Source organism: Cavia porcellus, unplaced genomic scaffold, assembly GCF_034190915.1.
Source record: "Cavia porcellus strain 051 isolate PalLab524CR breed Dunkin Hartley unplaced genomic scaffold, mCavPor4.1 scaffold_7, whole genome shotgun sequence".
In the NCBI taxonomy this organism is placed as follows: Eukaryota; Metazoa; Chordata; class Mammalia; order Rodentia; family Caviidae; genus Cavia; species Cavia porcellus.
In genome coordinates this window covers 22,455,957-22,523,823 of record NW_026947490.1, presented here as the reverse complement: position 1 = coordinate 22,523,823, position 67,867 = coordinate 22,455,957, and the positions used below count along the sequence as shown (strand labels likewise).

At 42.8% G+C, this 67,867-nt stretch overlaps 2 protein-coding genes, 1 long non-coding RNA gene and 1 other non-coding gene across 17 annotated transcripts; all 4 read right to left on the bottom strand.

Annotated features, from left to right (window-relative positions):
- Positions 1-16,601: 16,601 nt before the first annotated feature.
- On the bottom strand, positions 16,602-25,734 carry LOC106026444 (uncharacterized). 2 transcript variants are annotated; one of them, XR_001200076.3, is made up of 5 exons: positions 25,430-25,734; positions 21,513-21,583; positions 20,641-20,766; positions 19,769-19,891; positions 16,602-18,581 (listed from the first exon to the last, which is right to left on the bottom strand). It is a non-coding gene; the product is annotated as an uncharacterized LOC106026444 (long non-coding RNA). The 2 variants fall into 2 exon arrangements; XR_010048477.1 differs by having other exon boundaries at positions 22,661-25,689.
- Positions 22,934-23,042, bottom strand: LOC111755396 (small nucleolar RNA SNORA41). Its single transcript, XR_002789948.2, has one exon. It is a non-coding gene; the product is annotated as a small nucleolar RNA SNORA41 (small nucleolar RNA).
- A 6,199-nt stretch (positions 25,735-31,933) lies between the features above and the next one.
- On the bottom strand, positions 31,934-44,593 carry LOC100716337 (zinc finger protein 226-like). Of its 4 annotated transcripts, none has more exons than XM_063252190.1 (7): positions 44,276-44,593; positions 42,335-43,901; positions 40,407-40,627; positions 40,234-40,295; positions 38,192-38,318; positions 37,326-37,418; positions 31,934-34,103 (listed from the first exon to the last, which is right to left on the bottom strand). In XM_063252190.1, the coding sequence occupies exons 4-7, from the start codon at positions 40,246-40,248 to the stop codon at positions 31,951-31,953; spliced, it is 2,388 nt and encodes a 795-aa protein (XP_063108260.1). In that variant the 5' UTR covers positions 40,249-40,295; positions 40,407-40,627; positions 42,335-43,901; positions 44,276-44,593; the 3' UTR covers positions 31,934-31,950. The 4 variants fall into 4 exon arrangements, with proteins under 4 accessions (XP_063108260.1, XP_063108262.1, XP_063108261.1 ...); XM_063252192.1 differs by having other exon boundaries at positions 40,234-40,627; positions 42,335-42,435; positions 43,543-43,901; XM_063252191.1 differs by having other exon boundaries at positions 40,234-40,627; positions 42,335-42,435; positions 43,754-43,901.
- Positions 44,594-47,222: 2,629 nt separating this feature from the next.
- Znf45 (zinc finger protein 45) lies at positions 47,223-66,957 on the bottom strand. 10 transcript variants are annotated; one of them, XM_063252220.1, is made up of 10 exons: positions 66,881-66,899; positions 66,723-66,793; positions 66,179-66,358; positions 62,972-63,191; positions 60,116-60,410; positions 59,933-59,997; positions 57,953-58,000; positions 56,142-56,268; positions 55,473-55,568; positions 47,223-51,815 (listed from the first exon to the last, which is right to left on the bottom strand). In XM_063252220.1, the coding sequence occupies exons 7-10, from the start codon at positions 57,965-57,967 to the stop codon at positions 49,996-49,998; spliced, it is 2,058 nt and encodes a 685-aa protein (XP_063108290.1). In that variant the 5' UTR covers positions 57,968-58,000; positions 59,933-59,997; positions 60,116-60,410; positions 62,972-63,191; positions 66,179-66,358; positions 66,723-66,793; positions 66,881-66,899; the 3' UTR covers positions 47,223-49,995. The 10 variants fall into 10 exon arrangements, with proteins under 10 accessions (XP_063108290.1, XP_063108286.1, XP_063108292.1 ...); XM_063252216.1 differs by having other exon boundaries at positions 59,933-59,992; XM_063252222.1 differs by having other exon boundaries at positions 47,223-51,812; positions 59,933-59,992.
- Between the last annotated feature and the right edge of the window lie 910 nt (positions 66,958-67,867).

The window sequence follows — 67,867 nt, the reverse complement described above, 5'->3', positions numbered from 1 at the left end:
GTGAAGGGGGTGCTGACTCAACCCCATGATGAGGACCCTGTTCCCACAATAGCAGCATCCGTGGCTCAGTTATCTGTCACCTCTTAAAGGTCTCACCTCAACACTGGTATTAAGGATCGAATTCTCAGCATCGGAACTGCAGGGGACACAGTCAACCGGTAGGACCTTAGTTTTGTCACGTTCTGTCGATGTCCGCTCCCGGCCGGCAGGAAGGACACACGACAAAGTCTGGTAGTGGACAACCTTTTCTTTTTATTTTCCTTCTCCGTACAGCCTGCCCTGGGTTCTCCCAGCTGAAGCCTCCTCTGGTCCGCTCCCCGCAGCTCCTTTTGTGCTTCAGTCTGCCCCAAAGCCTCTACCGGTCCGCTCTCCGCGGCTCCTTCTGGGCTTCTACTTCCGGGCTTCTACCTGGCTTCTTCTTCCGCCCAGGGGTGGCACCGGTATATATACGGGTACAGTGTCCAATCATGTTAAAGTAAGCAAGGCAAGCTGATTGGCTAACATCATCAGTTGCCAGGCAGACTATATTGTTGAGCGGGTTGTTTACGCGGTAAGCAGGAAACTAACATATTCGATGGGAGGGGTAATCTACCTCAGGCTTTGCTCTTTACCACAGGCCGCACGTCCGCCGCGCAAGGCGAGCTATCACAGACGCGGCTCCCAACATCTCCCCCTATTTTATTTTTTATGAATGTGCGCATCGTAGCCCTTCCTGGACTGGGTGCAGAGGCTTATGCCCTATGTATAGGCCCACCGTAGGTCCTTGGCTTAGACCCTGGTTGGCCATGCCATGGTCTGCCAAGGCCCTGAGGCCCTCGTCCTTTTTCTAGGGCCAGGCACAAACTGGACGGAACCTGGATGCACACAAGCTTGCACTCATTTCCTCTCCGTAAAGAAATCCCCTCGGAGAGAAATTTAGACCTGGGCAGCATCTAACAGTCCAGCGGCTTACGTGCAGGATGGGGTAGGGCCTGGCTTAGGTCGAGTCGTGCTGGGGAGGCACGCTCTTACCCGTCATTGACTCACCTACCCTGCTGTGTATTGTCACCTTATGGAGGAGAATGAGGGATGCCCGCCATATCTAGACTCGGTCGTGGGCCAATTGAGCAAGCCATGCATATGCCTGAGGATCTTCTTGTCCATTTCGGGCTACCGCTATTTCTATTCATCTTGTTGGTTGGTCTGTGATGGATCTCCGGTAGGGCAGGTCTGATCTTCAGTCGCGGGCTTTGTCGCCCGTGTCAGTCTCTCCGGTATCCACAGTGGTTCTCGTCCCGATTCCTGTGGGAAAACACAAACCGCGCCTCGGTTCCAGCTGACCACTGGATCCGGGCCCATCCATTGTCCTGTCAGGACATCTTTCCACTTCACCCACCCTTTATGGTTGGGGGAAGGGTTGCAGTGCTCCACAGCTGGGGAGCGATTATCATTATTTAAATTTAAAAAATTGTGTGTGAATAGTGCCATGGATAATCGTGCCTTTGGGGCCAGGCCTTGGCGTACTCCCCCTTTTTGTTTTTGTAAAATTTCTTTGAGGCTTCTATGAGCCCTCTCAATGATTCCTTGACCTTGGGGATTGTATGGGATACCATGTTTTAATTGAACCTCCATCATTTTGCAGAACTCATTGAAGGCTTTGCCTATATAGGCTGGTCCATTATCAGTTTTTAATATTTTTGGTTTGCCCCATGCGGCCCAAGCTGCCAGGCAATGATTGATCACATTAGACACTTTTTCACCTGTTTCTGCTGTTGCGAATATGACGTGAGAACAGGTGTCTGTGGAAACATGAACATATTTAAGAGTCCCAAACTCCTGTATATGTGTGATGTCCATCTGCCAAACATCACCAGGGATCAAACCTCGAGGGTTTACTCCCATCGGTATGGCAGGTTTGTATGTGGCACAGGAGTCACACAGTCGCACGATATCTCATGCATCTGCTCTAGAAACATGGAAATGGTTTGCTAGTGTCCTGGCATTAACATGAAATTTATCATGGAAGGCACGGGCTCGCTCGATTGGTGTTAGTAAGGTAAAAATCTATAACGGGCGAGTGGCAGTGTCAGCAGCCGCATTCCCCTGTGCCATGGGCCCTGGCAGGGATGTATGTGCTCTTATGTGGGTGGTGAAGACCTTATGGTGTCTGTTCTGAAGCAATGTCTGGATAGACAGGAACAGTCCAGCCACTGTGGAAGTGGATCTAATTAAACTGGCAGTCTCAAGCACTTGCATAGCATTGACCACATACCTAGAATCGGAGACAATGTTAATGGCTTCTGAGAACCGTTCAAGAATCATTTTAACGATCTGCAGTTCTACCACCTGAGGCTGATCTGGTTTAAATTGTATGGTAACCGGGGGCTTGCCTAGGATCACATAGGCGCCTATCCCCGTCTTGGAGCCATCTGTGTATATTGTAGTTGCTGGGACTAATGGCTCAGAGGCAGTAACCTTTGGAAAAATTATAGGGTGCTGAGTGACAAATGACAAGATAGGGTCTTTAGGGTATTGATTGTTTATATCCCCATGGAAAACACATCTCAGAATGGTCCAGGTATCTATGCAGGCAGCCAGGGTCTTGATCTGGCTGGCGGTATAGGGTACTCGGATGGCTTGTGGTCCTGAGCCAAAATGTTGGACAGCTCTATCATGCGCTTCAAGGGCCAATGAAGCGACTGCCTCCGGGTAATGCTCTATGACTTTTGCAGGTGAGACCTTAGGGTGTATCCACAGTAGTGGTCCTTTCTGCCAAATCACCGCTGTAGGCTGTAGACTAGTCTGTAGCAAACAGACATCAAAGGGTCGCCCTGGTTCAATTCTGTGTAAGGTAGCCCCACCTAAGGCTTTTTCCACTCTCTGTAAGGCAGCTCTTGCCTCAGGAGTGAGCCTCCTGTGGGAGGCTATATCTGGGTCTCCCTTCAGAAGGTCGAACAGGGGTTTGAGATCTGAATTTGGTATATGTAAATATGGCCTAATCCAATTAATGTCTCCCAATAGCTTTTGCATGTCATTTAGGGTCCTAACGCCATCCATCCTAATGGTGACCTTCTGTATAAGTCTGGAGGCGACACTGAGGTCCACACCTGCTGACCCAGGGGTGGCCCTTGTTGAAGGCTGCCATCCTGAGCTGTCCTGTCTCTGGGGCGGGGGCCCGCCTGTGAAGGGGGCCCCCTCTGGCCGTTTTTTGGCCCTGTAGCATCTTGTCCACAAATACAGTTGCCCTGAGCATCAAAGACCGACCTACACTCCTCAGCTTTGTGTGATCCCTTTTTGCATCGCCCACAAACATATGGTTCTTCATTCCTAGGGCGAGGCCTAGCATCTGCATTGTTTGGGCAATGACGTTTAATGTGTCCTGGCTCCCCGCAGGCAAAACACCCTTTAGCCTTACATTCCCCTTCTAACCCGCGAGGTCCCCTCTGCTGTACAGCCGCGGCCAGGAGAGCAGCCACTCCCGAGTTGGAGAGCGGCCCCCCTATCTCTCTGCGTATCCTAATCCAGGCGTTGAGGTCCTTGTTCTTATGAGGAGCTATCGCTGCCTTGCACTCCTTTGTACATTGCTCAAAAATCAGCTGTCTTACCAGCGGTTGAGCCACTCCGGGATCAGGAAATATCTTATCGGCAGCATCTTGCATTCGGGCCACAAAGTCAACAAATGGCTCTGTGGTACCCTGAATTATTTTTGAAAGACACAAGGAGGCTGTTCCGGCACCACTTACCTGTTTCCAGGCGCGGAGCCCTATGGCATTGATTTGTTCATAGACAGCGCCGGGGAACTGGGTCTGGTCATCAGCGTGCCGACCTTCTCCCATAAGCATTTCCTTGTTCCACCCCCGGTTTCCCCGATTGGCGTTTCTCTCAGCCTGCTCTGCAGAGAACTCTGCGTACCAGGCTCGCCAATCCAGGTAACTGCCCGAGGGCAGACACGCCTTTGCCAGCTGAATCCAGTCCGCGGGGGTGAGGGGCCCAGAAGACAGATTCTCCAGCATGGCAATGGTGTAAGGCGCAGTCGGCCCAAAGGTTGTAACTGCATTTTTAAGTTCTCTAATCTGCTTTATCTCAAAAGGCTCCCATACATTGCGTCCCTGGCCCATAGCTACTTGTACAGGAAATATCCCGTAGGGGCCACTATCTATCCCAGGTGGATGTACCTCATGAGACAAGCGTCCCCCCTGCCAAAGCCGCCTGTAAAAATACCGACCCGCCGGCGGCGGAGCATAAGACAGCGGCCGTGATTGGGCGGAAAATGGGGGCCCGTGCATCACTTCCTGTTCTGGCGAAAGGGGAGGGAGCTCCCAGGCGGCCGCCTCGTGGCGAGGGATCGCCTCCCTCTCGCGCCGGGGAGCGCTCAGGAGCTCTCTACTCCTCCGCAGACCAGGTTGAGCAGAGCGCAATTCGCGGGGCAACGCTGGAAAAGAACCCTGCGACTCCTTATTGAGCGATTTAGGCTCCTGACAGCTGGTCTCTTTGGCCTCCTTGCCATTCAACTTTCCCTCGTCCTCGGAGTCAGACGACTCCGAGGCTAGAGCCCCGTCCTCCTCCTTAGCATCCTTGTTCCCCTTGACGGACCCCTCTCGGGAGCTCCCTGACTGGGCCTGCTCAGATACCCTGCGTACTTTTGTAAGCTCTTGAGAGCTTTCTCCACAACCACCCTCGCTCTTAGTGTTGCCACCTAACATGTTTCCCATCTTTTAATATGTTACTCACCGCGTGAGGCCCAAGGAATCCGCCACTTACGCGTGAGCCTGAGGGGAGTCTAAAAGCCCTGTAGGTGCGCGCCACCCAGAGCCCAGGCTTATCCCCAACTCACCTGTCTCGCAGCTCTGTACTGGAGCGTTGTCCACTTCCACGTCTCGGGGGTGATCAGTCCCCGGGCGGGCCTCCAAATGTCGATGTCCGCTCCCGGCCGGCAGGAAGGACACACGACAAAGTCTGGTAGTGGACAACCTTTTCTTTTTATTTTCCTTCTCCGTACAGCCTGCCCTGGGTTCTCCCAGCTGAAGCCTCCTCTGGTCCGCTCCCCGCGGCTCCTTTTGTGCTTCAGTCTGCCCCAAAGCCTCTACCGGTCCGCTCTCCGCGGCTCCTTCTGGGCTTTTACTTCCGGGCTTCTACCTGGCTTCTTCTTCCGCCCAGGGGTGGCACCGGTATATATACGGGTACAGTGTCCAATCATGTTAAAGTAAGCAAGGCAAGCTGATTGGCTAACATCATCAGTTGCCAGGCAGACTATATTGTTGAGCGGGTTGTTTACGCGGTAAGCAGGAAACTAACATATTCGATGGGAGGGGTAATCTACCTCAGGCTTTGCTCTTTACCACAGGCCGCACGTCCGCCGCGCAAGGCGAGCTATCACAGACGCGGCTCCCAACAACGTTCCTTGGGCCTAGTGCTGCTCCTCTCCTTAAAGTGGGGGCAGGGACACAATGGAAACTTGAATTTTGGTTTTGGGGGGTTAGGGTTTGACACCACGTGACACAAATGAACAGCGTGAGCTTTTGGGAGATTAGTTGGTGACTATGTTATCAAGGCATGCTTTGAGGGGGCAGTCTCGGCACCAGAGCTGTTGCCCTGGAGATTTCAGCAAAGATTCTATCTACAAGTTCATATACAAGGATATTCTGAATTTTTAGAAAGGGGAGATGGTAGAAGATTTGACTAAATCTGTGCTCTAATAATGGCCATTAAGTGGATCTGCAGTGAGAGGAACTCTTAATAAGAAAACCAGTTTACAGCCTCTGCTGTGATCCAGTTAATAGGAGTTACTACAGATGACCACGTGCATAAAAATCCTTGCTTTCTTACAAAAAGTTACAGTGATACAGTTTTTTTTTTTTTTTTTTTTGTCTTTTGGAGACGGTCTCTCTATGCAGCTCAGGCTGGCCTCGAACTCACAACGAACCTCCTGCCTCAGCCTCCCAAGTGCTGGGATTACAGGCATGAGCCACCATGCCCAGTTTGTGATATAAATTTTATCAAAACAATGAAATTGAAACATAAGTCAAATGAAAATCTGCTTTTCCTCATTAGGTGGCATATACACCTGTTAAAGATGTACGCAAAAGGTCACTTGGGAATAACTAACTGCATTTATCAGTTGACTGTCAGTGTATTTGGGGGCTTATCCATGCTGCAAAATGTTACACGGAATGGAAGGTTAACTTGTAATTATTGACGTTGGTAGACACCCAGAATGTTTAGAAAAGTAGACAGGATTTTGTATGGTTGTGTGTGTGTATGTCTGTGTACATGAATTGTGTGGTTGATTTTATTGCTTTATAAGCAGGTATGGTGCCACCCAACTGGAATCCCAGCACTCGCCAAGGCTTAGGCAGTAGGATCACACGTTTGATCGTGGCCTGAGAAATTCAGCAGTTTAGACCCTATCTCAAAGTACAGAGAAAAAAAAATGGGGGTGCTCATTGTGAAGACCTGGGTTCAATCTGTAGCACCATAAAAGTAAAGGGGGATATGTCTTAGCTTTCCTCATTGACAAGACAAAAATACCAAACACTCAAAGGAGAGAAAGTTTATTTGGGCTCACAGCACGCAGAATTTCAGTCTGCAGCCAGCGGGATCCAAGGCAGAGTGCATGGCACCGTAGGCTGCCGCAGCGAGCACCTCTTCTCTGTCCGTCTGTGTTCCATCCAGGCTGGTAGCTGTTTGTGGTCCCATCCACACCCAGGGTTGGGTTTCTGCTATCCACACCGAGAACTATGCTCATTTTGATCAGGCACTAACTTAGTACCCGCACCGTGTATCACATGCCCTAGATTGAGCCAGCTCTGAAAAGCCCCATGTACGAACTCATGAGGTTTTGGGCGGGACATTTGGATACAAGCCATAAGAGTATTATGTAATTTCTTCCTACTTGTTTTGGTAATTTTTAAAAAATGTTTTAAAACTTTTATGTTGAATATATATATAAACAGTCAGAAAATATCCATGAATACTACTGAGAATTCCCCTGTGTTCTCAGAGTCCAGTGTAACTGCTTCCTGACCCGTTTGTTCACGTGTCTGGTGCCTGAACTGCAAGGCCCCGGCTTGGATCCCTCAGGCTGTCTGAACATAGGGTCCTCTTCAGCGTGGTGACTCCACAGCCCCTGGGCGGTGCCTGGTAACCAAAGCCATCATCTCTGAGAAGAACACCAGTGCCATGGCTTTTTTGCTCTGATTTGGAATTCACATCCTCATTGCCAACCAGTCAATGCCTGTGGCTGTCACAAAAGATATTTCCTAATCTGTACTTATTCAGATAACATCATTGTCCCATGCTGCTCATAGCATTTTCTGTTTCAGGATCCAACCTGAGGTGTGTCACTCCCTGCATTTCAATTTCCATTTTTATTTTTTAATCATTAATCTGGATGATTAAAATAGCTTTTGTTTTGGTTTGGTTTTTTGTCTTTTACGAAGTAGGCATTTTTGAAGAGCACAGGCTAGTTTTGTTTCGGTAAAGTATTCCTTAACTTGGATTTAATGCCTCAGGATTAGTAGTGGAATCACTGAAATCTGGCGAGGTGAGTTGCTCAGGAGCCCAGCAATGCTGAAGTTTATTACAGTTCCTAGAGGGAAGGGCAAGCCCACTGAGGGGGAACCTGGTGACAACGTTGGGGTCAGCTGGGGGAGCGGAGGCAAGCGTCCTTGCGGTTTCTAGGTGGGCTTGTTCCATACACAAGAGGGTCTGAGGTGCAGGGCTGGCCTGGCCTCTGCACCTGACGGGGTGATCGTACCCCAAGCACTAGGCTTCATACAAAAAGTGGAATGGAGTAGAACTGGATTGGCTGGTTTGTATTTGAAAGGCATGCGCAGAAGAGGGGAAGGACGGAGGAAGGTGAGGCTGCGGGCACCCCCACAGAGACTGGGTGTACTGGGGGGGGCAGCATTTTCTATCCACCCCCCCCCCCGCGTGTCTGATGCACACTTTCTTGGCGGGGGTTACCAGGGATCAAACTCTTGACCTCGCGCTTGCCAGGCAGGCGCTAGTGCGACTGAGCTAAATCCCCGGCTCATACACTTTTTTTTTTTAAATTTTATTTTTTGCAAGAAAAAGCTTTAACTAGAGAAAGGAAATAGTAAGTGACTTCAGCTGACAAAGAGACAAAGAATACTCTGGCCCTTAACAAAGGATAGGCAGAAAATAGGAAAGGACACCAGCTTGAGCAACCCGAGGGGTGCACGCTGATGCAGGGGTCAAACTGCACCCCCCTCCCATCCATACATGGAGATGCAGGTAAAGCACCACGTCTGCAGGAGCTGGAAACGTGCTCAGGAACTAGGCAAAGTGAGCTTAAGTCCAGCCGGAACTGCATAGCAAGACCTCGTCTCAGAAAAAAAAAAAGAGAAAAATATGAGAAGAAAAAGGGAAAGAAAAATGATTTTATTGTTATGGCTGCAGTCATTACTGGCTGGGTGAGCTTTGCAGATCAGTTATCTCCTGGTGCCTCTTCTGTGACGTGGGGATAATAACAGGGTTGACATAAGGAATCAGTATGCAACACATGCACAGCTTTGGAAACTTTCTGACTCACAGGCTCCTAAGGAGTGATAGTAATTGATACATCCGTCATTAACACCTGGTGGGAAGTATAGAAATCGCACCTTAGTCCTGCCTTACCCGTAGGTAAATCTGGAACAGTCATGTCACAGGACAGGAAAGGACAATCAGTAACCGACTGTCGACTCTGCAGACTCCAAAAGAGTTGTGACTTCTGGACGCCGTCAAAAGTGAGTGAGATAAAGGACCAGAAATGTCGATGCAGACCACTCTTCTTGTTTTGTTGCTGAATTGATTTTCAGGGATTCAGCAAACTTCTCCCAGCTGCCACTATCCAGCTGTCAGCTGCACATCTGCAGCACCCACATGGAATGGAGTCACTTCTCCTTACAAACCATGTCACGGAACTGGGGACACTGGAAAGAGTGACTAAGGGACTGCAGCCTAGGGACAGACAGTACTGAGAGAGCGAGAGCAAGTCAAATTCCAAAAGAGCAAACCAAACCCATCACATCTCTGCCTTCACTGTAACTCTCATGGGCCACGGTTCCCCGCGAACCAATCCTTCTCCTAGTTATCATGTGGGAACTCTGGGATTGTCACTGTCCCCTTTCCCTCGGCCTCTGTGTATGCAAAATAACCTATTATGAATCCTCTTGGCTCAACATCTTGGATTTGTGTTAAAAATGAAAAAAAACAAACAAACAGGAGAGGCACAGTTATACAAGACTGGCAAAATATTGACAGTTGCTGAAGGTTGATATTGGTTTATAATTCTCGCTGTTTGTTGAAAATGTTCCTATGCAAGAGCTACCAAATATAAAAGTACTGCAAATGTGACACAATTTTTGAAAAGTATAGAAAATTATATATCACAGAAATGATGAAAGAGCATTGTGTGAAGGTGTTTACGCTTATATCTATGTCTTGAGACTGTGGATAATTTTAGCTTCTTCAGATACTTCTCGAATTCTTTATGATGAGCACAAATTATTTCTATTATCTGAATATGAGCATGATACCATAAAATAACAACAAAAAGACTTCTGGGAGAACATGGCAGATAGATAACAGCAGCTACAGAGGCTCTCTGAGTTAGCCAGCTTAGAATCCAGGAATGGTGCCGTGTGAGGAGTCCTAAGCGAGGGGAGATACACCCTGCTGACCCAGGAACGAACTAAGCTGAGAGAAACCACCTGGAAATGCAGTCCTGGTGCTATAACTAGAATAGATAAGATCTCAGCACTGAAGCTGGAACCCGCGACTCTGGAAACCATGATTTGAATTTCCTGCTGTTGCTGCTGCTGAGTCTGAATTAGCTCAGCAGGGACAGAGATGCCAAAGCTCTGAGAGTGGGAATCAGCAAACCAAATTGAGAGGGGGACTGGCAGGGAGCCCTGCATTGACCTGCAGTGAGTGAGAGGAACGGGGACCCTTTCATAGACTAGGAGGCTCCAACAGAGGACATTCTGGGATGGGGCAGACTAGCCAGAACAGGACACTGCAGTGACTTTAGTTGCATATTCCCCTTTCAAGCGGGATTGGTGGGGAGCGCCTGACTTGGGTGAAGCCGCAGACTAAGATCCAGTAGGCTAGCACAAACCAAGTCCCAGCACCTGGTGGTACACCCTAGTAGTGAAGCCTTCAGCAGATTGACTGACCTGGAGGGGCGGGCCCAGCAGAGGCTGCCCAGGTCTGTGTCTCCCTAGTACACTGCAGTGGGTGGGAACACCTAGCCAGTGTATTCAAACTGTAGCCCACAAAGAAAGAAACTGGGCCTCCAGTTTCTTTCTTTATATATACGCCTGTATGGAAGGAACAAAAAATATGAGAAAAGGAGGCAACAAGAAAGGGTCCTCAATCCCCAAACTTGAGAACACTGATCCAGGAAAGGTAAATGCAAAGGAGAATGAGGACAGAAAACATGCAATATCAGACATGGCACCCATAGACATAAAACGATATCTTCAGAGCCTCATAAACAAGTTCAAAAGAAGTATTTAATGAAATAAAGCAAGATATAAATAGAACAGTTAGAGAAATGCTAAGCACCGCCCAAGAAAAAACAAATGGTGGAATGGAAGAACAGAAAAAAAGGGGAGAATTGTTTGATAGAGAAAACATAGAATACATGAAGCAGGTTCAAAGAGATTACCAGGAAACTAAAAACTCTATTGAAAGCTGGCATAACAGCTTGAAAGAAACTAAGGATAGATTATCTGAACTGGAGCACAGATTTGTAATGTGGGAGCATGAAATGAAAAACTTCTTAAAAATAACAAGGAAACAAACAGCAATAATACAAAGGCTAGAAGATGATAAGAGGATCTATAACTTAAGAATTAAGAATGTAAAGGAAGAAGTAGGGACACAAACAAATGAACTACAAAAGTTATTCACAGAAATAATCCAGGAGAATTTCCCTAATTTAGCAAAAGGTAAAGATACTCAGATGTATGAGGCATACAGGACCCCAGCCACCTACAACCCAAACAGAGCAACACCCAGGCATATAACAATCAAAATTCCAGAAATCCAATATAAGAACAGAATATTAAAAGCCATCAGAGACAAGAAACAGATCACTTACAAGGGAACACCCATCAGAATTACAGCAGACTTCTCGGCACAAACCGTCAAATCATGAAGAGTGTGGGGGGAAATAATTCAAGCTTTGAAAGATAATAACCTCCAGCCAAGATTGATATATCCTGCACAACTCTCCCTAGAAATTAATGGAAAAACAAGGTGTTTCCAGGATAAAGAGGAACTAGGGGAATTTACAACCACCAATCCAACTCTACAGAGAATACTGCAGGACATTCAAAAAAAGAAAAATACCAAGATTCCAGAAACAGTGGCAGAGAGGCCACAATGAATGGAGCAAAAAGCAAAATGAAGAAAACAAACTGACAACTAATGACAGAAAAAGAGCTCAACAGAAATGAGGCAGAGAAGGTTGCATGGTAGGGACAGCTATTTTGGAGAAAACAAGACATCATAATAGCTAGTGCTAATTTAATATCATCTTGTTTTGAAGTCCCATCAAGCTTTTGTTCTTCTGTCTCCATAGGTCTTAACATGTTGTAACTTATTGGATTTTATTACATGTGATAATATAAACAAAAACTTTTATTATACAGGAGATTATACAAAAGCCATTGTTCATTTTCTGTTGGTTCTAAATACCCTATAATGCTGTCATTCTCTTGAATGGTTTTACATTGTCTTGATATGTTTGGTGCTACAGTATACGAAGTTATACTCAAAAATTTCAAGGAAAGAGACACTATGGTAACTACTTTTATGTTGGGATATCTTGTGGTGAAACACTATTTTGCTTAAATGGTTATGTTCTTAACTGTGCTGTTTTGTTGTTATGTCCTCTTTTATCTCAATCTCCTTTTTTATTATTTACTTTTTTATTTTATCTTTTTAATTAAGGGAAAAGATAAATAAAAAGTATCAGGATATATTATAGTAACCCACTTTGATTTCCTATTAACTTGATTTGAAACCCTGTATTGCTCTCGCCATCTTGTTTTGACTGATTTTCCTCTATTCTGTTTTACTTAATAGTACCAAGTTTGAGAGTATAGGCAACAACTGTGAAGACAATAAGATTCACTATGATGCCCATTCTGGTTGACTATTATCTTCTTTTGAAGCCCTGCATGTCTCCAATGTTTTGGTTTTATTGGTTTTGTTCTTTACTGTTTTGTTCAATTTTATAATAACTGATGATATAGGCAATTCTTTTTAAGATAGCAAAAGGCATTATGGTAACCATTGTTGATCACCTTGTATTTTGTTTTTACATTATGTATTATGTCCATCCTTTTGATTTGACTGACTCGGTTTTGTTATGTCACATAACAAAACTCGGTTTTATTCTATTCAGAAAAAAGTAATAAGAACTGTGGGAGTAATAAAACCCAAAATGTGTAATTGTCATTGTAAAAAAGAGAGGAAAAGAAAGTGCTCTAAAGGATATAACTGCATGTATATTTAAGTGTATAAGATAGATAACCATATTACTGAGTTTTGTTGGATCATTGAACAGAACTGTTTGCAGTCTCACTGTTTGAATGTCCACTTTATATGCTTTAATTTTGTAATTTGAACAACTATTTCTAAGATGACCATATGTAATCTATTAACTAGTGATTTCTTACTGCTTATTTTTTTCTGAAATTCTATATAACTTGTACCCTTTTTCTGTTTTTTTCTCCTTAAATAAAATTTTTAAAAAATAACAACAAAAAAATGATTAGATGAGCATGCCTTCAGGTCCGCTCTAGAAAGCCTAACTCTACCTTTCTATTTCATTATCAAATGACACCCACCCCTCATTAGGCCCAAGGAAGGAGAGGTAGCTGGAAGGAGCCCGGATATACCCGAAATTCGGTTCAGGATAAATCACAGTAATCACCCCCAGGCACCCGATGGAGGTGAGACGTATCAGGGGAGTCTCTGGGATCACTGTTTCCTGCAGGGATGGGAGAAGGACCAGAGGCACTGCAGGGGGAGCTTGGCACCTGGAACCGAGCACTTGGCACCAAACAGGCACCTACTAAAATGTGCCAGGGCCGGTTATAAGCATTTTTACACGTAAAATTCACCGAAGTACTTCCTATTATCAGTACCCATTGTTGCTAAGTACTCCTATTAAACTTGCGTATGGAGGAGACACAAAGAAATTAAACCCACCAAGGTTAAATGGCCCTAAGTCACCTCCATTGGGATTTGAGTCTTGTGCTCAACACAGACTGACATAAAGCCATGGGCTGCCATAAGAAGGTCTTTTTGGTATATGCTCTTTTTTGTGTTTTTCTGCCTGCATCATGAAAAGGTGACAAGTGAAGTTGTTAACTAGCTGGTTAGGCAAAATTCTGAATATACTGTACTTCACCCACACGCCAGTGACAACAATCAAACGCCATCTAGCCCTGGCCCTCCATTAGCAGTATTTATTGGTGCTGCCCGCTGGCTGACAGCGGGACTCCAGATGAGTCTTACATCTTCAACAGACAGGAGCTAGAGAAACAGGCAGAAGGCAATCGAGTGCCATAAATTGTATTGTGATTTTGCTTTTCCTTAAATTGTATTGATGTTTCAAATCCATCAAACCTGTATATGTTCTGTTGCACCAACAAATTACAAGATACTTTTTTATTTTGTTTTTGTTTGGTAGAAGTTTAGTGACACACTGGAGCAGCTGTGGAATGTGCGGAAGGTTTACTGCTTATGATAAAATTTGCCTGATGTCTTACAGGCCACATTTGGAAACTTTTTATTATATTGTTTACTTATTTATAAAGTGTATCATTTAAAGACATGTACTGAAACTAATGTATTTGTTTCCCAAGCATCCTCCTGTAATCTATTACAAAGTTGAAGGTAGATGATGTTTCAAATTTTTAAATTCAAATTTTGCCAGTCATTTTAACGGTGCTTTTTTTATAGAAAAAAAGGAATTTAAGGATAGGCAGTAGTCTCTTAAAAGTTGGGTCACAAAAAGCTGTTATCCGCACAGATGCTGGTAGCTGCCTATTCTAAAGTATTTTTTATAGAAACATATTTTCTAGAATATGAAGAGACTTCACTTGACTTTAACTTGGCGCTGTTCGTTTTGATCAGTAAAATAGGGAGGCATTTGAAACAAAACAGTCAGTGCTCTGAAGATGGGGAAAGTCATTGTGTTTGGGATAGTACGCATTGAAAAGCCATCTTTAGCGTTAGCTGTCTCAGAGTTTTAGTTCGCAACATGTCCACATTCTCCAGTTAATATGTGTGTGTCAAATCTTTGCCTCCTGGAGAAAATACAATATGGAAAGGGAGATGAAGAAGACGGCCCCGCTGATTTAAGAACTGGAGGTAAGCCAGGCACCGTGCAATGCATCTGAAATCACTGCTACTCAAGAGGCTAAGGCCCAAGGATTGCAAATCAGGGCCCCCCTGAGCAACTCAGACAGACCCTGTCTCAAACAACAAAAATAAATATATAAAAAGGGGCTGTGGATAGAGCTCAGTGGTAGAAGGCTTGCCTATCACGCATTAGGTCATGTGTTCAGTCTCCAGGACTGAAAAACACAGACACGTCTTAGAGGTAAAGTGTGCCCCCTTGAGTCCTTCTCTACTTCTACTGGCACGTCGATGGGGCAGGGGTGCACTGCTGGTCTGTTGGAACGAGCAGTCAACCGGGATATGAACTCAGCACCAGTGACAAATATAAGGGATGGAATTTAAAATGAGGGAAGACTTCATTTGTAAGGAGGAAAAAGGAAGAGAAAGCTGTCTGAAGGAGGAGGAGGGGGCCCAGGAAAAACACAGATCCTCAGGAGTCCTTTGGATCCAGCTTCTTTTGTTAGGTTTCCGGGGGAGCCCCCCGAAACTTTCCCACCTTCGTTCACTTTCTAGTGTATCAATGGATGAGGCCCAGGCCACAGGACCCCAGGAACCACTGCACATTCCGAGGTGAGCTTTGACTTTTTTGTTCATGTGACCTTGTCAGGGCCCTCCCTGGGGTTTCTAGGTCAGGGCAGAGGATACAGTGGAGACAGTGATTCAGTGCGGGATTCCCATCCAGTACACTAATACAGTGACCCTAGAGCCTTTGCTGTTTACCAGGATGAGCAGGGGCAGTGCTGTAGTTAGTGCACCTGTCTTCCGTGCTCTGCTCAGCAGCTGGCTCCCTCTGGTCCTAACTGCTCCCTCCAGTAAGTCTTAACTCCTTCTAGTCAGGATTAGCCAGAAAGCATTGCGAGGCCTTTTTTCTATACTTTCCTGACCCCAGACTCTTTCTCCCACACTACCTCCTTCCTACACCCATTTCGCTGTCTACAAGCTCCTAGAGCTTGGAAAAGGGGGATGGGACTACACATCTATCACCCAAATCCTGATTTCTAAGTCACATTTTTCAGTGTGAAGAACTAAAGTTCCTAAAGAAATAGGAAACTGCGTGGCTGGGGAAGTCAGAGTACAGGATGAGTCTGGGATATCATGGCAGAATAAAGATGTGCTCAAACTATAAAAATGTATGATGGGCAAACAGGACAGAAGGGAACTCTTCCATAAAACAGGCTGCTAATCCAAAAAATGTTGAAGAAATGAAGGGGTAGAAGGGTCAGCCTTTTACAGCCATCAGTAATAATCGACTTAGGCCAGACTTTAGTGCTGAGTACTAAGACCACTTGGGGTAATTTTGCTGAAAAACTACTTGCAAAGCATACAATACCTCTTCATGAATTACTAATTACAAAGGGAAAAAGAGTAACTTCAAGATCATTTTTAAAACCCCAATGAAACAGTGTGATCCAGATTCAAGGTGTCTAACTGCAGCAGACAACCCTTGATAGAACTTAGAACCACTGCCAGATAAGGTATTATATTAAAGCAAACCATAAAATTTAAATACGTCCTGGAGGTTAGATTGTGGTATCACTGTTAAAGTTTTCTGAACATGAGACGGCAGCTGTTTTAACTAAATACTCTTTTCCTTAGGAATAGACTCTTTTAAGCATTCCGTGTAAGGGACAAGATGCCTGCACTGTATTCATATGGTTAGAAGTGTGTGCATCCTTAGGTACGGATGTCTGTGTGCACACACATCATACACACGGCAGAGGGACTCAGGCATGTTGCTCACTCACGGATCTGGGCAAAGGGTACACTAGAGTTTTATGTAATTTTTACAATTACTGTAAAGTTTTAATTGCAAAATAAAGTTTCTATAAATATTATAAAAATAGATATGAATCACACTTGTATTGCTTAGAGGTAAATATAAAATCTGTCGTTTTGTTTTTTCTCAGGTGAATATACTGGGGACATTGTTCAACATCTATAAGTACAAATTTTCCTCCTCTTGTTTGGTATTTGCAGTGTTCCATTGGGTTGGTAGAGCATGCAACGCCTTAGCAATCCAATCAATTATTTCTGATTCCTGCTAAACCAAGGAAACCATGAACATCTTTGTATATTCATCTGTGACACACAGAAATTTACCTTTGAAAATCAAAGATTCATCTCTGGGAATCTGTTCTTTACTTACCCTGCTATATCACATGAAATAATCATATTATGAGTCCTTAGCTACAAGATAGTTTAAGTCAGTAATTTTATTCAGTTTTCATAGCTTTACAGCTTCAATGAAAATTGAAAGGGTTTTGGCCCAGATAGGACACTGTAGCCAGGAAAGCCACAGCCAGAAGCAAGAAGCCCCAATCTCGCCAGCCCCTAGGAAGTTACCTGTGACGCCTTCTTCCCGCCCCTGGAAATTTACATATGGCGCCAAACCTAGGACCAATGGGCTACCTGTGCATCCCTAATGCCCGCCTTAGGTTCCACTCCAAACCGAGGCTATTTACAGGCCCCCACACCATGTGTCCACCTGAGAGATTGCTGGAAGCCAGCTGTGGGGGTGCCGGTCATGTATCTCCGTGTTCTCAGAATAAAGGCCGCTTTTTATTTTATATTTCTCATCTTTTGTTAATACTTTTCATCTTTTGGAAATAACCCTAGCAAAAAAAATGACCATTGTTAAGTATAAAAAGAAAGTTAAAAGAACAATCCACACACAAAAAAAGAATAATCCACAATCTCCTGGCCAAAAATTAAAATAACTAGTTAGCGTATCAGAAATTATCTTTTACACATTATCTTTCAGCAAACTCACACTGAAAGGTCATTTATATTAAATATATATTGCTACGAGGACTACAATCTCTACTTCCTTAATTATAACTTACAATCCTATTTGTGATTATTTTAAAAGATGTCAGCTTCTGAACCTTAAATTCCACTCTCAATATTTTTACAAAGTTTATCATCAGCATGGACTTCCCAAAAACTTGGAAGATGTGTCTTCTGACAAAAATCATCAATAAATTTCTCCTTTCTAGAGTTTTCTCCTGCTGTGGACTTTCTGATGGGATGTAAGACAGGAACGGTGACTGAAGTCCTTACCACATACATCACATCTGTATGGTTTTCCCCAGTGTGGATGCTCTGGTGGGCTTGAATACGTGTCCTCTGACTGAAGCCTTTCCCATACTCCTCATATTTACACAGTTTCTCCCTAGTGTGAACATTCAAATGGGCTCGAAGATTTGAGGGGAGACTGAAGGCCTTCCCAGAATCCTCACATTTATAAGGCTTTTCCCCCCATGGACCCTCTGAAGGACACGCAGGGTAACTCTCCATCCAAAGCCCTTCCCACACTCCCCACATGTGTAGGTTTTCCTTCAGTGTGGCCCCTCTGATGGCACCGGGAATCTGAACTCTGACTAAAGCATTTGCTGCACTCCTCACATTGGCAAGGTTCCTCTCCAGGGTGAGTTCTGTAATGAATGAGGCCTGTGCTGCTAGCGAATCCCTTGCACGACTGTCACATCTGTAGGGCTTCTCGCCTGTACGAGCAGACTGATGAGACAGCTCAGGGCTGCTCCCGACGCAGATCCCAGGCTCAGGTCCGTTTCTCAGCTTCTCTGCTGGGTGAATTCTCGGATGAGACCGCAGATGTGAGCCTGGACTGAGGTGTCTTGCGCTTGCATGAACGCTCTGAGGAAGCCCTGAGCTGTGACTGGAGCCCCGTGCACACTCACGACATGGATGAGGTCCTCTCCTGAAGGGAACCGCTGACTGGAGCCCACACGGATGCTTCTGCCACCTTCATTATCATGGCAGCGTCTCTGCGCTGGGTGCGTTTTCATCTGTGCACAGGACGATTTCTTCACCATGTCTTCAAATACACACTGACCACAATCCACATCTCCTTGCTCACCCCTGCTTTGATTCTGTGCCTCAGTCAGACACTTGGGAAGAATCCTGCGTTCCTGCAATGGAAACCTCTTGGTTCTCAATGGACCTGAAGCTATCTCCTTTGTGATACTTGACATTGTTCTCATTTTCAAGACTGTGAAGGCCAGCACCTTGTACTAACCGGGAATTTGTCCTGTGAAGACACCTGGTTAACTCACTTGCCACAGGTTTCCAGGTCTGCCAGCAGGACAGCTCGTCATCTGAAAGGTATCTCAGTGCAAATTATCCAAGAGTCTCAATGTCATTTTGACTCACGCTACCTATAAAAGAAAGCAACATTCAATAGTGAGGAAAGGTGTCTCTTTTCTTCAGAGATGTTCTCAAGTTTTCATGCAGCTGGGAACACAAAGAGATCCGCAAGATCCTATGCATACAGTGTGACCCATCTGGAAACAAGGGCTACAAGTTGAAATCAGAGGGCAGCAGGACATGCACAGACAAGGCTGAAATTCAAGGGCCAGGTTCAGTGCTGCCCTCATGGGTAATTCAATTCAGTTCTCACCCAGTTCGGTTTGAAACCAGAATCCAGCAGAGCAATGGGCTCGTGAAGGGAAGCGCCACGGTATTTTAAGAAGAGGGTGGCCTTCAGATGGAGCTTTGCACTCTCTGCCTTGAGTCCCCCGCACCATACATACATGAGAAAAGCTCATTCATCCTTTTGTCAGAAAAGTAAGTGGTTTCTGCCTAATTTAGGTTAAAAACGTTTAAGTTTGAGCTTAAAACAGTATTTAGTGTTGGTAGAAAACCATGAATTAATGTGGAAAAATGTCTAGACTATTAATACTCATTGTTGTGGGGATTAATTCAAGTTTTTGTAAAAGAAATGGAAAACGGACAGCTCTGTACAGCTGAGAGAAGCCTCGGAGAAGAAGGGTGGGAACATACTGCAGACCCTGAAAGGCAGCCCTGCAGAGGAGGAGGAGCTGTAAAGGGCACGCGAGGCTCCCCCAGGCCTCACCCCCATTCCCCAGGCTCTGCTCAGATGTCGCCCCAGTCTCGCCTTCAGGAACATCCAGGGCAAGAGCAGCTCCTGCTCACCCACACAGAGTTCTGACGCGGCCCATTTCCTTTATGTGCCTCTCCCCGTCTTCTGCAGGGCTGAGCAGGAAGCCCTGGACTCTATGTGAGGGAAGTGCTCTGCCTGCCTCTTTCATCAGCACTAGGTTAACACACAAGCCTGTTTTGCTTTTGAGCTGGGACAGCAGTAAAAAATGCCAAACATTTTCCTCCTGTAGGACAGAGGGAGGAAGAAGAGTAAGAAAAAATCAATATGCAATTACATCAGTGGGTGATAGTACTTAGAACAGAAACTAAGGCAGGGCAGGGGACAGAGCACAGAAGAGGGTACGTTAAATAGGACCGACACACAGCCTCTCTAATTAGGGGGAATCTGAGCACTGACCACGCGGACGCGCAGGGATGCAGGGAGAAGCCGACTAGCTGGTACCTGAAAGAACAGGTGCACGGCTTGCACCAGAAAACCTACTTCTCTGGGCTTCTGTTTCCATCCTCCAAAGCTTCTCTTCTGCCTCCAGCTGGGATACCAAGTCTGGTTGGAAGGGAAGATGCTCTGTGAAGAGGCAGAGAAGCAGATCTTCAGGTGCACACACAGCTGACAGGTACTCCTGTCCAGATCACAGGCTCTGCAGAGCGAGGTGACATCCCACGAACTTTGCCGTCCAGTCAGAAGTTTAGGTCACTGTCCAGTCTGCATTGACCTCTATGTCTATCATTGTAAAGTTCCAAACTGATGTCCACCTTTGGACATTTCCAACCCTGTCTCTCACGTCGCTCATGAAGACGGTCAGTGTCTGCTACAGTGTGCACCCTAGAGGAGGACTCTGATGTATTCTAACAGACGTACTTCACGGGGGAACATGCCAGCACGGAGGAACAGTGTGTTCACCACCCACCAGTGAGCCAGAACCGTCACTGGAAAGGCAACCTGGACAAGCTAAGTTGTCCACTCACGGCCCATTGAAACCTGGCTCTCCCAGTGCGGCACTGCGGATACTGTGGGCCGGCTGCTCTGTGTGGTGGAGCTGTCCTGGGCACTGCAGGCCGTTTATCAGCATCCCTAGCCGCCATCCACCTGCCTGGATGTACCCTCCCCAATCCCACCTGTGACAGCTGTGTCCACACTGTGATGAATGTCCTGATGGAAAAATCACACCTTGGCAACAACCAGTGATTTAAAGGGACACAATTTTGCAAAAGCAGAAATTCCAGGAAAGCTCCCTCTCTCTGTTACCCCAGGGGCCCAAAGCCTTCAACCTCTGAGGACACACTCTCAAGGGAGGTGAGGTTCAAGGTCCTTACCCACTGCAACCAGGTTCTTAAATTCTCCACCATTACACCCTCACACAGTTCCCTCTGTGTGCCGTCCAGCAGCCCCTGTTCTTCAGTGGTGAGGACCACAGCCTCGTCCTTGAATGTCACGGCCCCCTGCAACATCAAACACAGGTAACCTCAACCCTGTAACCCCACGGAGGCCGCAGAACACTGAGAGAGAGGATCCTGAAACCCAAGTACAGCACAGCCACCAACCAGCCCCCAGCATATTCAAGCTTCATAGCGTAGGACAGGAGGGCACTGCACCTGGAGCCCGGTCCTTGTCCTGTTCCCTCTGGGAGGGCAGGGTCCTGAGAAGGCAAAACTGAGGAGGAGGCGGCACCAGCACGGGTCAGAGCTGCCCCTCAGCCCCGTGGGTCTGCAGGGAACTGACACACGGCTGCCCTGCTTCCTTCTGCACAGATGCAACCGGCAGCTTGGTGACCAGAGCAGGGCCAGATCCCAGGTGCTCACCGGCCTTCCAGGGCAGTGCCGTGGGCAGCCAAAGCAAGAACCCTAGGAATTTCTATCAATATCCTTCCCTCCGCTTCCCCTTCCTTTTCCTTTTTTAGATTCTAAATGGCACTGGGGCTTAATCCAGTGTCCTATGGACGCCAGGCAAGTGCTCCACCATTGAGTACAGCCCCAGCCCTCCATAAGACCGTCTGCTCCCAGAAACCATAGCACATGGGTGACAACATAACAACACGTGGGCCAGGTGCTCGGAGTCAAGCGCTGAGTTTCATCTCTGAAATCGACCCTCAGCTATTTGTGTCACCAAAGGGAGGTTAACAAAATAATTCTTTGTGCCTGACTTTTGTTATGGGTCAATGAAGCTAAGAGTCGTACACTGTACCTACCTCACAGGTGGCTCCAAGGATTTAATGAGTAGATGGGAAATTCCGAGAGCCAGAGCCCCCTTCTCTGACAGCTACAAAAAAAGAAAACAATTATCAAATGGTACTCTGTATTATAACAGTTCTTTCAAAGATTGCTCTCCCATGAAGGTCACTTTTAATTTGTGAAAGAGACTAATTCTGACTTAAAATAACTTCTTAGTATATAATTCACTGCCTGGTAGTTGTGTGTTTTTGTTTTTGACACAGGATCTCACTAGGTAGCCCAGGCTGGCCTGGAACTCATAGAGGTTCCCCTGCCTCAGCTTCCCGAATGTTGGCATTCAGGCATGTGCCACCATGACCAGCCCCACTAGTAATTTTTTTATTGGCACTGGTATCTGTTTTTCACAAAGTATTCTTTTGGGGTCAGTTTACTTCATGACATCAGTAAACACTCATTGGTAAATGCTTTTTATGCTATATGCATGGAGATAAAGAAAAACAGTAAAGAAAAAGATGGAGAATAGAAGTAAAATCAAGATTGATGGAAAATAAATCAAAAAGTTCTAACATTTGTTTAAACATGAAAATAAGGGAATGGAAGAAACGAGGGAACTTCCTTCAAAAGTAAGGCTCCCAGGGGTAGAGGCACATGCCTGTAATCCCAATACTTAGGAGGCTGAGGCAGGAGGACCACTGCAAGTTAGAGCCCAGGCTGGGTCCATATTGACGTCAAGGCCAGCGTGGACTACAAGGTGAGAGCCTGTCTAAAAAATAAACAAAAAAAAATTCGAGAAAGCACCAGACTAATCAAATATAAAGAGCTGAAAACAGATACTATAATCTTAGTACTGTCAGAAGAAAATAAAGTTACTTAAAATAAATAATTGGCAGAAACAGGGTAACTAAATGAAAACCAAAAATAACTGAATACTATCTCCACAGTGAAGGAAAGAGCTGTCTACCTTTCTATGCTGAACAACATGATTGTTTTCATGAGATCTGAGGTATAACAGACTGCAAGAATTAATGAGTTTCTTTCTCCCTCTCTTTTTTCCTTTTTTTTTTTTTCTTTTTTCATTTCTTAAGTCAAGGTCTTGCTATGTAGTTCAGGCTGACTGTGAACTTACTGTTAGGACAGGATGGCCTCAAACTCTTGGACAACCTACCTGCTTCAGCCTCCCAGGTGCTAGGATTACAGGTGTACACCACCACATCCAGTGTGCATGAGGTAATAAGAAAATATTTATAAATATGTTAGCAACAGAATCTTTGTTAAATAGAAATAAACCAAGAACAATAATGTATAACTTTGAGGACGATTGTATTAAAAAGCAGACTTATAACCTACCCTAAGATTAAAAACAAACCAAGAAAAAAACATGTTACCAAATTTTAAGGGTTTTTAGTGTATATATATATATATATTTTTTTTTTTTTTACACTGTCTGTCACACACATGCACTTTCTTCTTGGATAACACTTCCTTTCCCACAGCGGAATGCCACAGCTGCTACGATTGACAGCAGCTGCAGATCAGTAGCTGTGGGCAGTTTCTATATTTTCCAGAATGATAATATATGCAACCATTTTCTAAGACAGATGATGTTTAAAAGTTAAAAGAATGATCAAAGAGTATATTGGTTTAAAGCCACTGAGGAGAACAAGGGAGAATAAATTTAATTGAAAAAAAGAAGAAAAGGAAGCAATGCAAAGTATACCAAATAAATGCAGATTAAATGCCTCTTACTACGTGGAAAGAAAAAAATCCAACGATATTCTAACAGATACTACTAAAACCTAGTGACAAAAAGTTTGAAAGCAAAAAGATGGAAAAACATACACTGAACTGATGTCAAAAGCAAGCTTCTGTTTTACAGATTATGGTACAATTTAATGAAACCTACATGATAAATATGTGATATCTTTTAAAATACTCTATTTTAGGTACACTGGGAGTAGTCCCAGCTACTTGGGAAGCTGAGCCAGGAAGGTGCTTGAGCCTCTGAGTTGGAGACCAGGCTAGATAACAAAGCTGTATCTCAAACAAATGGGAAGGAGACAGGTTGAAATTAAGTCTCGCCGACATGAAAATCCACTACACTCTGTACAGTCTATACATGCTCAGAAATTTACATAATAAGGGAAAGGAACTACTAACTACCTTGCCAATTTTGAGAAACATCCATAAATACATACACAACGAACACTAACCAATAGTTATCTAATTTTTCTTTATTTATGTGTGTTATCTACGTCTGTCCAATAAAAATGTACCTAACCAGAGAAGGAAAGGTAGATCTTTTAGTAGGGACAATAGGAAAAGGCAAAAAAGAAACAAAATACAAAAGGTGAAGTTAATTTTAGCACTATTTTATTTAGCAATATGTTGATATTTATTTAGCAGTGTACTTTATGCAAAATATCATTTCAACATGTAATCAATACTGAAAAATCATTGGTGTCCCATCTTTTTTTTTTTTTTTTTTTTTTTTTTTGAGACAATGTCTCTATACAGTTCAGGCTGGCCTTGAGCTCCCTTTGTAGCCCAGGCTGGTGATGACTCATCTTAAAATCCAATGTTTACTTCACGCCTAACAGGGCATCTCAATGGGACCAGCCTGGGTTCCAGCGTTAATAAGGTGTAAGCCCTAAGGCACTAGGTTGGAAGAGCACCTCTACATGGGCATTCGGTATTGATATAACCCGCATGCGACTTTATTTGACACGCAATCAATAAGTAAATGAGATGTTTTAGGATTTTTAAAAATTCAGTGTAGTTTTCAAAGTCTTCCACAGGAAACTTCCCAACGACTGCACCTTCAAACGAAGCCCCTCGGGGGATGGATCACTGGTAGGATAACTGCAGGTCCCCGTATCGCTGGGGTTAAGAACCCGGCTCAGCTACACAGCCAGCTGGTAATATTAAGTTTAATGACTTTGCGACAACAAAGCACCTTCTGTCTCATTTTCCTCATCCTTAAAATAAAGATAACAACAACTACTTCCTTGATCGACACAGTTGATAGAAGAATGCGCAGAAATCAAAGGGACAAGATGCTATTAACAGTTTCACTTCCGAGTCTCTCTCCTACCCATTTTCATTTACTCAACACAGACGCGATCATATTCTTCGTGGTGACGCACGGCGAGGGAAACCTGATTAACCGAAAAGATGACAGGACCAGCAGGAAGGCACAGGAGGGCACAGGGCGAGCCTGGAAGAAGCCGGCTCCCGTCCCGGCTGGGTGAAGAGGGCGCGCGGTGAGTGCGCGGCGCCCCGCTCAGCCTCTGCCCGCAGGACGGCGGAAAGGCCCGGGGCCGACCTCCTGCTCTTCCAGGGCTGCCCTGCAAGGGGCGCTGGTGAGAGCATCACAGCCGGCAGCCCAAACACCTGTTACTGGGCGCCACTCCCGCTGCGAGCCCTTGGCAGGCCCGGTCGGCCTCGTCCTAATCCCGCCGGCCCAGGGCTGCGCGCTCCACCGCCCCCTGACGGATCCGGAAAGCAGAGCGCAGGTCCCGAGCGGATGGGCAGCAGCGCAGCACGGGGCGGGGAGGCCGCGGCACCCGCGCTTCCGCCTGCTTTCCTCAGCCTGCGCCCGAGGCCGCGACTTCCCACCCGCAGGCTGAAAGGGCTCTGAAAGATGGTGGAAGCGAAGGGTACTCATCTTCCGGACCGAAAAGTTGTAGTACGGCCTCCCTTCCTGGAGGGTAGCGTCTCCGTCTATCCCGGCTCCGGAACTACATATCCCAGAAGGCCCAGGGACACATACCGGCATCGGCCAGCTTCCGGTTGGAGACCCAGGCAAATGTTTCTCAGTTCCGCATTGCAATAAAATCCTGTCTTCAGAAAAAAACAACTACAACCTGCACACTCTTTAAGTTCCCAGGCCACAAGTTCTCTAGTCCCTTTCGTGGTTTCCTGCCATTTTGCCTACCTTAGGCTTTTTTGGACGCCAGGATTTGGTCCTTCAACTCGAGTGAGACAGAAAAGGAGAGAAAACAAAGAGAAAGGAAGCCTTTAATGCGGCTCGGGATAGCCACTGAAGAAATGCAAGCACATTCTAAGGGTATTGAAGAAAGCCGCAGGCTGTCAGGATCTGACAGGAGTTCCAGGGGCAGGTGGAATGACCTCGTAACAGCTGATTGGGGGAGCGCGTGCGCGCGGGAAAAGCGGGAAGTTCAATTATGGGTTCGTGAGAGGAAGGGGGAAGTCAGTGCTGACAGGAGACGCTGTGCAGCGCCACGTGCACTCACACGTGGGAAAACTCGTCAGCCAGACATTTAGCTTTTTCTCACTGACGAAGTAACAGAAAAATTCTGAGATTCTTAAAAGAATGATTGTAAGAAACATCATACTGATATAGAGGAATTAAACTCCCAACCTAGTAGACGTCGGGTACAAGTTCGTGTTCTCTAAAATCCAAAGCATGAATTTTAGAAACAGTGAAGGTTAAAAGTAGCATAGATTTATTAAGAGAAAAAAAGCTTCTGTCAGAGAGGGACAGAAAGGGGTCCCAAGTGAGTTGCCAAAGACTGTCTTTTCCTAGGAACTTTGTAAGAGTAAAACCATGAGGTGCGAGGGGTCCAAGATGGGGAAGGATGGGAACTCGAAAGGCCGAGGGGCATGAGGTGGGACAGACGTATGGTCAATCAGTAAGATTAATTGTTCAGGTAAAATTGACTAAATCACAGACCAATGGGGAAGCCAGTCAGGCTGCAAACTGGCGTGGTTATGGAGCAGTGACTCTTCCTCTGTGGGGTTGGGATGGTGACTGCTGGCTTTCTCAAGATGATGTATACCTATTTAGAATATCAATCCCTGATGTTTATACGTAAGATGTGATTGCATTTGTTTTGCCTTGTGTCTTGGGTTCCAGGTGTGTCTCGTCTAAGGTCACTAGACATATGGTCAACTGTGTTGGCTCCCTGGAGGGCTGAGGCCTGTCTCACTACCTGTAATCCTAACTCAGCTGCCTATAATATGATCCTTTATACCCTACACTACCAAAACCTTAAAAAATCCTTTAGTTTGAAATTTTAATATTTAACAGGATCAGCTAACAGGAAAGATACTTTTTAGTTACAAAACAGATTGAAGACCAAAGAAGTGCAATGGGAACAGGAAGATAGATCTTTTGTAAAGGGGTGGAGGACCAAGAGATGGACAGAAGGTGAGGGAGGGGTGAGAAAAGAGACATAAAAAGAATTCGGATGTATAATATATAGGTACTCCCTATGATGAATAGGAGTGGTGATAATGGACATGATTGTCTTATTCCTGATTTTAGAGTCAAATCTTTCATTTTTGACCATTTGTTATGATGTTAGCTGTTGGTTTATCATAGATGGCTTTTTATAAGACTAAGATAAATGCCACCTATTCCAATTTACTGTAATTTTTTAAATCATGAATGGGTGTTAGACTTTGTCAAATGCTTTTTCTGCATCTATTTAGATGACTGTGATTTTTTTTTTTTTTTTTTTTTTGTACAAGGGATAAAACTCACAAACTTGTACTTCCCAGGAAGGTGTTTATGCCACTGGGCTAAATCCCCAACCCAATTATGTAACTTATCTTTAGTTCTGCTAATACAGTGTATCATGTTTATTGACTTGCATATGCTGAACCATATCTGCACCCCCCAGAATAATTCCTTCTTGGTCATGGTGTATGATCTTCTTGATTTGCTGCAGTTTGCCAGTATCTTATTGAGGACTTTTGCATCTATGTTTATGAGAGACAACTTTTTTTGGTTGGGTTCTTCTCTGGTTTTGGAATCAGGGTTACACTTGCTTCTAGGAATGATTTTGGAAGTACTGCTTCTCTTTCAATTTCCTTGAGAGCTTCAGTATTAATAGTATTAGTTCTCTAAGTTTCTTGTAGAATTCAACAGTGAACTCATTGGGGCCAGGGCTCTTGTTAGTAAATTTTTAGTTACATTTTAATTTCAGTGGCTGATATTGTTAAATACAATTTTATATTTAGTTTTGGCAATTCAGCTAAGAATCTGTCCATTTCTTCTGTTTTCCATCTTATTTGAATATAGGTTCTCGAAGTAAATATTGATGATCTCCTGAATTTGTGAGATTCAGTGATTTCCCCCTTTTCTTTCCTAAGTGCTTGAATTTATACACCCTCTTTTTGATAAGGTTGATAAGTTTAGCTTTTATTCTTTCAAAGAACTAACTTTTAGATTCATTGATTCTTTGTATTTTTTGGTCTCTATTTCATTGTCTTTTTATAATTCCTACCTCATATGAATTTTGGGTTTGATTTGTTCTTTTTCTAAAAGTTTGAGATTCATTATTAGGTTATTTGAGCTTGTTCTGTTTTCCTAATGTTGAGTGTACTGCTATAAATTTCCTTTGTAGGACTGCGTTCATTGTGTCCGTAAGGTTTGATATATCAGCACCATCAATTATATAGTTTCTTTGTCCCTCTATAATCCATTGGGTTGTTTGGGTGTTAATTTCCATGCGGTTATGTAGTTCTTGTGATTTCCTTTGTCACTGATCTTCAGTTTCATTGTTATGGTCAGACAGTGTGCATGGAATTTTTTTCCCCAGTACTGAGAATCAAACACAGGACCATGTGCTTGCCAGGCAGGTGCTGAGCTATACTCCCAGCTTCTGGGATGATTTCAATTTCTCTAATTTACTTCAATGTTCTGTCAGCTAATATATGGTCTGTTTTGGAGACTGTCCCATGTAAAGCTGAAAAGAATATTGGTGTTTTGGGGTGGAACACTCTGTAGGTACCTACCAAGTCCATTTGTTCACAGGCTTAGTTTAATTCTATTTCCTTATTGATTTTTTTTTTTTTTTTGTCTTTTTCGTTTTTATCGGTACCAGGGATCGAACTCACGACTGCCTGCTTGCAAGGCAGGCGCTTATGCCGCTGAGCTAAATCCTTTTGGTCTACTTGATCTATTTGTGAGTGGAATACTGTTTCCCCACTACAATTGTTTGTGCTCATTTGATTTTTAATGTCTGTTAATTTTTTTTATGTAGTTGGGTGAACCTGTGTTTGGTGAGTAAATTTATGATTGTTATTTATTTTTGGAGTTTTTCCTTGGAGTATGTAATGACCTTCCTTTTCTCTTTTGATCAGTTTCGGCTTAGTTTTCATTGTCTGTAAACAATACCTACCCTGCATTTTTCTGGGTTCCTGTGGCATGGAGAACTGTTTTCCTTCCTTTGACTTTCAGTCTATGAATTTTTGGGTTAAATGCGTTTCTTGAATACAGCATATTGTTGGATCTTGTTTCTTGACCCATTCTGCCAGTATGTTTCTTTTGACTGGTGAGTTGAGACCATTTACATTGATGGTTAGAACTCATATGTATTGGTTTATCTTTTTCATGTTGTTTCCTTGTTGTTAAAAAAGTTTTCATAGAGGACCAGAATGTAAAAATTCTAAATTTTGTGGGCCATATTGTCACAACTGTCACCGCAGCAAGAAAGCAGCCACAGATGACACATACACTAGCATTATAATGTTCCAGTAAAGTTTTAAATGCACTAGACTGGATTTGCCTGTGGATATGTGGTTTAATTAAAAAATACAAATTACCTTGAGATGAACTATTCTGATATCTACTTTGAACAACAATACATTGAAGGTCCAAGATCTGTATCATCTAATGCAATATGAGGTACCACAGCCTGACACACTTGGCATAGGTGTGATCAAAGAAAGCACAGGAAATTATGAAAAGTTGTCATTCCCGTTTTATATATGCTTCACTAAAACCCCTTAAATATACTTTAAATATCACTCAGATTCCTGAGACATAAATGGTCTTCAATCCACATTAACAGTGTATTTTTATGTCTAGACTCCACTGGTATCATGCTCTTCTCTTATGCAGTTTTTCTTCAAATCCTCATTACATTTTATCTCTAGAACTTAGACTTCCTTCTTTCATATTCAAGATTTGCTCTGCAACTTTGTAAATGTTTTCCATTGTCGTGTCGTCCGTCCCCCCTCCCCCCCAGCGCAGTCCAAGTCTCTTAGCCAGATAGTATTCAGAAAGACAAGTTCTCCCAGTCAGACCAAGCACTTGAAATGCCACTGTCCTGGGTTATCCATTTAAAACAGTGCAGATGTCTTATAAGAATTATATGGCATCAATTCCTTATAATGGAATTACACTAAAATCATCTAGGCTCTATAAAGTTATGCAGAATGATTTCAAATATATTAGTTGAAAACATATACTTATACACCAATATATCTATATATTCCAACTATAGAATTTCTCTTCTGACTTCAAGTTCTACTCTTTAATTTTGGCTTTATATGCCACATGATCTCTTAACTATGAGATATTGGGTTTTTTTTTTTTTTTTTTTTTTTTTTTTGGTCTTTTTGAGACAGAATCTTGCTATGCAGTTCAGGCTGGCCTTGAGCTCACTTTGTAGCCCAGGATGGTCTCAAATTCGCAAGAATCTTCCTGTCTCAGCCTCCAGAGTGCTAGGATTACAGGAGTACGCTACCATAACCGGCTGGCATGAGTATTTTTAATAATTTTCCAAATTATCTTGTTGCTTTACTATTATTGTAAAAATACAGTATTTCATGGAAATTAAATGTGGAAAAATTTCCTACATTCTCCTTGCCACTGTTTATATACTGGAAAAACCTCCCACACAACAGGATACTAATCACCGAGAGTTAAGTGATGTGATGACCCTGAACTACATTATTCTTCTGTGTCATAATTCTGGATCAAATTTTAATGTATGTTATTGTAGGAAATCAAATGTTAAACTCCTACTGAAACATCAGGCAGTACCCCATGCACATGCCAACATTTTTATGTGTGTTAACATTTTAAATTAAAAGTTCTCTTGGTGAACTTTTATTTCCACATTCAGGAGACATGGCCACATCACTAATGTGATTACTCAGTTCTTCTTTTTAGGTCTGCTGATCCTAAATTCCTACGCTGTCTAGGTTCCTCCTCTGTTGACAGTCTTATCAGTGGTAGAGAACCTCTGGTATGCATGCCTCAAAGAGTTGTTTGTTACCACTGAAAACTCTAAAGGGTTCGCCACCACTGTTTTATATTCTGACTGACCCTTCTTCCAGGTTGTCTTTTTCTTTCTTGCACTAGCAGGAGAAAGTGAGTCATTCATAAACCTGTAATTTGCATGTTTGATAAAATTATCCAATTGTAATAATTTTCGTCCCTTTTCCTCAGGGTGGGGAAAGGTGGAATAGGGGACAGAGAAACTTGACTAATCAATTGCAAAATAGTTTCTACTGAAGGTCGGATAAAAGCAATGCTAAAGCTCTTGGAAGATGTGTCAAATCTTGGATGAAAACTTGGGAATAAAAACTGATCAATTTTGAACTGGGCATTTTGGCACACCTGTGATTTCAGTACTTGGGAGGCTGAGGTAGGAGAATTACTACAAGTTCTAGGCCAGCCTGGGCTATAGTCACAGCAAGGCCAGCCTAAATACATGGTAAAACCTGTCTCAAAAAAAAAAAAAAAATCAAATCAATTTCATATTTACTGTCTTTGGACTGGGGAGTTAGCTCAGCAGCGTAAGGGCCTGCTTGGCAAGCGCAAGCTTATGAGTTCAATCCCCGGTACCACAAATAAATAAATAATTTAAAAAATAAAAATTTACTGTCATTAGTTAACTTTTTCTGATACTTCAACTTCAACATTAACTGTATTGAAAAAATAATAGTATAATATGCACTTTTTTTGTGAGATAGGGTCTTGCTATGTAGTTCAGGCTGACCTCAAATTCCCAGAAATCCTCCTGCCTCAGCTTCCTTAGTTCTAGGATTACAAGTATAAACCTCCATGCTGGGCAGAGTGCAGTATCTTGTTATTACAAGATTAACAAAATTTATTTTCAGCCTGTATTGTCACAAGAGAAATAATTGTACTACATAAAACCAACAGAACACTAAAGTTCAACAAGATATAAACCAATCTGCTAACAGTGAGGACAGGTACTAATCATAACAGTGCAATGCCAAATTAATACTATAAATTGCAACATAGACTGATTTTCTATTTTAACTTGGCTCCTGAATTAACTTCATTACTTTCAAGTTTTTTTAAAATTCTAATTACCAATCCACAGTATTCTGGATATAATCTCAAAACAATTTTCAAATTTCATACCTCCCACTAATGTAACAAATACTAAGCACTTTTAAAAACTACTTTACAAAACTGATTATGTAGGTTCAGCAATTTCTGCCTGTATAGAATTAAAGTCCTAGTGAATACCCAGCCTCTCTTCTAACATTGGAGAAAGGCCAAGGTTCTTACCAAAGCCTTTATAATACTAATTTTAAGAGTTCTTTCTGCTAAATGCTCTGGCCAACAGTGGCATGAATAACCACACATAGACAAATGAAACAAGCTTTCTTCTGAGATATGAGTATAAAAATTCACATGACACGTAAGTCTTCAAAAACATCATTTTATAAAATTTTTTGTGTGAATTCTCTCTTACCATTCTTATTATTTTTATAGGCCTTATCACCATGAATTCTATGATGAATTGTAAGATTTGATCGCCAGCTGAATCTCTTACTACATATGTCACATGTGTAAGGTTTCTCCCCTGTGTGGACTCTCTGATGAGACTGTAGTTGCGAGGACCGGCTGAAGACCTTACCACACACATCACACTTATATGGTTTCTCCCCCGTGTGGACACTCTGATGAAGCTGAAGACTTGAAGCCTGACTGAAGTACTTACCACATTCCCCACACTTGTATGGCTTTTCTCCAGTGTGGACCCTTTGATGCATGTCAAGATTCAAGCTCCACTTGAAGCCCTTCCCACATGCCTCACATTTGTACGGTTTTTCCCCAGTGTGGACTTTTTGATGGGCTTGCAGGTGTGAGCTCCTACCAAAGCTTTTGCCACATTCTTCACATTTAAATGGCTTTTCTCCACTGTGGACTCTTTGATGTGCCAAAAGATTTGAGGCTTGCCTGAAGACCTTCCCACATTCCTCACAATGATATGGTTTCTCTCCTGTGTGAATCCTACAGTGAATTTTAAGGTCTGCTCTCCGACTGAATCCCTTTCCACATTCTTCACATTTGTAGGGTTTCTCTCCAGTGTGAATCAGTTGATGAATCTGAAGGCGTGAGCTCTGATTGAAGCCCTGCCCACATGCCTCACACTTAAAAGGTTTTTCTACACTGTGGGCCTTCTGATGGATCTGAAGATACGAACTCTGACTGAACCCCTTCCCACAGATCCCACATTTATAGGGCTTCTCTCCTGTGTGGACCACTAGATGGACTTGATAGTGGGAGTTTCTCCTGAAGCTCTTCCCACATGCTTCACATCTGTACGGCTTCTCTCCAGTATGGACTCTGAGATGGGCTTGAAGATTTGAACTCAGTGTAAAGCCTTTGCCACATATAGTACAAATGTATGATTTTTCTCCAGTGTGGACTCCTTGGTGGGCTTGAAGACTTGAAGGCCGACTAAAGCCTTTACCACATTCCTCACACTTATAGGGCTTTTCTCCTGTGTGGACCCTTTGATGAATATACAGATTTGAGCTACAAATAAAGCACTTCCCACACTCTTCACATTTGTACGGTTTCTCTCCTGTGTGTACTCTCTGATGGGACTGAAGATGTGAATTCCGAGTAAAGGTCTTACCACATGCATTACACCTGAATGGCTTTTCCCCGGTATGGACTCTCTGATGGTCTTGAAGATGAGAGGCCTGACTGAAGGCCCTCCCGCACTCCTCACAATTATAAGGCTTCTGTCCTGCATGGACCTTACAATGGACGGCAAGAGCTGACCTACGACTGAAATCTTTCCCACACTGCTCACATTTGTGTGGTTTTTCTACTGTGTGAACTTTCAGATGGGTCTGCAGACGTGAGCTCTGACTGAATTCCTTACCACACTCAGGTTTTTCTCCCACGTTAGGTCTCTGATGAACACAAAGAACTGAGTTATCCCGGAAGCCTTTTCCACACTCAATATACACTTGCGACTTCTCTTCAGAATGTAATTGCTGCTGAGGATCAAAGCTGGAGAGATCAGTGAAGGCTTTTGCACACACCTTACACTGGTAAGGTTTCTGTTCTGGGTGAATCCCATGCTGATAAAATGCTGAACTATGTGTGTTATCTTTCCCATAATCACTGGAGCTGTAAAGTTTTTCACTTTTGTGTATTATATGCTCTTCAAGGTGATTTGATATCCAGCTGATCTGATCAACACCTTGTCCACACTGACACAGTTTATGTTTCATAGAAATTTCTGGACATCTCTTCTGATAATTCTGTGATTCAGGCAAGGAACTTTTCCTCCATGAATCCTGGGTTTTAAAAGTTGGAAGTTCTGGATCTCCAATATCATTGAGAACGCCTGTTTCATAATTTTCTAGACTGTCTTTATCTTTAGAAATTTGAATACATAGCCCTACCCCAACATGGCAGACGGGATCACCTTGTTTGTAGAATGGACAAGCATTTCTCATGGAGTTATGAAATGTGGTTAAGTCACTGGTAATTTGTTGCCAGATTTGCCAGCAGGAAAGCTCTTCATGGGGTCCTCTGTCTTGAATAGGCTTTAATCCACTTTGTTTATTCTCTAAGGACAAAGAATTTAAAGATATAGTCAAATGAAAGTTTTATTCAAAGATTCACACTTAGGACACAGCAAGAGACTTTAATGAATTTCAGGATGACTCACAGTATCTTTTTCACCATATACAGTTTTCTGATTTATACTCTGGTAGCAATCAAGAATTTAAAGAAAAGAAAAAGAAACCAAGAAGTGATCCAGTAAACTCCCAGTACTAAGTATTAATGAAACCCATTTAAAAACATAATTACTGACATATGTTCTAAATCTCTTACAATTATGTCTTTCCTACCACAAGACAGTATCAGTAAAGATAAAATTATGTGGGGCTCAGAGTTTCATGACCACTGCCCAGAACAGTGTCTAGTAGCTAGAAGGTACTCAAGCAATGCATGGATAGATGAATTCCAGTTTGATTTCTAGGCGTTACTAGTAAGTACCATACTACTATAAGCCTGTGTTTAAGTGTGAGCTAATTCATATGCAAAGAGCTTTTGGAAGTAACATATTTGAAACACAAGAACTAGACAGTGCAATTTTGCTGAGGAGGCAAAAAGTTGCACCTTATTTCTGAGGCAGTGGCACAGTAGGTCTACAGATGGTAAGAATCAGCTGGGTGAAGCACGGCTGGTGCACTGAATTTAAGACTCAAGCTCTCAGGCATGGAAGGCAAGAACTCTACCATGGAGCTACACCATCAGCCATCAGCATGATTCTGCTTCCCTGAAAATGAGTCTGAATTCAGAGACAATTGTGAAATAGGAAGAAAATTTGCAAATGGGAAGGAGAACTAAGGAGGGAGGGGGAATGGGAAAAGGAAAACAAGAAAAGGAAACAATAAAAATGAAGCTTTTTAAGTGGGGGAGGGTTGAATGGAGGGTAGAGGAATGGGGAAAAAAAAAGAATCAAAATATATCATGTACAGGAACAAATTCCCTACAATGAATGTGACCATTATGTATACCTAAATACATCAACAAATTTTATTTTTTCTTTTTGGTTTTTTTGAGACAAGGTCTTGCTATATATAATTCAGGTTCACTGTGAACTCATTATGTAGCCCAGGCTGATCTTGAAGGCCTCCCAGCAATCCACATGCCTCAGTCTCCCAAGTGCTGGGATTACACACATGTACCACTATGCCTGGCTTGTATCAATAAACTTTATTAACAAAAAATTCAGAAGCTAGGTGTGGTGGCCCATCCTGTAATCCCAGCACTTGGGAGACTGAAGCAGGAGAATTGTTGCAAGTTTGAGACCAGCAAGTTTGAGACTAGTCTAGGCTACAAAGTGAGCCCAAGGCCAACCTGAACTGCACAGTGAGACCCTGTCTCAAAAAAAAAAAAAAAAAAAAAAAAACCTGGGGCCGATGATTTAGCTCAGCAGCATAAGCGCCTGCCTTGCTAGTGCATGGTCATGAGTTCAATCCCTGGCACAAAAAACAAAACTAACAAAAAACCCAGAGACAAAGAAATGATACTTTCTTTTCACTGTATGCAAAATTCTAAATATTCTATAGATTTATTTTGCCTTTAACAACCTGTTTCCCTATTCCTTTTTTAAAAATAAGACTGTTTTCCACATTAGTAAATAAAGTTTAGGGCCAGGACTTTAGCTCAGTGGCATAAATGCTTGCTGGCATGCACAAGGTCATGAGTTTGATCCCCATACCCCCGCAAAACAAATAAGTAAGTAAGTAAATAAATAAATAAAGGAAGTCTATTGGTGAACTATGAAATAAGCTTAGTAGCTCATAATAAATGTTTAGAAGAAACATTAAAAATAAAGATTCCACATGAGCAGTAATGGTGTCATTACATGAAATGCCTTCTAAAGTCACATAAATCTATACACACATAGAATGTCGGTAGACATAATCCTGAAAGATTCGTTTCTTTTTTTCTTTTTTGAAAGATCCATTTCTTTTAATAGTCATGGATTTTAGAAGAGGCAAATAGGAGGGAGCTGGGCAAATAGTTTAAGGGAAAGGCTAATTCACAGTTATTTTCTGAGACTTTTTCTTCTCTGACGTAAGAGATAAAGAAATAGAATTTTATTTCCTTTTAAGTCCAAATACCTAAGTAGACATAAAATATTTCCTTTTCAAATGAATATGCTCTGCTACAACTGCTGAAGTAAAGTCAATGAGAAAGTGTGTTACTCTGCTTCAGGCTCCCCATGATATGGATAAGCGAACACGTGACTACTCTAAGAACTGAGGAAACAGCAAAGCACAGGAGGCAGAAGTACTACGCTCCATGAAAAGCATATTAAAAAATAGTTAAGATAGTTACACTACTGATTTTCCTGAGTTCACTGAGGGGAAAAATTTGTGCTGGTGTTGTTCAGACAACTGAATGCAGATGTCTTGTGCTCTGGATGAATGATTTGGGGAAGACAATGCACAATGTATGTACCACTGTTGCCCTGATTTACGTGTTTTGAGATTTTGTTGTAGCTTGTCTTCTTTTTTTGTCCCATTTTATTCTTGAATAAAGTGGATTAGGAAAAAAAAAGTATTACACTCCTAGAGTACAGTCTCATACATGAGGTGATGATCAAAATAATGCAGGTCACACAGAGTAAAGGGAGAGCTGTATTTTTAGGGTGATCAGAGGCCTCTCATGACATTAAAAATGAGCCAAGGGCTAGAGATGTAGCTCAGCGGTGAAGCACTTGCCTAGCATACACAAGGCCCTGGGTTTAATCCTCAATACTGGAAAAACAAACACACACAACAAAAACTGAGCAGACTTGAATGAGAGAAAGAAGGGGGCAGGAAGATTAGAGGTGAACGAGTATTCCAAGCAGAGACCACAGAAAGGGCTCTGGGCCAGAGGTGACCTTGGCCAGTCTCAGAAACTGCAGGGAGGCCAACATGGCTGGAAAGATGCCATGAGGGTCAGGACAGCAGGGAGATAATGGAGGGTGACAGACTACAGAGGACTCTATTAGCCACTTTTTAGGCAGAGGTTTTACTCAGAGTAAAATAACCACAGGAGTTTTGGGCAGAAGAATAACAAACCTTGACCCAAGGCTAAAGCATCACTGTGGTGGCCATGCAGGAAACAGGAAGTGGAAGGAGGAGGACGGAGCTCGGCACCCACTAACAAGGCTGCTGCGATAGCCCAGAAGGGAGTCGGCACTGGACCAGGCGACAGCAACAAGAGTAAAGAGCAGAGCGGGCGGACAATCACCTGCAGGAAGCTACAGCTGCTGGGTCCTTACCTAAGTTACGCTCTCTCTGGGCTCCGGCCTTCATCATCCAAAGCTGCTCTTGGCTTTCTGCGTGTGAACTGTCTCCCATGCAGAGCTGATGCTCTGTGAACACGCAGGGTTACACGAGTTTAAAACAAACACCTAGCACTAAAATTTACTCAAAATCTGAGTTTCAACAGCACACTGAAGACACGGAAAACTGTTTTCTAAAACTGTCTCTCAAACTCATGACACACTGAAGAATTTATTTCATGCCACACGTGCATAATTTATATTATTAAAGGAAAGTTCAAGTGACCCATGTTTAACAAATGCCTGTTCTCATCAATTCTCTTCCCACTGGCGCTCACCCTACTCATCCACCTGGCCAGTTTTTGATGCAGTATGCATCACTCTTCAGGATCCTTTCATTAGAAATTGCTCACAGAAGCCTGGCTATGTAGCTCAGCAGCAAGAGACTTTCCTGGCATGGTAGAAGGAAAACTGCTGGTAGGATTCAATAATCAACTGGTTTTATAATTCACTAAAGGGACAGGAGTGAAATTTGAAAAAGAATAGACAAGAAATAGCAGTATATTGTCCATTCAGGTTTTTTTTAAAAACATAAAATACAATTGAAAAAGACTTGAAATATCCGGTTCACAAAGAGCAGAAATACCTTGTTTCTGCATCCCAGAGGAATAGCAAAGACAATATTTCAAGAACCCCAAACTGGGCATGGTGGCACATGGCTATACTGGCAGCATTCAGGAGACTGAGGCAGAACTACTGTGAGTTCAAGGCCAGTCTGAGCTACATACTGAGACCCCTGTCTCAAAAAATTAAAACAGACAAAAAAGAGCTCCAAAGATATTCCAGAGGGAGGTTGTCCTCACCCACTGAGACTAGGTTCCTGAAGTTCTCAACCATCACATCTTGGTACAGCTTCCTCTGCGCAGAGTCCAGCAGTCCCAGCTCCTCCTCGGTGAAAGCCACAGCTACGTCCTTGAACGTCAGTGCTTCCTACAACAAACACGCACACGACCCCAGTGAAATGACATCCACTGGGAGAGGGGTGGCAGTGAGGGGGTGGGGATGGGTGGGAAGTTTTTCTGGATTCTGAATCACTTGTAGATTTTTCTTTTCCTTCCAACTTATGACACCATATGTTAATTTTCCTGTGCCTTACAAAAAATGCTACCAGAAAGCTTTGAAAATTTACCTGGTGCTTTTTGTTGTTGTTGTTTTTGTCTTTTTGAGACAAGGTCTCACTATGCAGTTCAGGCTGGCCTTGAATTCACTTTGTAGCTCAGGCTGCTCTTAAACTCACAAAGATTCTCCTGCTTCAGCTTCCCAAGGGCTGGGATTCCAAGCATGTGCTACCACGGCTGGCTTACCTGGTGCTCTTAATGACCACTGTAAGGTGTAAACTCCCCAGACATCTAACTTGCTATTTACTAATTTAGTTCCAACAGTGCCTGCTAGTAACTGCCTTCCCACTTAGGTAGGAACCAGGTGAGAAGCAGCACAGGCAGTTTCCACCTGTCTCTGACTTTTACTAGAATACAACATTGTGGTTCCTTAGTTTTCCACGTGAGCTTGAGTAGGTTCCTCATTTCTCACAACTCCCTTTCTGTATGTTTATAGGGAAGATGAAACCGAGGATGATGCACCCCGCTGCTGCAAGGCATCAATGCAGTGATGGAGCGGACGTGCTGGCAAGTGTACGCAGTACCAACAGGTATTTACACTAAGGTCACATGCTACTCTGATTAAAAAAATAAAAATACAAAAGAGCTAGGTGTGGTGATGCAGGCCTATAACCCTGCAGGCTGAGCCAGGAGACAGACAGATTTGAGCCCAGTCTGGAGAACTTGGTGATACTTTGTCTCAAGGTAGAAAAGGGCAGGCAGGGAGGGTAGGGCAGGAGGGCAGATGGGGCGGGGGGCACAGGGATATAGTTCAATGCAAAATCCCACGTATATGCAAAGAGAAAAAAACAGATCAGAAAAGAAAATATATGCAGGGTATGACTTGGGCATGGGAACTCAAGAGTCTGGCTCTGTAGTACAAAAATATCTTAATGGTGTTTTCTATTGAAGCAGCCATCAAAACTGATACTCTGTGCCACATCTGAACATTCTATGAAAAATATTCAAGGTATCAAATATAGAACATTTCTTCTTAATTCTGAATACTTGGTATGTTAAGGATAAAAAAAGATTTCAAAAATGATTCTTTCAGAAAAAGGTGAACATAGGAAAACTGCCAGTTTAGTGTTCTTAAAACAGCAGAACTGCTAAATTAATCACATACCTAGGTAGAATAGTTTAACAGCTGGATACACACATTTGATAGAAAAGGGACACAGAAATGAAAAATGAGTGCAAATAATAGTCAAGAAGAAAATACAAATTAAATTGCATCTAGGGGGCTGGGGACACAGTTCCGTGGTAGACTGCTTGCTTGCTAAGCATGCATGAGGCTGAGGGTTCAACTCCCAGCATCACAAAGAAAAAAAATAAATGGTATCTGTTATAAATACCAATATATGAATATATATGATGCAGATTACAGAAATATAGAAACAGCCATCTTGTAAGTATATTTTTCTTCTTTTTTTTTCTTTTTCTTTTTTTTATCGGTACTGGGGATTGAACTCACGACCGCCTGCTTGCAAGGCAGGTACTTATGCCACTGAGCTAAATCCCCAGCCCCTGTAAGTATATTTTTCATGTTCATTATTTTTCTACTCTGATTTGTATTATAAAAAAAGATGAAATAAAACCAAAGCCAGTTAAACTTAAAAGGGACAAAACGAGGGCCAAGCACACTCTATAGGCCCTCAAGTGCACTGACTGCTTGAGAGAGGAACACATCCTGTCTCTGAGTACTAAGGGTACCATTGTGAATAGGCAGAATAGCAAGCTCTACTCACCTTCAACATACTCATGTTTAATTCTTCCTTCTGGGAAAGCACAGAGCCCTAAGGCAGCAGAGCTGAAGAGAGAAATCCATTGAAACTGGGTGAGTTCGTGGGCCCCTGCCGTGAGTTAGTGAAGGTACTAAGCTCCCTGGATTGTGTCAGCTCACAACACTGACATCAGGTACCTTGTTCACCCACTCAGGTAGCAGTTCGCAGGACAGCCTGTCCGAGCACACTGGGTGGCTCACATTAACGACTCTCTGTCTAGGTCTGGTACACACCAAGACGGTACAGGCAAGAATAGGCTCTGAAATTGGTGTGTCCAGGCTGAAACGGTGGCACAGCTACTCACTGGTAGAGTCACCGTGGGGAAATTATTACCACGTCTTTGCCTCAGCTCCGTCATCTAAAAGAGGGAGAGAACAATGTCAGCCTCAAAGGAGAGTTACACAGTAGAACGCTCTTAGACATGGTCAGAGTTCTTTGCAAAAAAGCTGCAATAATCTAGTTTCAAATTATCCTTAAAATGTGGGTAAATTTTTGTTGACTATTTACCAACAGATTATTCTAAGATCCCTAGAGCTCACAAGTTATTGCTCTTCCACGTGAAAGTTTCTTATAACTTCTCAACGAATCTCTGGTTGTTTATATATTTTATTTGATTCTGTAGTGCTGGGGATCAAACTTAGGACCTCATACATGCTAAGCACACGCTTACCCCTAAGCTACACCCCCAGTCCTTAATATTTCTTTTTAAGTGGAAAGCGTCTTTTGGCATACATGCACAGAACTTCAGAAACTCATAAAACATAAAATACTGCAATGAACAACCAATGTGACAATCTACACCTAATTTTTTTTTTGTTAATCTACACCTAATTTAAATGAAAGATGTGGTAATATGAACCCATATTGTTATAAACAAAGGAACAGATAGTAAGTGGACATGAAGAGAACGCAAAATACATAAGCTAATACAGGTGGGATAAAAGATAATTCAAAAATCATCAGTGAATAGTAAAATACTGGTAAAAGTCTAGTGAGAAATAAGATGGCTACATAGTTTCAAAGAATTAATTACAGAGGAAAGACAATAACCTGGCAAGTACCTTAATCACAATGACAAAGTTGAGACCACCACAAACGTACAACAAACACAGAAAGTGACATTTGACTCCTCAAATGGACACAGAGAAGGACACAGAGACACAGAGAAGGGTGCTTCATCATTTCTGTGGCCTCTCTGCTCAAATAAAGCACAGCTTGAATTTAATCGGAATATTAAATAAATAAAAATTATGGACATGTGCAAAATAATTTGCCAATACTTTACAAAAATAGCAACAGCAAAAAAGAAAAAATATCTGAGGAGTCACTTTAGATTAAAGTGACTAACGAAACAAAAACTTCGTGTAATGCATAGAGTTAGACTGGCCTCTCACTTGGGAAAGAGGTAAAAACTGAAGAAGCTGAAACACAGACCATGAATTAGATGACAGTGCACTGTCAGTGTAACAAATTCCATGTCAACCAGTGTCTCCAGCTTGCTCCCAAATGCTTCAGCAATGACACACACACACACACACACACACAAAGACAGAGAAAGCTGTGAAAAAGAAAAATAAGCAGCAGCAGCAGCTCTGATAACTAACAGCAGAAGAGTCAGAACTTGGTGTTTTCTGATGATCAACAAGAACCAGGCAAGGCTATAGTGATCACAGCAAACAAGAAGGAAAGCGAGTCTGTAACACAGAGACACATTCTACACCGACACCACCAACCTCAGGAGCACCTCTCCTGCTAATATGGGCGACTGGCCTACTTCCAGGTACAACTTCAATCTCACCTTGCTTCTCCCACCTTCTAGGTAAAAATGATTACAAAATTCAGGCATCAAACTTCTTCTTCTCCACAGCATCCACTGTAGAATACACACCCACTGCCTGAAGTGCTGCTCAACATGGACAACAAGCTCAACCCTTGTAACTATCTCCTCCTAACTGCCTCTTTCTAAGATACCCCATCCATACCTGATTCTCCCCAGTGGGCAGCTTCCTTGGCTGACACAAGCTAAAGCAAATTTAAATGTCTTTGGCCACATACGGGTACATACCTGGCATTATTTGGCAGACGGTCATGGACAGAATAGCAAAAGACAACTGATGAATCTAGGCTGGGTACGTGAGATTTCTTTATACCATTCTTGCAAGTTTTCTATAATCACAGAGTTACATAAAAAAGAAGTTAAAAAGAAATCAGGAAATTCTCATAGTAGTAACAGTAGTAATGCTGGAGAGAGCTACAGCAATAACATTACTAAGAACTAGCAGTCAAAGATTCCCATTGCAAAAAGTCCTCCAGGCTGAGCGTGGCGGCACACATCTGTAATCCCAGCACTTGGGAGGCTGAGGCAGATGGAACACCATGAGTTTGAAGCCAACCTGGGCTACATAGTGAGTTTAAGGCCAATCGCAACCACATAGTGAGACCTTGCCAAAAAAAAGTAAATCCTCTAGTACAAGGAAGGGCAGAGAATACACTATCACAGTCTAAGAGAAACATCTTCACAATTTCTAACAGAGTTCATCTAACTCTAGACTTGCCAGGTTGCCTTCTGCTTATGTCCTGATTTTGCTAAGACTCTGACAGTCGGAGGAAAAGAAAGTCTCACTGGACTAAATAGAAATCCAGTGTGGTGAGCTCATGACATCAAACTGGGCCACTATTTTAGGCCCAAATTTCTAGATTAGGATTCTATTCTATGTTTCTCTAACTTTAGCCTTCACAAGAATCAACGTTGGAATCTTGGAATCTTGAAATATCCATCCCTGGGTTCCAGATGTAGAAATTCTAAATGACAAGGTCTTGGGTGGGCTTCCTAGACAGATACTTCTACTTAGGTGTTGACAACACTCCTGGTTTGTGGATCACAGTTTCAGAAGCACTGATGGGTACTGGTCAGTTTCAGAGAGAACAGTCTCCACTAAGCAGAAACATATGCAAGAATAAACTGACCAAAAGGTACTCATAATTGTTTATATTTATTTTGTAGGATTATGGTAATTTAAATTTTTCCTTATGTATTTCTGTATTTCCTGAGATTTCCATGATTAAATGTTACTTTCATGATCTAAATGGTACTTAAAAAAACAAAATGAAATAGTTCAGAAAACGTTTTAAATATTCATCCAATAGGCAAAACTATGCTCTCAAGATCCTATGAGGTCCCAACCTCTCTTCATGTAATACCAGTTTCCTACGCTTTAGGGAGAATATAACAGAGATTATGAACTCAGTTTCACCAACACCAGCAACACCTACAACTTGTGCAACCTCGGGCAAACAGGCTGTTTCTTCTGTCTCCTCATCCGTTGCATAGCAAAACCAGCAATACCACTTAGCAGCCAGCGGCGGTTTCATTGGCATAAAACTCAGCAACTAGTGTTGAATCACTTCCCAGGCCCTATGACAAGATCCACACATTCTCCGATTTATGTGACTATCTTTGTGGAAAAAGAAACTTTCTACGCACGTAGGCCTCCTCCTCCTTTTCCGTGCAGTGCTTTTAAAGAAATCAGGTCTGAAAAAGGAGTAAAAGTCGTCAAATTCCAAGACTGTGTCTGGGTCTCCGGAAAATTACAGTAGGGTCCCCGGATTCAGCAACCTTCTCCCTAAAAAAACTAAAGGGTAGGGACAATTCAGCTTCCTGGGCTTAAAGTGGATATTTCTTGGAAAATTATACTGGTATCGCTAACACTCCCTATGTTAGGCAGCTTATTTTTTTAATTTTTGAGAAGTCTGCTTTAATAGAGTTGAATATTTAATTTCCCCCACGCTATGCAGTTTAAAACCTTTTGGGCTCATATTTTTTCTCCGATTATTCTGTTCGCAAGGTTTAACTGTGTTCTCTCTTCCTCATTCCCTCCTTTGAGAACAGCAAACGACAACAGACGGATTAATTAACTGAGCCGCCTTGGAGCCACTGCCGGAAGCGGCAGGGCTGGCTGGTGGGGACCCCCGAACCCCGCGAACCGCGACCCGGGTCCGCGCTCACCTGATCGGCGACGCACAGCAGCCTGCCCCGGGAACGCACAGCGGCAGCCCTGCCCCCCAATCCTCCGCTCTTTGCGGCTCCTCTTTTTCTCCCTAGACGAAAAACTGCTACCTGTTGGTCCCAAGGGCATTTGGGAGACGCTGAAAAGATGCCCGAAGGACCCGACCCCTAAATACTCCTCGAATGGGAAAAAAGATGGCTGCTCCGCGGTCCGCTGGAGCGGAAGGACTATGCAGAGCTCCGCACACCCAGAATGGTTCCGCACATTCTTCCCGGAGGGAGAAGCATTTGGAACGCCGGGGTTGGCGAGTGGGGCTGGTGGTCCTGGACTACATTTCCCAGAATTCAGTGGGGCCTCAGGTAGCCGAAGTGTGTGAGCCTGCACGCAGACTTTTAGACTACATGTCCCAGGATGCGACATTGGTGACTTTCCAATTTGTACACCTTTCATATATTTTCCATTCTCTCGCATAAACCAGGATTGCTTATAAGCTCTAGCAATTTTCAAATATTATTTTTGTTTAGTAAAGCAAATTTCACATTCTGGTATCACTTATTACTAATAGGAATATCATTTTCTAAGCCTAAACACATAATGCAATTATTCACTTAACTAAAAAAATTAATACTTTACACCCATACTCGTTACAATTTCCTCATTTGTCTTAAGGATGTTCATTTAGGAAAAAACATTTGAAATCAGATCTCCAAAATAACCACATATTCATTGGTTATGACTATTAAATATTATAATCATTTGTATTGTATGTAACTGAACTCATGGAAAATCACATGATCTCCCCTACACAACATAATTCTAATTAGGCTGGCTGCATCTGAAGTGCTAAAAATAAATTTAAAAATTTGATGTCTTTAAATTTTTTAATGTTGTGGAAAACCCCCCCAAAGAACTATCCCTGGGTTAAGGCAACATATGGTACACAGAGAAAACACAATTTCTTTCCAATGGAAGTAAATCCAAACCCTGGTCATAATATGATAAAATACTGTACCATGATTCTTTATTTTCTCAATGGAACATCCATTCCCTCCATAAGCTATCATTGTAATTTGTTTCATGTATTTCCTCTTGTATGTTTTCTTGTGCAAAATGTATGAACATAGATAGATAACCAATTGGTGGATTTTTTTTGTCTTTTTCTTTTTTTATCAGTACCAGGGATCAAACTCACGACCGCCTGCTTGCAAGGTAGGTGCTTATGCTGCTGAGCTAAATCCCCAGCCCCGATGGAGTTATTTTTTAAATTTTTTTTGTCTTTTTCATTTTTATCGGTACCAAGGATCGAACTCACGACCGCCTGCTTGCAAGGATATTTTTTAAATATCAACTGTGAGATAGTATTACAAGTTTAATCCTGACTGAAGGAAATGAAAACTTTGGTGCACCAAATTGAGACTGCTTTATAATCTAAGTAGCCTTATTTCAGAGCTGTCAGGAAGCCCTTTAAAAAAGGACCTTTAGGGGCTGGGGATTTAGCTCAGCAGCATAAGCACCTGCCTTGCAAGCAGGCAGTTGTGAGTTTGATCCCCGGTACCAATTAAAAAAAAGGACCTTTGTATTCCATTATGATCATTATTTGATAGTAAAATTATTCAGTGTTGGCCACTGGGAGTCTCTTTGAACTGGACTTGGTGCCTTTTTACTTATGTCACCATTCTTCCCTACTTGCTGGCAAAACAAAGTGTCCTAGGCTCATTTTGTGATTTTCCATCCTAGTCTCAGGCAGTCAGCAAAACGGAGCTTGTCTTAAGTGTTTATGTTGTAACCTAGTTTTAACCATTGCGCATCATTTCTGTCCTGTATGCACCGCTCAGCCCCCCCCCCCTTCCTATCTTTCTAGGTTGTTTTAATTTCCTGAGAAAGCTGTAAAAGCCTTAGGTATCAGTTTCCTGTAACCCCCTCCCCTCTCCCTCATCTGGCTATCTGTAATTAAAATGTGCTGTTCTTTAAGAAATGCTTAACTCCAAGGAAATTACAGGAAGTTCTATAAAGCCCAGATGCTACCTGTGTCAGTGATTACAACATTTCTGTGGTTTTCAGCTTTAAAAGCCTAATTCCCCAGCTGAGAGGCGCGCAGTCTCCAAATTGGCTCCCGGGGATTACGTTGCCAGGCCTGGCCTAAAATAAAGCCTTTGCTCCCCAAATTTTAATTTCTTGCTTCCTTGGGTTTTATTCCAGGGTCCGGGCTATCACAATTTCCACTCCCAGGATGGAGACTGCTAACGTTAGCACATGCCTTTCAATGAAACTGACATCACCTAATCTGTACTCTATACTCTAAAAAGAACTATCTTCCTGAAATTCTACTCCAAAGTGAATACTCGTGAGAACTGAAATACATCCACACAAAAATGTATAGATAATGGCCACAGTAGCATTAGTCACAAAAGTAAAAAAAAGTGGAACAATCCAGTGTCCATGAACAATGGATTAATAAATTGTAATACATATATCCAACCCAATAGTATTTGGCAATTAGAAGACTTAGCGTGAGTGACCCACAAGTTTCCTTTCCTTCCAATCCCTCAGGTACCTGTGCTCACCCACCACCTCCTTTCAACTTCCTGCTGGCAGGACCGCCCCTCTGTAAAAGGCCCAAATGCTGACTCTTCCTCACCCATTCTGGACCTGCACAGCAACCACCATCATTTACTTTTCTTTCATTACCCTTAAAGCCCACTGTCATGATTTTTCACATCAAAGTCGAAACTGGGAGGGAGTTTTTTCATGTCACAATTGAACTGCTATAACAGGAATATATATTGGAAGGGGAAAAGAAAAAAAGCTTTTGCAGATATGATTGTCTACAAAGAAAATCCCAAAGAACTCACACAATACCCACTTAAAGTATTCAGTTCAGCAAGACTGCAAGTTTTCAATAAAAGTTAAGAATATTTCCTCATAGTAGCAATAAATAAGTGGAAATTGAAGTTTAAAAAATAGTATCATTTAATTTAGCACCAAAAGCATGGAATTCTTATGTACAAACCCAAAATATTTGCAGAAACTACAAGTTTCTGATGGAAGGAACCAATGGAGTCCTAAACAAAGTATACCACATGGATCATTTGAACATTTGATACTGCTACATTAGCTGTCCTCATACACTGCCCCCCAAATTCTAAGAGTTTATTTTAAAAATCAAAAGTTGATTCTAAAAGTTACTCAAAAGCAAACAAAGCCAAATTAATTCTGAAAAAGAATGGATCTGGAAGACACAGTTAAATTTGAGACATTAAAGCTATAAGAATCATGGTTGTACAGTATGTGACAGAATAATAGGCACAAAGACAATGGAACCAGAGGTCAGGGAAAAAAAACCCTACACATGGGGATTTTTCAGGATAATGTGACAGCAGTTCAGTGCTGCAAAGTATTTAAGAAGCCAGAGCCCTGAGCTGCCATACAGGAAGTGCCGTCACTGTTCAGAGCCCACCCGGAGAGGTTCTAAGAGCACGGAAGGACAGAGATGTCCCAGGCCTAGCCACCAGGTGACTGCAGCTGAGACCTGAACAAGCTGGCTGAGCCTCTGCCCCAGTTTCCATGAGAGAAGAGACTGTTGTCTTGAGAGAAGGAGAGAGAGAACACTTAATTGTAAGAAAGGAATTTTGACCTTGTACCCTATAAAAATTAATTGAAATGTGTTATAGTCCTAGATGCAAACTTGAAACCTTAAAATTTTTGGATAAGAGTTTGTGTATCTCGAACTAGAAAGCATAATCCATTGAAGATAAAAACTGAACATCAAAAAATAGATTGTGAAAAGTAGTTACTGAAATGAAGATAAGCCATATATTGGGATAAAATATTTGCAAATAGGATGGCAATAGATGTATATGGAGAGCATTAACAAAACAGAAAGAAAAAAACTACTGAAAAAGTAAGAAAAAAACCCCATCCAGTTAAAAAAGGGCCAAGATTCTAATAAAAATAAATAGGTATATATTAACAGCAAAGTGTAAGTTAAAATCAAAATGAGATACTCTTGTGAAATGCAAAAATAAAAACTAAACCATAAGATGCCAATTGCTGATGAGGAGAAACAACTGGAACTTTCACACACCGATAGTGGGAATGCAAAGTGAATGGCCATTTTAGATGTTGTCATCTTTTTGGTAAAATTAAACACATCCTAGCATAACATCTAGTCATAATCCTAGATATTTAGGATGACAAAGGAAATCTTAGGTTGAATGATAAAACTGTACACAAATGTTTATAACTGTTTTCTTCATAATCACCAAATCTAAAAATTCAAAGTCTTTAGTCAATAAATACATGAATGTGGTACATCCATACAACAGAATAGTACTCAGCAATGAAAAGGGGTGGTGGAGCTCAGGGATGAAGCTTATAGGCAGAGCACTTGCCAAGCATGTACAAGGCCCTGGCTTCAATCTCCAGCACTGTGAAACTGTTGAAAAGGGAATGGCTGACATATAAAGCACAAGTGAATCTCAGGAGCACTAAAACTAAGAAATGAGACTCAACAGGCTACGTATCATAAGATTCCATTCATGATATCCTGCAAAAGGCAAACTATAACCGAAAACATTTCAGTGGTTGCTAAGGGCTGGCAATGAGAACTGCTCACCACACTAACGGAATTTCAGGGCAGGGGATGCTGGAATTGTGAGATACCTTCATTGGGTGGTGGTTACCTGAGCATAGGCATTTGCCAAGACTCACTAATATACTAAAACCAGCCTACTATAAATATAAATTATGTTCCTTAATTTAAAAAAATTTAAAAGATGTTAGCCTATTTTCATATGTATCTTTTATCTACTTTTCATCTGAAACGTGTTAAATGTGTCAAACTGTGTCAAATGTTCTATCAAGATCATAAGAAAAAAAAAAGATCCTAAGAATCCACACCTGAAAATGAAAACAGAGCTAACTAATTTATAGCACTGAAATCAATCCCTGAACATGGGATTGACTGGAAATGGGAATAACTGTTTCTGTTTAATAGAAACTTTGGATTCACTGGTCATAGTGATTTGATTACATTTCATAGTGATTTGTTAAAATTCAGGAAGCCACAAAGTTGAGATTTATGGACGTTATTTCATGCAAACCTTTTCTCGATAAAATAGCATATGAATGTGCTGGTCATAACCCACTGAACTGATCTGGATTCATTAATAGACTTCAGCTTCCAATTTGATAAACATTAGTCCACAGGATTTGCACAATTTGGAACATCCCACTCGTCTAACTTAAATGGCCTGTAAGCCTTATGCAATACTCTGAGGACAACTTTACAGAAACTGAACAAACGTTTCAAATACAATTGGTCTCATTTCTACTCATATAAGAACTAGAGAATGCATACAATGTGTTAGGCACTGAAAGGCAGAGTGCATTTGGCAGTCAGCAGAAGTCCCTAGCCTCTTGGAACTTGTCTTCTAATGCAATAGATTTTGGCACTTCCATCTTACATCTTGTAGTTAATTCCAGGTCAGACTCACTCTTCCTGAGCACCCTGTCCAGGTGTATCGGCATGTTCTAAATGAAATGCACTTGGATACACTTTCACATGGCTTCTCTATTGTATGGCCTCCCAACCACAGCAATGTCAAGCTAATTCCAATGCTGACCTTCTGTGAAACAAGTTTTTTGTCTCCTATGACAGCTCTGATCACTGGAGTATTTCAGCACCCATTTGAAATATTAAAACACAGTATTTTATAGTTTATTTCCTGTATAAGTGCTCTGATGAAGAGAAGTGCTTGTTACCCTCATCATCGGCATGGACTCGCTGATGAATTATAAGACTTGAACTCCAACTGAAGCCCTTCCCACATTCTTCACATTTGTATGGTTTTTCTCCAGTGTGAACTCGCTGATGGGCCTGAAGGTATGAGCTCCAACTAAAGACCTTTGCACATTCCTCACATTTGTACGGTTTCTCCCCAGTGTGGACCCTCTGGTGGGCCTGAAGATAGGATCTCTGTCGGAAACGCTTTCCACACACATCACATCTATATGGTTTTTCTCCTGTGTGAACCCCTCGATGAGCGAGAAAATTTGAGGCCCGACAGAAGCCCTTTCCACATTCCTCACACTGATACGGTTTCTCTCCTGTGTGGCACCTCTGATGGGCCTGAAGCTGTGACCCCACACTGAAGCCCTTCCCACACTCTACACACTGGTACGGTTTCTCTCCTGTGTGGACTCTCTGATGTACTTGAAGACTTGAGAACTGACTGAAGGCCTTACCACACTTCTCACATTTATAGGGTTTCTCTCCTGTGTGAATTCTGAAGTGAACATTAAGATCTGAACTCCGACTGAAGCCCTTCCCACATGTACCACATTTGTACGGTTTTTCTCCAGTGTGACCTCTCTGATGGGCTAGAAGATTTGAGGCCTGGCTGAAGCCTTTACCGCACTCCTCACATCTATAGGGTTTTTCTCCTGTATGGACTCTAAAATGAATGTTAAAATCTGAGCTCCGGCTGAAGCCCTTACCACAGGCATCACACTGGTATGGTTTCTCCCCCGTGTGGCCTCTCTGATGGTCCAGGAGATTAGAGGCCCGACAGAAGCCCTTCCCACACTCCTCACACTTGTATGGCTTCTCCCCAGTGTGGCTTATCTGATGGGCTTGAAGGTGTGAGCCTACACTGAAGCCTTTCCCACACTCCTCACATTTGTAGGGTTTCTCTCCCGTATGGATTCTGCAATGAATGTTGAGATGTGAGCTGTAACTAAAGCCTTTGCCACAGGCGCCACATTTGTATGGTTTCTCCCCAGTGTGGATTCGCTGATGGGCCTGAAGTCGTGAACGCCAGCTGAAGCCCTTTCCGCACTCTTCACATTTATAAGGCTTCTTTCTAGTGTGGATCCCCTGATGAACTTGAAGATATGAGCTCTGACTGAAGCTTAGCCCACACTCCTCACATCTATGGTGTTTCTCTCCTGGGTGGGCCATCAGAGGAGCCTGGCAATGAGAGCTTTTCCTGGTCTTCTTTCCATACTCCTCATATTTGTATGGGTTCCCTCCTGTCAGGAGTCTCTGCTGGGGGCAGAACTGTGACCTCTGACTGAAACCCATGGATGAGAAGTCAGGTTTGTGTGATTTCTCTCTACTATGCACTCTCTGATGGGCTTGAAGACTTGAAAACCGACGGAAGGTGCTATCACAATTTTCACACCTGTAGGGCTTTTCTCCTGCGTGGGCTCTCTGGTTAACCTGACGATGAGAGTCCCCAGTAGAACATTTCTCATACGCCTCCCCTTTGTAAAGCTTTTTACCACCATGGACTCTGAGGTGAACCTGAAGGTGTGAATTCTGACTGAAGTGTTTACTGAAACCTTCATGTTCGTAGGGTACGTCATCTAGCTTTTTCAACTGAGAGCCAGTTTCTTGAGTATTCGCCACAGGCTCCTGACACCTGGATAACTCCCTGGTAACTTGCTGCCAGATCTGTGAGCAGAAAGGCTCTTCATGGGGCAGGTACCTTGAGCCTACTTCTTGAAGAGTCTCCATCTCATTTAATTTCTTGTCTGCTAAAAGAACAAAGAGAATTCAGAGATAGAGCATGTGAATGCTTTATTCAGACATGTCAGTTATATACTTAGAAACCCAGACTAAGGTTTTAGAAGACTGTTTTTCCTCTTTCATCATACCAAGGGGTGGTTTCTGCCAGGTCTCACCACACATTAACGAGACTAATAATTCAGAGTTTAAGTTTCATAAGTGAGCTGCAGGTTAGAAATTTGAAGAAAAGTACTTCCTATGAAATTTTTACCAAGAAGCTGCACCTCACTAAAACCCTTGTTCCTTTTGCTGCAGCAGGTGTTTGAAAAGCATCTTCCACATTATTCTGCCTATGCATGGACTCCGGAACAACGTGACCCTGCTGAAACATCCAGTAAGATCCCTACAGACAGATGATCAGACATCGTTGGACAATGCTGGGAATCTCTACCCTGCATTATTTCTTCGGAAGCTGACTGCAACGTTAGGAGCTCTGAGGCAATGGACAGGTGATTTTTGGAAGAAAATGCCTCGGGCCCTAAGTGGCTAAAGTTCAGAGTGCAAGCAGAATGCCCACCTCCTTCCAGGATACACCCCCACAAGAGCAGCCGGTGAACAGGCTTCCAGTAATGACACAGTTCTAAAGCCTGAGGGCAAACAGTCTCTAAGGGAGAAAAACGAAACCCTGGAAGTTAATCTATAATAACAGATTGAGAACTCTGAGGAAGAAGTAAAGCAACAGGACAGATTTCCAAATGCAACACTAGAGAGAAAAAGCTAATGTTCTCCTCAGAGTTCTATTCCTCCATTCCCTGTATGGCTTGCTACGTATTTGTTTGGGGCTCCAAAGAAAACTGCCCCAGTCAGGCCTCTTTTCCCACCCATTACGTACCCTGGGCAGTGTCTGCTCACCTGACTCTTGTTTCGTTCCACGAAGCTCACGTAGCCCTCTGGCCTACTACATGCCCTTCAACCTGTTCTGTGCCTCCTTCCACATGATTGCAATGCCCATCAAGACAAGCCCTTGTACTGTTCACGCTTCATTGCCAACCCCCAGAGCACTGCCTGATAGTGTTCAATAAATGTGTACTCAATAAACAAATGAATTCTAGTTTGACTAAGTTACAAAAATACAAATTTCTGTCGGGTGTGGTGGCATATACCTGAAATCCCAGTACTTTAGAGGCTGAGGCAGGAGGATTGCTACAAGTTTAGAGTCAGCCTGGACTACAAAATGAGTTCAAGGCCAAACTGACCGTATAGTGAAACCCTGTCTCAAAAGGGGGGGTGGCCAGAGAGTTAGCTCAGTGACACAAGTGCTTTCCTGGCAAGTGCGAGGTCATGCATTGGATCCCCAGTACAAAAAGAAAGGGGGCGGGGAATAAAGCAAAGAAACACTTTTTTCAAGTGGGTTATCCAGAATAGGAAAGAGATTTAAAACATCGTGGCTGAGAAGTTGAAAGATACCACAAAACTAAAGGGCTGAGCAAACTGAATGTTGCTGATAAGAAAATCAGGCTGCTCACCAAATCATGGCAGAATCATTAAAAGAAAAAATCACAAGGCAGGAAGTGGCTATGGGGCCTCCATGGATACTGACTGCTTCTGAAATTTTTGTACTCCCTCCATAAATATGAAAAACACTTCATTGGTAAGGGAAGAGTCAATATTTAGAGCCCCAGGAGAAACAAGGATAATGCTTGTCTGAAAGCAGGTTATATAAAATTGATGAAAGTAAACTGTTCTATATGGTGATGTCAGTGCTTTTCAAATTGAAGGCTGTGGTTCAATGATGTTGTTTGTTTATTTATTTTTAATGACTTTAAATTTAGTAGCCAATGGCAAGTACATTTTTTGTTTTGTTTTGTTTTTTTCTTTTGGTACCGTGAATTGAACTCATGACCTCAAACTTGCTAAGCAGGTGCTTCTGCTGCTGAGCTAAACCCCCAGCCCTAGCAATGATATACATTTGCAAAAATAACATAAGCTAGGCATGATGGCACATGCCTGTAAACCCAGCACTTGGGAGGCTGAGGCAGGAGGATCACTGCAAGTTCGCTACAAAGTGAGCTCAAGGCTAGCCTGAACTGCACAGCAAGACCCTGTCTCAAAAAGATCAAACAAATCAACCAAAAACCCAGATAAGTTAAGTTCATGACTACATAGCTTGTCATTTCCATACATATTTTCCAAGCAGCACCTCCAAATGTGATCTTTTCATCTTCCTAAAGTTATGTCAATTTTGAGAAGGCTCATGTCCTTGTTCCAGTCAGTTTGTTTCCCAGTGAAATGATGTTAGTCAGGCCTTTAATAAATGAAAAGAAAGCTGTCCAATCTCCACTCTAAAAAAATAGTTTCTCTCTAAGTGAATGTGAGAGACGGAGAAAATGACACTCGACTTAGTTATAACCCCAAGGCTAAGCTCTCCCGAGATGTGCGTGCCATGGCCTAAAAGTGTAGCTCTCCACAACTCTTAGGTGAAACACAAACCCTCAGGGCGATGGTGACATTAGGGGGAAATAAGTAATGAGGGCACAGCTCTCAGGAATAAACAAGAGCCTACAAGAGAAGCCTGAGAGGCACCACTTGCCCTTACACAAGTGAGGACAGCAAGAAGGTGCTTCCTTCAGCCAGACAGGCTCGCACCCAGACATCAGATCTGCTGGAGACCTGAACGGGATTCACCAGCTTCCAAAACCGAGAAGGCGTATCTGCTGTGATAAGCCACCCAGCCTAGGGCATTTTGTCATAGTAGTCTAACAGGCTAACATGGTGAGCTAATACACAATAATGCATACATACACATATCCAGCAGCAACCGGTAAACTGAAATTAGGCATTTATCAGGGAAAAAAGGGTTCTAGACCACACTTTTTTTTTTTTTTGTCTTTTTGAGTCAGGGTCTCGCCATGTTGTGTTCAGGCTAGCCTTGGGCTCACTTTGTAGCCCAGGCTGGTTTCAAACTTGCAACGATTCTCCTGCTTCAGCCTTCCGAGTACTGGAATTACAGGAGCATGCCACCATGCCTGGCATCGTCACATATTTTTATTTACCAACCTTTAAGTACCTCTGCAACCGCTGGGAAAAAGTCCATGTAACACGCTTAACTCATTCATTTATTCACTCAACAACTATTTACAGCACAACTGCCCTCAGCCAATTCTGTCCTGTACACTGAAAATAGACAATGAATAAAGCAGTTAAATTTCTCTTCTTGCTGGGATATGGCTCAGTGGCACAAGTGCCTGCCTGGCAAGTGTGAGGTTATCAGTTCAATCCCCGGTACCAAACTTCTCTTCTCCTGAGGTCTCATTCGAGTGCAAATGTAATGACAGAAACATATAAACAAGCAGGTACAGTGGCACACATCTGTAATCTAAGCTACTCAGGAGACTGAGGCAAGACAAGGGGGAGTCACAGTGGCGTGTACTGAGCAATGAGGGAAGAGACAGGAGCAGAGACACATGGGACACCCTCACCCAGTTTAAGTACATGGACTTTAAACCACGTGAGAAGGCACTGGAGGTTAGGATAGGGCAGTGACATGATTCAGCTTTCAGAGAGGTTGATCCAAGTGGAGAACAGATGGCGGCCACAGCCACCCAGGGGCAAGGCTGTTCTAGACCAGTGCAAAGCTGGGGCCTGGCGATGAGCAGGACAGACTCGGTCGCTCACCAGGCTCTCACCTGAGGCATCGTCACTCTGGACTGTCATCTCCCTCATCCAGAGCTTTCCCTGCCTCTCTAACTGGGGTGAAATGTCTGCTGTGATGAATCGATGCTCTGTGAAAAGCAAGGACGTGGATTTAAGATAAATACACCCGAGGCCAGATTACTAAAGATTGTACGTATTCTCACCGTATCATCTTTAGGACATCAAAACTAGTGTTTTCCAAACCTTTAGTAGTGACTGAATCAAGGAAATGTATCTTATGCATAACCCCCAAATACGCACACATTAGTACAAATTACTGGAAAAAGTATCTGTTTTTATCACATTTTCTCCACTGTCTCACACTGTTGTTGCCAAAAGGACTGTAGTTTTTGTCCAGGGCTCGGACATTTTCTATTCCATTTCATTTCATTAAACAATTGTAAAATTCACTAAATGTGCAACACGTACCCTTAATTAGAAATGACAGTAATTTAGGAAAAGACAGAAATACATAGCAATCATGCTATCGACTTATATGACAAAACACGTTAGGCAGGGGAGAAAGACAAGAAAAATTCCAACCATGTATCTCATGGTGATCTGAAACTAGAAACCACCACTCGAGAGCTGCAAGGACCTGAGCATCTAGGAATGCAGGGACACCGCAGGGCGTGGAGGATCAGTCAGAGCACCGTCCTCACCCACGGCGAGCAGGTTCCTGAAGTTCTCCAGCATCACTTCCCGGTACAGCTCCCTCTGGGCAGAGTCCAGCAGCCCCAGCTCCTCCTCGCTGAAGACCACGGCCACGTCCCTGAAGGTCACCGCCTCCTATGACACAAAATGCACTCCGCTTGATCTCACAGCAAAGCCCACTAGAAGAAGGGTGGCACTAAGGACAGTGGAGAGGGTGTGCAGGAAGTAGGTCCAGATGCTGAGAGACCAGAGTCAGTTTTACTGTGATGCATGTTAAAAGATCTTTTCAGCTGGGCATGATGGCACATGCCCGTAATCCCACCGTTTGCTTTGGGAACAGAGACAGCACATACTGTCACTCTCGTTTTGCTACTGTTTTTGTATAGCTTTGTGTACAGCAGTGTGTCTCAACTTTAGCACTAGTGATCCTAAATGAGCCCCAGGAGCCGCTCAGAAGGAGCCTCCTAAGAGTGAAACAGGACCCGTGGCATCTTCCAGCCACCAGAACAAGGGGCACCCACAGAAGAGCAGGCCTACCTCTCGCTCCTCTCTCTATCCAAACAAAAATCCTAGGAGTTTTGTTTTTAAAAATTAGTTGGTTTTCTGGTCTTCTTTGAGAACTTAGGCACCTTTCTCAAATCCTACAATCCTTTTTCTTTGTAGTGTGAATGAAACCAAATATTGCCGCTTAAGGTTGATCTGAGGACTAAAGGCAGGCAAACAAAACAGAACAGAACCAAAAAAGAAAAACGACCTGGCAAGTACATTATTACTTTGATAAAATATACTGGTGAAAAATATATATCAGTATGAACACATCCAAAGTATGACTCAGCCATAGGTGAGACAATCCTAGTTTCTGATCAGGCACAGTGGTACACAGCTCTAATCCCTGCTACCCGGGAGGCTGAGGCAGAGGATGCAAGTTCAAAGCCAGCCTGAAGAACTGAACAGCTCTTGCCTAAAAATTATACAATAAAAAGGGATGGGGGTTAGTTCAGTGGCACAGCACTTGCCTGGCTTGCACAAGGTTCTGAGTTCCAGTCTTGGTCCTGAAAATAAAAATCTGGCTTTCTTATGTGAAAATACCTAATAACATCTTCTCTGATCAGACCATGATGCTACATGCTATATTTCTATATTCCACATACAAACTATCCAAAGCACCACATACGGTATCAAGAATATAATTTAGTATCCCTAAAGCAGTAGGAAGAAGTAATAGCAAACTTGCTCTTTGGGGAAAATCTTGTATGCGGGAAGACTTTACCACAGTGATCCTCAACACAGTAAAAATGCAAACTACCTAAATGCCCGTGAGTAAAGAAAAGTTACCTTCACACACTCACACACATACACCCAGACACACATGCACGCAAGCACACACACACCCCATACAGAGTACCTCAGCCTACGGGGATACGACGCAGTCATCAAAGCTGTAGGGCACAGAGCATTGCTTAGAAGAAGCATAATTTGAAAATTTTACCTATGCTATGACTACAAATATACTATGATGAATGCACATGAGGAAAAGAATACAGGAAAATAACCACTGTTTTACAGGAGAAATAATAGATGGTGGGAGTTTTCAGTCACTACTATTGACTTCTATTCTATGCTTACTCATCAAATTATAAAATAAGATAAAATTACAAAAATTAAACTACATGGAAAAAAAGGTGGCACACATGGACAGCAGAGATTCTCGAATGCCTACGGTTCCCTTTGATCTTTCCTCAGATTAAAGAAACAAGGTGTGTGCAATCCCTGAGGAAGGAGATGACGTTTAAAACCTACAAAAGTGAGCCCAACTCACCTTGAACTTGGTCATTGTGTCCTCTTCCTCCTGGGGAAGTGGCTGGGTCTTAGGAAGGCACGATGGGGGAGAAGGAAAACAGCCGTCAGCACCTGGCCAAGAGCGTCACTAACCCACTCGGCTGCTTTGCGTGAAGGAGCAACCCCGCCCGTGGGCTGCCGTGATGAGCAGACTCGTGGGTCCAGATTCCACCCACTCCTTCAGCACAGGGCCCCTGGGAACGCGCGACTCCCCCATGCAGCGTGGCCCTAACACAGTGCTCCCTAAGAGCCTCACAGTATCATTCGAACTCTAAAAGGACAGAAACGGAAGGTCCAGCAGGTAAGGAGAGTAAACTCTGGCCCAGACACTTACATTCCTGGCATTTCTGTTTACCAGCTGTGAAATCCTACCTGCATTATCATCTCTGTATATCAATTCTTTCATCCATAAAATAGATATTTAACAATTAGAGAATTAATCTCAGGATTAAGAATTCAGTGAGAAGGAAAAAAGCTTAACAAGCACTCTCTGTAGCCTTCTCCTTACACTATGAAAAAGAGGTAATACTCAGTAACAAAGAACTGAAGTCTCCATAAGGGATTTTTGTCCAGGGAAACTTTACCTTTCATGTCTGAAAATCGTTATTCTTAGTTTTTCATACTTAATTTAATGCCTGTCTAGTAATAATTAAGGTCACATATGAGGTATGATCAAAATATACAGAGAGGCCAGGCTTATAATCCTTGTACTTAGAGGCTGAGGCAGGAGGATCATTGTGTATTTTAGGCAGTGATTTCAAGGCCTAATGAAACTGCATAGTCATGTCTCAAAAAAAAAAGTAAATGTCTATATTTTAAAACTTTATTATAGGGGTCGTGGTTTAGCTCAGCAGCACAAGCTCCTGCCTGCCAAGCAAAAGGTTGTGAATTTGATCCCCAGTACAAAAAAACGAAAACCAAAAAACTTGATTACTGTAAAAAAAATCATACTGCCATTAATTCCGCTTAAACTATTTTTCCTCCCTTTTTTTTTTTTTTTTTTTTTTTTTGTCTTTTTCGTTTTTATCGGTACCAGGGATCGAACTCATGACCGCCTGCTTGCAAGGCAGGCGCTTATGCCACTGAGCTAAATCCCCAGCCCCTCTCCTCCCTTTAAATACATTTACCCACTGTTCTTAACACTTTCTGAAACAGTTCTTTGAAGTTTTCCTTAGTGAGTGTCTTTAGAGGTGTGATTAAAAATACAGGGAATGCGGCTGCTGAAGGGCAGAAAGAAAGCGCGTAAAAACCGGTGTGTCCCTCAGTCAGAGTCACAGGTCTGGCACCAGGCCTTCTGGTTCGAATGATCACAGGAGGGAAACGCTCTAAACCAGTTCAGGACGTGAAGCAGCCTAGCGCAACTCACGATGCTTATGAAAGGGATTTCTGGGACAGCTTTGGAAGTGAAGAGAAGGAGGAGGTAAGCAAGTCTGAAGCAAGGGTAAGTATGGGGTGATGTTACTGACACTGCCTTTGCTGTAATAAATTAAAAAAATTTAACAGTCACTGTGATTTTTAATCATTAGATGAGTGGGACTTTTAGGGAGTAAAATACACATCAAATTTACCATTTTAAACCAGTAAGTGTACAGTTCATTGTTATACAGCTATACCCGATGTTCAGCTCAGAATTTTTGTATCGGTCCAAATTGAAACTTTGCAGTAAACTCCCCATCCTCTTCCCGCCCCGGCTAACTATGCTGTCTCAATGAACTTGACTACATTGTTGATTGAGCTTTCAAAGATGTAAGACCTTGCAAAAAGTTTTCAACATGGGAGAGAGAAAATTTCATAAAAACCTACGTCTCTATCCTGTATATCTAACCATGTATTTGATAATCACTATACCGTGCGAGTAACAAGCTACAGTAGTCGTTGCAAGAATAAAAAGTCAACATTAAGTACCTGCTCGGAGTCCTGTAAGGCACTTGGCATACACTGTTCATGAACTCACACATACCTGTTACACCACTGCTGCGCCAGTCCTGTGACCTTGGTCCAACCACCTAAACCTCTGTGCCTATCCTCAGTTACGAAAAGAAAAGAAAAAGAAAAGAGAAGAGAAAAAAAGAAAAGTCAAGTCAGTCGAGGGATTATTCTGGAAGCAAATGAATGAATTTATGTGGTAGCCTTGGCAAAGTACCTGACATTTTTGGAGGTTCTCAGCTACTGAAGACAACTGCTGCACCCACAGAGCAGGTGAGGTTGAGGGGCAGGAGTAACCCCCGAATCTGATTCTCATGCCAGCACCAACACTCTCAGACTTGTCTCTCTATTCTTTTTCCTTTCCTCTTCTCTTTTCTTCTCTCTTTTTTTCTTCGAGACAGGATCTGGCTGTGTAGTCAGGCTGGCCTGGAACTCATGGCAAACCTCCTGCCTCAGCCTCCCAAGTGCTCAGATTACAGGTTTGCGCCATTGTGTCCAGCATTCTGCTGTTTCTATGGACAAAAATAAGCAGATGGGAGCTTCAGGTGGCACAGAAAGAGAGCTAGGATAAAAGACAGACATGCAAATGAAGGCAGAACTCTGAAGATGCAGGGACTGCTTGAGGGAGAAGAGAACTGAGTTATGAACAAGACAGACCCTAAAGCCACTCTCAGGTGTTAGGACAGTGGCATCTCCAACCTGATGGCACTTCTGCCTCTACGTCTCATCTGTGACTAGGGGATGATGATGATAATGCCAAACTCACAGGAAGGTCGCAGTGACTAAATACACATACAGCATTCGCCACAGTGTCCAGCAGCTTAAACATTCAATTAGATCACCCAGATATCCACGTGGCTGCTGTTTCTGGGTGCTAGGGATGGAATGTGAAAGCCCTAATGTGATGTGCTTGGCCTCCAGAAGGTAAGTGAACCCTGAGTTAGAGCCCTTACAATGGGATTAGTGCCCTTATAAACAGAGATGGTGGATACCCATCCCCACTGCCCCAGGATGAGGACAAGGAAGACAGGGAGCGAGGGGAAGGGGAGCTCTTTGTGTCTCTTATATTGAATCTAGTCTACTGGGATTAGGGTGTTGCCAATTCAATCAGTAGACTGATCCAGCAATCACTCACCCTTAATCCCAGAACCCTTAATTCTGGAATTGAGCCAGGAACCAATTACAAACTCTTGATTCAGCTCCTCCAAAACGTCCCATCTAAAAGTGCATAGGACTTTAGGGGGGCATCTAGATACAAACCACAACACAAGGCACTGGGTTTGCCAGTACCTTATCTTGGACTTCCAATCTCCAGAATGGTAATAAATAAATGCATGCTGTTTAAGCCACCTGGTCTATGGTATTTATGTTATTTCATCCTAGACTTATTTGGTCATTCAGGGCAGCTAAGCAGCACACAGCCTGATGAGCAGGGCACAGCCTGAATTCTAGATGCTGCTGAAACCCTCAGCTCAGGGCCACTACATGTGAACAACCCACCCAAGCTACACAGTGGCCCTAATGTAAATTCTCCTCGTAGATCTGTCCCTGACTCCAGGCAGGATGGAAACTGAAGACAAAGTAAATTGGGCTTGGTGGTGGTGCACACCTGTAATACCAGCTGCATGGGAGGCCGAGGCAAGAGGACTGCAACTTGAAGGCAATCCCGGGGAATTTAGGAGACTGTCTCAAAACAAAATAAAACAAGGGCTGGGAATGTAGCTCAGCACTTTCCTGGCTCAATGCCTCGTATTATGAGGCAGTGGGGGGAGCGGAGATTACTATTAGTTAGTTACAAGTAGTAAGTCCTCTTATTTCAGACAGAAGAACCTTACTATGGAAGCTTGATGCTATTCTGGACCCTTAATGGCCCCTAAAGATCCACTGCACTTGATCCCCAGTGCAATAATACTGGGAGATGGTGGTGGAAGCTTTCAGAGGTGAGGCCTACGGGGAACTTTTAGGTCATAGTAAGCGTAGCCTCAAAGAGGACTGTGGGAGCCTGGCCCTTTCCTTCTTCCTCTTTTTTTTTTTTTTTTTTTTTGCTTCGTGGTCATGAGGTGCGTGGTTTTGCTCTGCTATGTGTGTGTAGCCTCCCCACAAACTCTAATCAAGGAGGCCAATGTATTATGGACCGGACCCTCTAAAACTGTGAGCTACCTCATCATTTTCAGAAGTTGGTTCTATTACAGTCACAGAACGCTAACACACTTAGCGTTCTGTATGGCTTTCTTTCTAGTCTTAGAAGAAATCTCCCTTGAGAATGTGTGACTTGTTTTGTTCTCATTCTACATTTACCTAGAAATCTCCAGTAAAAGTGTTTGGCAGAGAGATCCATCCTTCCATCTTCTCTGAGGTAAAAGGGTTAACTAATTGGTCAACCATCTGTCACAGTGGAACTTAAAAATTCTCAAGCCCTGGGGGCTGGGGATTTAGCTCAGCGGCATAAGTGCCTGCCTTGCAAGCAGGCAGTCATGAGTTCGATCCCTGGTACCGGTAAAAATGAAAAAGACAAAAAAAAAAAAAAAAAAAATTCTCAAGCCCTATCCACAACAGTTAGCTCAGTACCTGTGGAGGAGGGATGCTGACATGCAAACTTTTATACATCCCCTATACCCCTGCCACCATTGCATTGTCCAGACAGGACAGTGTACCAGGCAACGAATCTGGGCAATCCAACACCTGTACCAGTAGGCAACGGTTCCCAAACTCTGCCATGGTCTGAGCCTGAGAAACCAAACACTGCCTTAACATTTTTGAGTCTCCAGGGCCAGAGGCCTAACCATGAGTTCCCCTGTCTTCTCTAGATATGTCTCCTCCCCAGTGTTAATTTAATCTTTTTATTCTGTTGTTTCTAACCTCTCCATAGGTGCTGAACCACAAGATCAGACTTAGAATTAAATTCCTTCCATCTTTCTGCAAGCAGTTTTCACAGAGGACTTACTATATTTCTGGACTAGTCTAAGCACATTATACACCATGTCTCTTTTGATGACAGAAACCTTAGGAGGTATGTGTTGATATCATTCCTACTTGATAGGTAAGGAAACTGAGGCACAGAGAGGGTGATTACCTTCCCCAAGGCCATCCAGGTACTGTACTCAACCGACATTTCCAACCGGGGTGCTGAGGTCTGATCCGAGCTCTCCTTCTTTTAGAATGTACCCCCAAGTCATTTATTCAGTTAAGTCATCTATGCCTATTTCTTCCTCTCTCAAATGAGAACGTGGGGCCGGGGATTTAGCTCCGCAGCAAGCATCTGCCTGGCATGCACAAGGTCGTGAGTTCAATCCCTGCCACCAAAATTAGTAAGTAAAATAGGAACATGAATAAAACTGTAATGAGAAATAAATGAGTTAACTGCAAACAATGAATTCTCCAAGTCATAAGGAACACCCAACAAATGTCAGCTGGTCACCATTTCCCTGATCTCCATGTGATAGACAAAATAGCAAACATTAACGTTGTCTCGAAAGGTCTTTGTTTTAGATCACAACAATACTGTCTACAATCCTCCATCACTTTGAATAGTCTGAAAAAGCTGATGAGTTCTATAGCCCACCAAAGATAAGTGAGATAAAAGACAAGGGACATGGTCTTGCAGTTTTGTTATCTAAGCTCCTCACGTTCTGCTGCTTGCTGGACAGCTACACGAATCACAGCTACTCACTGAGTGACTCCTCTCTGCCAACCTGTTGGTGGCTCTCTGAGACTATGATGAAGTCTGGGAAACACAGAAAAGAAATGAATAAAAGGATGAAAGAGGCTGGGAATTTAACTCAGTGGCTTAAGTGCCTGCCACTCACGAACCCATGAGTTTGATCCCCGGTACCAAAATAAATAAAAAGTATGAAAAAGACAAGAAAAAAGAGAAAGAAGAAAGTGAAAGAAAAGAGAGATAGAGACACCAAATTTGTACGTCTGTGGCTACCATAAGTCTAGAGCAACAAAAATTAATCATCATCTTTTTCCTAACCCCATCTTATTCTAGGTTTCTCATATAAATGCAGTCTATTCTTCTAGTTGCCAAGACTGAAAACCTTAAGAGTTGCTATTGGGCTGGGGATTTAGCTCAGCGGCATAAGCAGGCAGGCAGTTAAGTCTTGCCTTGCAAGCAGGCAGTCGTGAGTTCGATCCCTGGTACCAATGAAAACGAAAAAGACAAAAAAAAAAAAAAAAAAAAAAAGAGTTGCTATTAACTCTTCACATGTGTTACAGGATGTGTTACCCACTGAACTCATGTGTTACAGCTCTAACCTTCAGTGTCTCTGACCAGAGACAGCGCCCTTACAGAGGTAAGTAAATTAACACACCAAGCGACAGCCCAGGAGTCCTTACACAGAAAGGAGAGAGGCTTCACTAACATACTGACCTTGAACTTCTAGCCTCTAGACCTACAAAAAAAAAAAAAAAAAAAACCCAAAAACAAAAAACAAATTTCTGTTGTCTCAAACCATCCAATGTGTAGTATTTGTTAGGGCAGCCCTACCAAATGAATATAATCTTTCGTGTCTTAGTCTTCATACATAATTTATTATTTTTTTTTTAGAACTCCTTTACAATGAACTATACTCTTGCCTTTCTTAATTTTATTTTGAGATAGGATCTCACTAAGGCACTAAATTGCCCAGATATGGGTCAAATTTGGTTGAGATCCTCCTGCTACAGCCCCCCAAAATGCTGGGACTACAGGCATGAACTAACACACCTCGCTTATGTAAATGTTTAAGTCACCCTGACTCAATATCTACATTTGCTTTAAAATAGTCAGTGGAAAAAAGATAGGAGGCTTAAAGCAGCAATAATGGCAAGTAATGAACTTGCAGCTGTTACATAGGAGTTCATTATATATATATTGAGTATGTTCAGAAATTTCCACAGTAAAAAAGTAAAAACTGGGGCTGGGGATTTAGCTCAGTGGCATAAGCGCAGGCGCATGGTCATGAGTTCAATCCCTGGTACTGATTTAAAAAAAAAAAGTAAAAACTCACTATGCTAACAGAAATGCAGTTACTGTAATTTTTGCTGATACGGTACTATATGCCACTGTACTGTAGTTTTATGTTCTGTCATACATTACAGTACTGCATGTAAAAGTTATGCAAATAAAAGCATAGTCATCAAGCTAGAGTTTCTTTCGACCATTTCTTTGCCCTGAATATTATACACATATTATATACAATTCATCATTTAGCAACCTAGTTGCAGAAAGGCAATTTAGCTTTTAGATGAGAAGTGTCTGTAATCTGTATCTGAATGTTATAGATAATTCTGAATATTTTTCTTTGCATATTTCTATACGTTCAGAATTCTCTATAGAGAGCTTCACTTTTATGATCAGAACTATACATACTGCTTAAAATAGTTAAATGAAAATAACAATTTTACAGATAAGTTGAAATTCACTAATTGTACTTTCAAAATCCTCTACACACAATACAAAAATTTTAAAAATCCTTAACAATAAAATTCCAACCCCATTCCCAACTTAATGCCAAATAACTCCTCTGAAGCTAGTCCTTCATGATTGGATACTTACATAGGTTTTCCTATTTTACTTCCTCACTTTAACTTTGGGGTTCCAAACTATGTGAGTAGCAATATCAAAACATAGAAAGAACCAAGCTCTAGACAGGATGTCCACCATTCGTACTAGAATGGGACGTATAACTCACTGTGTTTCCATTTCCTTTTCTGTAAAATAACCACACTTAGCAATACTCCTCGCAAGGCAACTTTGTGGAGGTAAAATATGCTATTTTTCATGAAGTCCTTCGAATGCTACTTAGCACACAATGTGCAACGATGACAACCGTTACTCATCCCACATGTCTTCCCAAATGTTCAACAATACCCTAAAACCTGTATAAAATACCTTCTCCCACTGGGAACAAAAAAGGAAGATGAATGCTAAGTTCTACCACAAAGGTGTCTGAGGGCCCAGAGTTCACTCCCCTTCCTCTCTGCAGACTTCTGAAGGAGGAGCAGGGAAAGGAAAAAAGGCTGGGGGCACCACGAGCGTTTCCGTGTGTGTGTGTGTGTGTGTGTGTGTGTGTGTGTGTGTGTGTGTATGTGTTTGTCTTTTGAGACAGGGTCTCTATGCAGTTCAGGCTGGCCTTGAGCTCACTTTGTAGCCCAGGCTGGTCTTGAACTCACACAGAAGTGCTTGTCTGTGGTCCTGCAAAATCCAGAGAATATCCCAACAGTCCACCTGTGAGTGATGCGTTCTTTCTTCAAAAAAATTTTTTCGTAAGTTATACACGAACTGAAGCGATCCTACCTTCTGCTTTCTGAGAATCCTTTATCATGGATGGTAGTTGGGGATACAGGAGGCGTTAATGCATGTTGTTTTGTATCTGGCCAGAACATCACTTTTTGGCCACTTTTAAAAAGGGGGATGGAAACTGAAGATTTTCTTGAAAAGGTTCATAAATTTAGAGTATTTCAGCAAATGTTAAGCCTGTTAAAAGATAACAAAAAAGAAGAGCGGTGAAGTGGTAGTAAAAGAATATCCTCCTTTGCTTTCAGAATCAAAAAGAGCCCACGGTATTTCGAGAACTTCCACAGAAAGGAACATTCTTCCTGTTTCTATAATATACAGTAACACACTAACAGCCAGCACCGTGCTACACGCCTGCCCTGTTCTAAACATTTTATTTGTACTCCAACCCTGAATCTGAAAGCAAACGTGTAAGGTGCGCGGAAACGAAGGCACAAATGGGGGAGACGGAGGTGAAGGAAGGCGAGCTGGGCAACGGGGAGCTGAGGAAACCCACACACGCAGCCGGACCCAGGCGCTTCCGACCCGGGAATCTGCCACAGACCTCAAAGCAGGGGCTCCGGAGAGCGGGTGTCTGGCGCCGCCATGCCGCCCTCCGCCGCTGGCCGCCGGCTTCTAAAACAATGACCAAGGTGCGCGTCTCGCTGACCTGACGAGCAGGCCATAAAAGAAAAGAGGTGGAGAGATATCCCAGTCACTCACCTCCCTAAGAGACACGCAGGCCGCTAGAATGTCCCGGCTACGCGGCGCTCTGGAACTACAATTCCCAGGATGCTGCGCGGCATCGCAGCGCTAATCCCGCCTCCAGGGCGGAAGTACTTGCGCAGATCAGCCTAAAGCACGTATCCCATAATCCTCCAGCAGAGTTAGTTTTCTATTCATTCTCTCAAGTAGCAGGGCTGTCTTTGAACATACAGCCCAGGGTTATACTGTATGGTTTCTTCTTTTCTCAGTGGACCAGTGATCATAGTCACGCTTTGCTGGGGCAAAAGTGCGACAGTGATAGAAAACTTTTGTCCTAGAATCCTGTGCAAGCCTGAGATTCCCACCATCCTGCGATTTTCCTTTTGAATTTGAGTCTCAGTCTTTGAAAGCTCCACCTGGGTTCTTATTTTCTTATTGTTCTCTCGTACAAGTGTTAGAAATATGAAAAACAGAAAAATTATAAAGGAATGCTATCTATAAGCTAATAATAAAATAAGGGGTGATTTAAGCCACCTGCACAAATTTTATTATATTGGCCTAAAGTCACTTGTAACCAAGAAATAAAAAAAGAGATGCAGCTGTTATCCATCACCCAAGGGTTGTTTCACTCAATTCCACCGGAAATTACAAAATTGGTACGTTCTCTGACCGGGTCCAAGAAACTTCCTGAGAGATGAGGTGAGACCCCTTTTTGGCTTGCTCCCCACCCAAGTTCATCGACTTTCCTTATAGAAAAAGAATTTTAGGACACATCAGTGAGAGGTGTAGGCAGTTATTAGAGCTATAAAGTAAAGGAAATAAGAAAGGGATTTAGTATGAGCTACAAGAGTCACTTTCTGAAGGACAGAATCAAGCAGACACACCACAAATGATTCAGAATTTAAATTTTCAGATCATTGTTGTGACCAAAATTCAACTGATATTTGAACATATTGAGCCTGTATTTTCTCTCCTTGCTAAATTCATTTCATAACTTTAGTGACT

Excerpts from the sequence above, each read along its gene's own strand:
- LOC100716337 (XM_063252190.1), bottom strand. Across the intron at positions 37,419-38,191 it reads CAGGAACCTAGTCTCAGTGG|AGCATCAGCTCTGCATGGGA; the intron begins GTGAGGACAACC and ends GCGTGTTCACAG. Across the intron at positions 34,104-37,325 it reads CCAGAGAGAGCGTAACTTAG|AGAATAAACAAAGTGGATTA; the intron begins GTAAGGACCCAG and ends CTTTGTCCTTAG.
- Znf45 (XM_013146862.3), bottom strand. Across the intron at positions 55,569-56,141 it reads CAGGAACCTGCTCGCCGTGG|AGCATCGATTCATCACAGCA; the intron begins GTGAGGACGGTG and ends TGCTTTTCACAG. Across the intron at positions 51,816-55,472 it reads CCAGAGTGACGATGCCTCAG|CAGACAAGAAATTAAATGAG; the intron begins GTGAGAGCCTGG and ends TTGTTCTTTTAG.